At 36.8% G+C, this 72,089-nt stretch overlaps 1 pseudogene; it reads left to right on the top strand.

Annotated features, from left to right (window-relative positions):
- Positions 1 to 36,852: 36,852 nt before the first annotated feature.
- Positions 36,853 to 36,952, top strand: LOC132315369 (small nucleolar RNA R71; annotated as a pseudogene).
- The last annotated feature ends 35,137 nt before the right edge of the window (positions 36,953 to 72,089 follow it).

Here is a 72,089-nt window from a genome sequence, read left to right as displayed (position 1 = left end):
AAATAACCTCGAGTACAAAAAAGTTCGGGCATCCCGGCCCGAAAATCTGAAAAATATCAAAATATCCCCAAATACATTTATAAGAGTCATAAACTCAAAAAAATGTCCTAAACCACTCTCAGAACCTACGTGGTATGTTAACCGATGCGTGGCATGCAAAACAAGGCGCAAAAATAACTAAATTCAAAAATTAAAAAAAATACCAGAAAAATGGAAAATCGAGAAACATTAGAATTTCAGCTAGGTATTGGGTTTACTTGGGGTTCATGTTTTTTGGCTAGGTATTGAGTTTTACAATTGGGTTGCCAATGATGGGGTTTGATGGGCTATTCGAGTGATTCAGTAACTGTAATTTGTGAGTTGCATAATGCGGAATAGGTTGTTAAATATAGTTTGAAAAACACTTAAAGGGGAGTGAATAAGTAACATGCTTCTTTACCCAAATTTTTGCTTAAAATAAATTTAGCGAATTGAAAACTAAATTAACCAATCACAAAGCAAAAATAAATACAAGTAGAGATAGAGTGATACTGGGTTTTAGCGAGGAAACCTAGTTGGAGAAAATCACCCAACAACTGGAAAAAACCTCAGAGACTATCACACAGTCTCGAGTGAAATGATCCACTATAGATGAAATAAAGTACAACGAGCTTCGACTCAGGCTCACAACCCTTCACTCTACAAAATCAATTGTTGAACACCTTTAGCTTTATAACTTCCCCATCCAAATGCTCTCGACTTCAGGCTTACTCCCTTGATCCCTGTAAATGAATTACTAGTAGATTAAACAACATTTCGCAAATGTTTTGACCCCTTCAAAGTTTGATCGCTTCATCATTTACTTCAAATCTGAATTAATGAAGATAAATAAAAGCTCTCCTTTTCCAAATGATATCAATGGATCTTCAATGATTCAAACTCTGATCAAATAGAGAACGACATCCAAAATCACCCACGTATATAATATGTATGCTCTCAAGATGAAAAAAAAACACTGAAAAAAATCTAACGAATTGGCTATGACGACCCTAATTTTTCAAGTCAGTGTGTCATGTTATGACCCAAAGTTTAACCCGATAACAGATCCCAAATACGGAAACAAAAGACAAAACCTAAGTCTTTAGAGTTGTAACACATCTCTAAGACGTCAAAGTGACCTTCCATGAGGTCACGGAACTCAACGAGAATAAAAACAGAAGCTAGGGTTGAAAATAGACCAAGTATAGCCCCAAGGCCAAAATGATCTTTTCACATGGAAACAAAGTCTCAAGAGATGTACGTAATCCCTATGACACAAGCATGATTTTCCATGAAGCCTCGGAACCCAAAAGAAAACAAAGCGGAAATGATGTTTTAAAAATGGATAAGTTTAGCTCTAGGGGCAAAATGGTCATTTCTAAAAAAGATATAGGTGCTACCGAGTACACCATTAGATAGAAACAAAAAATTAACAAATTTTAACTCAAGAATCGCCTGATTTGGAGTCCGGATGAAGGAGTTATGACCAAAACAAAAATTGGCGTCAGGGCTGCAAGACGGGGCACCAGGGGTGTGACGACCCTGGATTTTTCAACCCAGTGTGTCCTGTACTGACCCGGAATGGATCCTAAATGTGGAAGCAAAAAAAAAATAGAACAATAGCCTCTAGAGATACAACACATCTCTAAGACACCAATGTGACCCTCAATGAGGTCACGGAACCCAAAGAAAATAAATGCGGAAGCGATGTTTCAAAAACAGATAAGAATGAACCTAGGGAAAAAATGGTCATTCCACACTAAAATGGTTTCCACCGTGTACACCACTGAAAAGACAACAAAAAATTAACAAAGATGGACTCAAGAATCACTTGATTTGGAGTCCGGATGGCAAAGATATCAAGTCTTGAAGTCAAAGGAAGAGAAACCCCATCCCAGTTCGAACCAAATCCTGACACTACTTCACTAAAACTTGAATATCTTGAGCCACAAATGGAATCTGAAACTGAAATTAGTACCATTGGAAAGCTTATTTTGACATGATCAATTTAGACTCAAGAACGGACAAATTCAGAGTTAAAATGAAGAAGATACGACGACCCGAAGTAGGAGGTGCAGTGCTGAACCAACACACACACACACACACACACACACACACACACGTGAATAGTACCATGAGCCCTCATCCAAGGGCTTGGAGCACTCATAAATAGCCCCAAGATTTCTGTCCAAAATTGGAGCGTTTGTACGCCCCTTGGAGCGCTCGTCCGCTGTAGGCTGCACTTTAAATGCTAACTTGAAATGCAATTTTAAGGACTTTCTGGGCCTTTTTGAAAAAAACATAAAGAAGAAACCCCCCTCAAAATCATGTTTTCTAGCCAACCATGCCAAAATAAAACTTTATTTTTCATGTGAAAACCCCAAATGCCCTAATGCATAGTTTTTGCAAAAGAAAATGCAAAATGAGCCCATAGGAGGCTCATTTCATCAAGGAAGGAGTTTTTCCTGCAAATGACCATGCACGCAGACATAACTTACCTATTTGGATACCTTACAATAGTCCATGGCTTAAAAATACTGCTGATACAAAATCCGACCCCCCGACAGCCAAAAAGGCGAAAATGGACTTGAAATGGAAAACATGATATCAAAAAATATAAAATGGAGTCAAATGACCAATTGGCCCTTGGCCACACTTCATACAAGATTAATGAGGCCCTATGAAAGAATAAAAATGGAATTCCCACATGATGAAATAATGACTTGCGATTTTTTTTCAAGGTTTTCATAATATTCCATGAAGTCAAAAATTACATAGGATGCAAAATGATGATCATTGGCCACCGGCCTCATTTCATACATGTCAAAACATTGTAATGAGTGTACTTATGTACACATTACATACATGGAATCAAATATACATATTTTTACAAAAAGGGCTACAAGTGGCATTTCAAGCCAACCTTTATAAGACTTAAGACCTTCAGTCTACAATCATCCAAGCAATGATGAACATCACGAACCAAGTCTTCGTAGCTGATCAAAACCCCCAGTAACTTTGGGGTGAGTAAACAAGTTTACTCGTAGGGAATGAGCATGCATAGACTCGATTTCTTTAGAGATTTTTACATTTACTTGAAACAATTCAAAAGGGTCATGCCACTCAATGTCTATATCAAGGTGAGACTCAGGGAGCATCCTAAGCTACTCATGCAATTGAAATGAAGTACGGAATACAAGTATACATGCTCAAGTATACTAAACAATGTCAAAACATATTATACGACATCCAAGCATACATTTTCAAGTATACTAACCATATTAAAACAAGTTATGCAACGTCTAAGCATATCTACTCAAGTATACATTTAATATGGAAAAAAACTTGTAAATCAAGTACACAAACACAAGTATACTAAGCCAAACAAGATACGCATAAGACAAGTATACATGGCAGAAGTATACTAAAACCAATCTAAACTCATGGAGCAAGTATACAAGTTCAAGTATACTGAATAGGATTCAAATACCCAAAGTAAGCATCAATTCTCAAGCTACAAGTAATCCATGATTAACAACTTGGAATTTAATGCGAAAACAAATAGTGGAAAGACTAGGACATGCGGTCGCTAGACCAAGCAAGTATTTTCAGATAATTACGACCCACAGAGTACTACCTAGTGCGCACTTATGACTTAGAAGACTCTTGTCTCCGTACTAGAGCCAAACCCTAGCCATCACATAATTTATGTCCTCACAAGCTTTCCAAAATCATTAAGTTCAAAACTTATACAAAATCAAATGCAAGTTAGTACATTCCATGCACAAGTAAGGTTGAATCCATACAATTCATGTCCTAGAATTCAAGTCTGAGTAGCATATGACAAGTCATGTCCTCAATATGCAATTTATATACAAAGCAAGAATTTTTTACAATAATTGAGCCACATTACCATCCTAAGCCACAAGTACTAAATATGCTTTAATTTAGTAACTAGCTTCCAAGATAAACAATTGTAATATTCTAACAAGTTATATACCTACACAAGATATATTTAAACAAGTTATTCAAGTCAATGATATTCTGTATCATGCTAAGTCCAATTACCATTTTAAGGAGCCACAAGTACTAATTATATGTTAAGTTAGTAGCATGCTCACAAGGTAATTAGAATACTACATTTGAAGAGATTTTCAACCTAATCATGGAAAGTCTCTAGATTTCAAATCTATTCCAAATATCCTCGAATTAATATATGTTAAGCAACATAGCATGCTCATTGCATATATCAAATCAAAAGAGCAAAATGAGCAATACATCATCATGTAGATTTTAATTAATTTAAATTAATTAAATCTCTAATTTTTCAAAGTTGTTCAATTGATCCCAAATAAATATATAATAAGAACTAAGTCATGGCCATGCCATATATCAAGTCAAAAATGGAAAACAAGCAAGGTACAATTAAATAGAATTTAAATCAAATTAAATTCATTTAAATCTCTAGATTTGAAATCTCATTCAAATGGCTCCAATTAATTATATAACAAGATCAAGTGAAAGCCATACCATATACCAAGTCAAAAGTGAGTCATATGCAAGTTACTACAATCATTAATTTCTCAAATTAACATTAGGCATGCATACAACTTATATATCATTACAAAAGCAAGTAATTCACTTAGAAATTAAACTATAACACCCCCTACCTCACTAGAAAAAAGTCTCTCTAAAATCCAAGGCAAATCAACACAAAATGGCAAACCCTTCAAGGGTTATGTAGAGGAGGATGAGGGGAACAAAAAGTATTCCCAAGTTCAAGCTTGGAAATCAATGGAAGACACTCAAAAATCTAGGTCAAAGCTCAAGGTTCTAAGCTTCATCCATGGAGGCTAGGGTTTTCATTTCAAGAGAGGGAGATGATTAAATCAAGTGTGATAGAATATGAGTGGAGGAAATATAAATCCTCCACTCATTATGTGGTCTTACACCATGGTCAACACACACAAGTTTGGTCAATTGCAAAAAAACCCTTCTTTAAAACCATAATCCCCAAAGTGGCCCAAAAATAATTACAAGACTAAATTGTGAGCCTACACTTGTCACAAATCTAAGGCTCCTTTTTATGCTTAATCCCAAGCCTACACTTGTTAACCATCTAAGCCAACAAGTGCACCAATCCTAGGCCAACAGGTGGGTGAATCCTCACTTTCCACATGTCATCATCCAAGGCATCAAAGTGTTTCCACACAAATGTCAACAAGTGGACCAGTGAGAGTGTGGCATGTGATACCCCTCGGATCTGAGACATAGGTTGATCAGGCCTAGGCCCGAACCCGAGGGAATATCAAACAATTAATATTTAAACCGAACATAGAATACAAAAAATGAATTTAATAAATAAAAGTTTAAAAGCTGAAAACAATACTAAAACATAATCCTTGAAATTAAGATAATTAAATCCCAATAATCCAAAACCTGTAATAGATTAAACAACTCAAGAATCCTTCTCTAGTGGACCCCTAATAAAAATCCAAACTGAAATAAAGCAACTAAAAGAACATCCTGATATAAGCTATGGAGAGAAATCCTACGTCGTCGGTAGAGTGAGTAGAAACCTCTGCTCAGCAAGAACACGTCTAAGTCTGGAACTGTCGTGTACCTGAAAAATAGAAGTGGGTCAGGCCCACGTGCAAGTTATATACTACTACAATCCAAATAGAGGCCCAATATGCATGTACATCTTAAACAATCCAACAATAGCTAATAGTTTAAAAATATATATATAGTCATACTAAAGGACTCTCACTGGACTACAGGCCGGTCTTAACCTGAATAAAGGTAACATGCTAAAACGCACACAAAGTGGGCATGTGTACCTAAGCCTAAACAGGGTACACCTCCAACCATCGTATCCAGCTATGCATCCCAATGCATATATGCTCCTTAACCGTCAATCCTGAAACTCAAGCTCATATGGAGGTACCATAACAATATATATAAAATCTATCTAGAATCCTTAGTAGTGCCGCTCAACTAGTCGTTACCATGACACTACAATTTAATAGGACTTAACTTTTAGTTAATCCATTCCTAAATCCAGAGTAGGTAGGTTTTGGTATTTTGAATCCAAACCGTCCCTAGTATGCCACCATCGCATACCGGTGCATACTCCAACCATCCAGCAGTTGATAATACAGATGACTAAAGTAATTATCAACTAAATACATACATCCAACAATTGAGACCAGCAGTAGTAATGTAAGCATCGATAAGTAAAGTAAAAGTATATACATAAACATGCTCAGTACATGCAGTTCCATAAAATCCGGTATAATATTAAGTTTAAATCTTAATAGCGTTCAACAACCAACAGTTGATATTACAGACATTAAAGTAAATATCAACTAAGTTCATACCTCCAACAATTGATACTAACTGTAATCATGAAAACATCAAAAACAGAATTACAGTATGCATATAGACATACTTAATCTATAGTGTTTCCCCCAAAATCCGATAATGCTAAGTTGGTTTAACTCTTAATATCATTCAACACCAACTCATTCAAAACAATTATAATTCAGATACATGATAATGATATATAGTTAAATATGTTACAATTATAGCATTTGTTTTAGAAGATTACTAATTCAGAAAGAGTTAAACATTACTAGCTTTCTAATTTTAAACACAGTGAAACTGTCTGATTAAGTCCTTACTGTCCAAACTATTCTAAGCACATAGACTTAATTAACACCACGTCTAGAGCCTTAATCTAACCATATACATCAATTAGACCTTTTCATATTTAATCCTGAACTCAACTGGAAACTCCAGAATCAACCACTACATGCAAAAACTGGCTGGAATCGAAGAAAAAAAAAATCAAAATTCACCAAGGAGACGTCTCCCAAAATGTGGAGCTGCCTCCTTTAGGCCTTGGAGCCGGCTCCCACACTTGGGAGCCGCCTCCACATCAAGGGGAGCCAGCTTTCTCCAAGGGAGTGTCGGCTCTCTCCCTCTCTGCCTCGTCTCTTCGTCTTCCCTCTTCTTTAGACGCCTTCTGCAACTTCTCTGCCCTATACTATGGTTCCCAGAAGTTGTAACTCAATCCAGTAACCAGTCCATGTTTAAGTCATTAATACATTCCATGCATAAGTTTAAACATAGAATTAAACAAGCAAATAACACGTTTTAGTAGGTTTTGCAAGCAAGCAAACATACTGTGATAATCCAAGTTTTAGCATAAAACAGATAACATTTTTATTGTTTAAATCAACCCTAGAATTTTTTAGGAATGCAAAGAACATGAAGCCTAAGAGAGAGAGTAAGGATAGAACTTGCCTTACACCGACGTTCGTCTAAATTTTTCGGCGAATCCTCTGTTTGCTCTTTGTTCTTTCCTAGCCGTCTCCAAAACTTTTCTCAGCCTTACTATGTCGTAGTATTCTTCTAAAACCCTAGGCAGACATCCTAGGTGAGTATTTATAGACCACTCCTAACCTAAGTCCAACTTAACCCTAAACTGAAACTTGGCCCATAGAGAAATCTAGGTTATATTCAATGTTGGCTGTGAAATATAACCCTAATGTATAACTATCTATGTGCAACCTTCCATACAGTTACATTAAGATAGAAACTAATTAAATTTAATTAACTAAATTCAATTAAACACGTTTGTAACCAAAACAATTAAACCAATAATTAATGCAATCAATTAAAAATGAATACAATTAAATCCATAATTAAAAAAACTAATAAATCAATTAATCAAATATTCAATTAAGCAAAACAAAAGTCAATTAAAATAACAAATAAATCAATTAAATTAACACATAAGCACTTTAGAAATTAAAAATGCAATTTAAACAATAAAGTAAATACCATTACTATCCTTTTGAAATTAGGGGTTTTACATTCTTCCCCCCTAACAAAAGGAATTCCGTCCTCGGAATTCGTTCTTACCTTCTTCCAAAATTTCAGGAAATTGTGAGCAAATTGCGTCCTCTCGTTCCCAAGTAGACTCAGCCTCATTGTGATCACTCCACTGGACATGAACTAGAGGAATAACTTTGTTACGAAGGATTTGATCCCGCCGGTCGACAATACGACACGGTGGCTCCAAATAAGTTGCATCCGGCTGTAACTCAATCTCCCCAACATTGATATGCTGATACCGATCCTCATCTCGCAGAAATTTCTGCAACATAGAAACGTGGAACACATTATGGACGCGATCCAAATTATTCGGAAGTGCCAACCGATAAGCGACAGCTCCAACTCGATCCGTAATCATGAATGGACTGACAAACCACGGTGACAACTTCCCTTTCTTCCCAAAGCGCACTACACCTTTCATAGGTGACACTTTGAGTAGAACCTGATCCCCAACCTGAAACTCCAAAGCACGTGTGCGACGATCCCCATAACTCTTCTACCTACTCTGGGCAGTGCGCATGCAATCTTTAATAAGAGCAATCTTCTCAGAAGTATCCTTGATGAACTCAGGACCCAAGAATCTGCTCTCGCCAACCTCCATCCAATAAACAGGCGATCAGCACGGTCAGCCGTATAATGCCTCAAATGGTGCCATTCTAATAGTCTTCTCAAAACTATTGTTGTAAGCAAACTCCATAAGTGGCAAATAATCCTCCCAGTGGCCCTTGAAATCAATAACACATGACTGGAGCATATCCTCCATGATCTGATTAACCTTCTCAGTCTGTCCATCAATCTGAGGATGATAAGCAGTACTAAGGTGTGATTCTGCACCCAAAGCCTGCTGAAAACTCTTCCAAAAGCCTGACAAAAAAGCTTAAATCCCTGTCCGATATAATAGACAATGGAATGCCATGCAACTTTACAATCTCTGAAATGTAAAGTCTCGCCAACTGCTCCGAAGTGAAGTCAGTGCGAATAGACAAGAAGTTAGCTGATTTCGTCAGTCTATCCATGATAATCCAAATGCAATTGTGATCCTTGAAGGAATTTGGCAACCCTTCCACAAAATCTATAAAAATGTTCTCCCACTTCCACTCCGGTATCGGCAGTGGCTGTAGAGCTCGTGGCAGCCTCTGATGATCAATCTTGACCATCAGACAAGTACTACACTGAGAAACAAAAATAGCAATGTCCCTCTTCATACCTGCCGACCAAAACTACCGCTTCATATCCTGATACATCTTGTCGCCTCCTGGATGAACATAGAACTCAGAGTGGTGAGTCTCAGTCATCGTATCCTTCTTCAAATCATCAGTAAAAGGTACCACTAACCGTCCCTTGTACCTCAAACCTCCATCAGCTCGAATATAATAGAATGGAACCTCTCCGGAGGCTATCTCTGCAACTTTATCAACGCACTGTTGATCCGTGAGTTGTGCCTTCAAAACCTTGTGAATGATAGAAGGTGTAACTACCATACAAGCCATGAAAACATCCGATAACTCATCCACTATCCTCAAAGCATTCCACTCAGCAGCGAATAGAGCAAAAAGACTACCAACAGGTTAGCGACTGAGTGCATCTGCCACCACATTCGCTTTTCCTGTATGATACTATATAGAAAAGTAATAGTCTTTTACAAACTCCAACCATCTGCACTATCTTATATTCAGCTCCTACTGAGTGAACAAGTACTGCAGACTTTTGTGATCGCTAAATAATCTGAAGGACTCACCTAACAGACAATGCCTCCAAATACGTAAGGCGAAGACCACAGCTACCAACTCCAAATCATGTGTTAGATAATTAAGCTCATGAGGCTTAAGCTTCCAAGATCCATACGAAATCGATCGCTCCTCCTACATCAAAACACATCCAAGACCCTGTAACGAAGCATCCGTGTAGACCAAATACTCTATCCCGCTCTGTAGGGTAGATAAAACTGGTACAGAAGTCAACTTAGTCTTCAGCTCATCAAAAGCTTTCTGACAATGCTCATCCCACACAAATCGTACACCCTTCTTAGTCAGATGAGTGAGTGGTCCTGCTATCTTTAAGAACCCCTGGATGAATCTCTTGTAATATCCTGCTAAACCGAGGAAACTCCAAATCTCAGTAGGTGAAGTAGGCTGTCCCCACTCAACCACCGCTATTCCCCTTTCTGACACCACGTAACCCAGAAATTTCACCTCCCACTGCCAAAATTCACATTTGTCGAACTTGGCATACAACTGGTGCTCACGAAGTGTCTGTAAGACTATCCAAAGATGTCTAGCATGATCGTCCTCTGACCTCGAGTAAATCAAAATGTCATCTATGAAGACAATGATAAATTGATCCAATTAAGCCCTAAAGACTCTGTCCATTAAATCCATGAAAATCGCTGGTGCATTAGTCAACCCGAACGGCATCACCCGAAACTCATAAGATCCATATCTAGTCAGAAACACTGTCCTCGGAACATCCTACTCCCGAACCTAAAGTTGATGATATCCAGACCACAGATCAATCTTAAAGAAATAGGTAGCTCCCTTCAATTGATCAAAAAGATCATCAATCCTGGGTAAATAGTACTTATTACGAATTGTAACCTTGTTCAACTCCCTATAATCTATACATAGGCAGAGCGAACCATCCTTCTTCTTCACAAAAAGCACTGGCACTCCCCAGGGTGAAGTACTTCGGCGAATAAATCCCTGGCTGAGTAACTACTGAATCTGATCCCTCAGCTCGCGCATCTCCACTGGTGCCATCCTATATGGTGCACTAGCAATAGGCGTAGTGCCTGGAGCTAAGTTTACCATAAAGTCGATCTCGTGACTAGGCGGCAACCCTATAATCTCCTGAAATACATCCAGGAAGTCCTGTACAATCGGTATATTATCCAATGATACAGTAGCCCCCTCTTCCGTTTCCTTCTCCACATGGAACAAATAGGTTCTAATGACCTCGCTAGACCGTGCCATAGCGACGACATACATGTCCTGACCAGGTATGGTAAACATAATAGACCAATCAAAATAATTAACCTGGGCATGGTAATGCGATAACCAATCCATACCAAGTATCACATCATAAGTGTGCATTTCTAGGACCAAAAGATTGGCTAAAAATCTGAGTCTACCAATATCTAGTGTCACAAGCCCATCACTCTCATGAAGAATAGCTGTATCACCTAATGGTGTAGAAATACCCTGTGGTCTACTACATACCCGAGTTTTCATCCCAGACAAAGCAACAAATGATCTAGCTACAAATAAGTATGTAGCACCCGTATCAAATAACACATGTCCAGGTAAACCATGAATAGGAAACTTACCCTCAACAGCCTGAGGTGCATGCATATCTTGTGGCATAGGGTTGTACACCCTGCCATAATGTAGCTACTGCGGTGCCTGTCCCTGAGGCTGCGGCAGTGCTGGTAAAGTTGGATATGTCTATCCCTGAATTCGTGGAACCTGTGGAGCTGGTAGAGGCACTGGTGCCCTCTGCCCCTGCTACACATGCTGTCCCTGTCCCTATCTGTGTCCCTATTTGGCTGTAGGACACTGTTTGGAAGTGTGACCATACTCTCCACAAGTATAACAACTTCCCTGGAAAGTCCCAAATGGCCTCCTCTGTCAGTTAGCTTGTGGCTGACCCTGTCCTGCCTGTGGTCCCCCATTCTGCTGTCGCTGAACAGGTGCCACATCCCTGGGAGCATTTGGTCCACCCTTGTGCTTCTTCAAAGGCTGCTGTCCCTGGAACTTGCCCTTGTCATTTTATCAGTGACCGTTCCCATTCCTTTTCTCAGCTTACTGATTAGCAGAGTCTCTATCACCCCGCTTCTCACCCTTGGCCTGTCTGATGTCCACGGTCAACTGGTACTGCTGTAAAGTGGCGTCTACCACTTGAGCATAGGTAGTATAGGCTGGACTACCTGTAATAGCTCTCTTGATAGACCACATCAGTCCCTTAATGAAACTGTTACGCTTTTTCTCCTCTGTATCCACCTCCTCCGGTGTAAAGAGAGACAAGCGTGTGAACTGCTGCTCATACTCTACTACTGTCATGTTTTCTTGCTGCAGATCGAGAAAATCAGCCTTCATGGTTGCCCTGACTGCATAAGGAAAGTATTTTTCTTCAAAGCGTGCACTGAACTCATCTTATGTCAATGACATCCTCTCCTCGGTGGTAGTAACTGATTCCCATCATTGTAGTGCATCCCCAACTAGCTTGAAGGTAGCAAACATCTACTTCTGAACCTCCATGCATTGAACCAAGCGAAGATGTCACTCGATGTCTTGTTTCCACTAGTGAGCTGCTCTCACATCGGTGGAGCCTGTAAACTCAGGTGGGCTCCCCTTTATAAAAGAACTCCTAGCCTTCTCCCAAGTATCAGTCTGAACAATCAGTGCTGGTAGCGGTGCCGATTGTACCTGAGGCTGATTCTGAAGTGCAGTTGTTACCCCAGCTTCTATAGCCCTAGCAATGAGGTCGTTGATGTGAGAAGGATACTCTGGATCTCTTCCCTGATCCCGAGTCTGTTGAACTGCCTCCTGAACCCGACCATCACCATCCTGAAACCCAAGCCTTTATTGCTCTTCCTCCATTTGCTGACACTGTAGGAGATATTGTAGCCTATGTGCCGCTCTCCTTTCCTTTCTAGTTCCTTGCATGTTCTGTCCGTTTCTAGCGTTAACCATCTGTTAATACAGAAAGATAGGCATCAGTACCATTTCTAAACGAACCGTAAGGAATACAATGAATCCTAAACTTAAGCTCTAATCAAGAGAAAACGCTACGCGGAAGACTTAATACCAGACATCCTAGAGACACTTGAACCTGGAGTACTCTGATACCAACTGTGATACCCCTCGGATCCGAGACACGGGTTGATCAGGCCCAGGCCTGAACCCGAGGGAATATCAAACAATTAATATTTAAACCGAACATACAATGCAAAAAATGAATTTAATAAATAAAAGTTTAAAAGCTGAAAAGAATACTAAAACATAATCCTTGAAATTAAAATACTTAAATCCCAATAATCCAAAACCTCTAATAGATTAAACAACTCGGGAATCTATCTCCAGTGGACCCCTAATAAAAATCCAAACTGAATTAAAACAACTGAAAGAATATCCTGATATAAGCTATGGAGAGAAATCATACGTCGTCGGTAGAGTGAGTAGAAACCTCTGCTCAGCATGAACACGTCTAAGTCTGGAACTGTCGTGTACCTAAAAAATAGAAGTGGGTCAGGCCCGTGCGCAAGTTCTATACTACTAAAATCCAAACAGAGGCCCGATACGCATGTACATCCAAAATAATTCAATAATAGCTAATAGTTTGTAAATATATATATAGTCACACTAAAGGACTCTCACCGGACTAAAGGCTGGTCTCAACCTAAATAGAGGTAACATGCTAAAACACACACAAAGTGGGCATGTGTACCTAAGCCTAAACAGGGTACACCTCCAACCATCGTATCCAGCTATGCATCCCAATGCATATATGCTCCTTAACCGTCGATCCTGAAACTCAAGCTCATATGGAGGTACCATAACAATATATATAAAATCTATCCAGAATCCCTAGTAGTGCCGCTCAACTAGTCGTTACCATGACACTACAATTTAATATGACTTAACTTTTAGTTAATCCATTCCTAAATCCAGAGTAGGTAGGTTTTGGTATTTTGAATCCAAACCGTCCCTAGTATGCCACCGTCCTATACCGGTGCATACTCCAACCATCTAGCAGTTGATAATACAGAAGACTAAAGTAATTATCAACTAAATCCATACATCCAACAATTGATACCAACAGTAGTAATGTAAGCATTGATAAGTAGAGTAAAAGTACGTACATAAACATGCTCAGTACATGCAGTTCCATAAAATCCGATATACTATTAACTTTAAATCTTAATAGCATTCAATAACCAACAGTTGATATTACAGACATTAAAGTAAATATCAACTAAGTTCATACCTCCAACAATTGATACTAACTGTAATCATGAAAACATCAAAAATAGAATTACAGTATGCATATAGACATACTTAATCTATAGTGTTTCCCCCAAAATTCGGTAATGCTAAGTTGGTTTAACTCTTAATATCATTCAACACCAACTCATTCAAAATAGTTATAATTCAGATACATGATCATGATATACAGTTAAACATGTTACAATTATATCATTCGTCTTAGAAGATTACTAATTCAGAGAGAGTTAAACATTACTAGCTTTCCAATTTTAAACACAGTGAAACTGTCTGATTAAGTCCTTACTGTCCAAACTATTCTAAGCACATAGAATTAATTAACACCACATCTGGAGCCTTAATCTAACCATATACATCAATTAGACCTTTCATATTTAATCCTGAACTCAATTGGAAACTCCAGAATCAACCACTGCATACAAAAATTGACTGGAATCGAAGAAAAAAAAAATCAAAATTCACCAAGGAGACGTCTCCCAAAATGTGGAGCCACCTCCTGTAGGCCTTGGAGCCAGCTCCCACACTTGGGAGCTGCCTCCACATCAAAGGGATCTGGCTCTCTCCCTCTCTGCCTCATCTCTTCGTCTTCCCTCTTCTTCAGATGCCTTCTACAACTTCTCTGCCCTATGCTATGGTTCCCAGAAGTTGTAACTCAATCCCAGTAGGTTCCCAATCCATGTTTAAGTCATTAATACATTCCATGCATAAGTTTAAACATAGAATTAAGCAAGCAAATAACACGTTTTAACAGGTTTTGCAAGCAAGCAAACATACTGTGATAATCCAAGTTTTAGCATAAAACAGATAAAGTTTTTATTGTTTAAATCAACCCTAGAATTATTTAGGAATGCAAAGAACACGAAGTCTAAGGGAGAGAGTAAGGATAGAACTTGCCTTACACCGCCGTTCGTCTAAATTTTCCGGCGAATCCTCTGTTTGCTCTATGTTCTTTCCCAGCCGTCTCCAAAACTTTTCTCAGCCTTACTATATCATAGTATTCTTCTAAAACCTTAGGCAGACATCCTGGGTGAGTATTTATAGACCACCCCTAACCTAAGTCCAACTAAATCCTAAACTGAAACTCGACCCATAAAAAAATCTAGGTTATATTCAATGTTGGCTGTGAAATATAACCCTAATGTATAACTATCTGTGTACAACCTTCCATACAGTTACGTTAAGATAGACACTAATTAAATTTAATTAACTAAATTCAATTAAATATGTTTGTAACCAAAATAATTAAACCAATAATTGAAGCAATCAATTAATAATGAATACAATTAAATCCATAATTAAAACAACTAATAAATCAATTAATCAAATATTCAATTAAGTAAAACAAAAGTCAATTAAAATAACAAATAAATCAATTAAATTAACACATAAGTACTTCAGCAATAAAAAATGCAATTTAAACAATAAAGTAAATACCATTACTATCCTTTTGAAATTAGGGGTTTTACATGACACTTGTCACACTTTCCAAAAATTACAAAAAGGTCCTTTTTAAAAATATCTTCCAAATTAAATTGCAAAATGGTCCCTAAAATAAAAAATAATTACTTTAAGTAATTACACAAGTAACCCCAAAACAAGAAAGTTTCCAAAGAAAGTGTGCATCCACACCCCTAAGGAAGAAAGTGAACAAATGGCATGCATTTCTAGGAAAGTAAAAATACACATGGCATGGAATTTAAATCATGGATGCATGCAAAACTGGAATCAAATCCGAACACGAAAAGTGAGGTTGTGCTAACAAATTGACAAATGGGAAAAAGACAAAAGGTGAATAGTGTCCAAAAAGTAAAAATGTGGAAATGACTCGGTCCTTAAAGGAAGTTGTCAATCCAAAGAAAAGAGTCTCGGAAACCATTTCTGAGCACTCGAGATGACACTAAGTGATGGGAAACTGAACTCAGAAAAGAAATTTCAACGAAAAAATTTCCCCCGTAAAATCTGAGGAAAAAGGAAAGGAAGGAAATGACCGGGTCATTACAACCTACCCTCCTTAAAGAGATTTCGTCCCCGAAATCAGGAACATTCCCAGAAGAACCGAACAAAAAGCGTACACATGGTCACACCAAGGAACAGATCATAAAGTACCCAAGGACAACTCCAAAGGTCTCAAGATCAACAAAGAGGTATGAAACCGAGAGCAGTAAGATACCTCTCCAATAAATAGACATACTAACCCAATGTCAACCACCCAAAGGAGATCAAGGCAACTACATAACTAAACAAGGAACATAACCAGAAGCAACATGGCAGCACGAATATTGACTAGAACTCACCCACAACGTACCCAAGGTGTGGTAGCATCAACAGCATCAAGCACCCGCCTACACTTACATTACTAGCTAGGTAATGCAAGGTAACATCGACGGCAACTAGCACTCGCCCACACACAACCTATACAGGAGCATGACAGTGTAAAGCCCTAATTCGTTACCTGGACCCAACAAGCTTACCTGTGAAACTTATCGATACAAATGACATCAATGTCAAAATGATCATTAACAAAAGCACCACGGAAACCAGGCATTCTATGAGAGTTGCGATGTGGTCCAAAATGTCCAGCCAGACCATTCTGGCCAATCCAAAACTCTAATAACAATGTCATAGGCATGGCTACGCTTAAGGCCTTATATCCTCAACACTGAAAAAACTGACAACCCAAAGTCTTAAAACACTGTTGTCAACCACCTTAGTCACGAATCCAAAGCCTGACGAGTCTATGCCCTCAAGCCAATGAATCGGACTTTACAAAATCAAACATCACCTCCACCCTAGTCACAACGACTCCTAACAAGACAATGCACCCAAAATCCTCCATGTCATCCTAAAGCTGACCTACTATAAGGCTACGCCTAGGAATCAAGACATCGGATCAAGCTCACACACACAATCCCGACAACCAAGGTCAAACAACCCCAAGCACAGTGCGAAATGATAAAAAGGAATAAACTAATAAAGCAATTAGTCATGGAACATATATATATATGCAAGTATACATTCACAAGTATACTAAGAAATATCAAAATGGAAACACAATATATACATGTACAAGTATACATCCACAAGTATACTAAGCAGTACTAAATCCATGGTAGACAAGTATACAGGCTCAGGTATACTAAACCAAAACGAACTGAAAAAAACAACGTGCATGCATACTAGGTATAAGTATACTAAATGTAAATAAAAGTCCTCGCACCATACAACCAAACACATTGTGTATAAGGGTAATCAAATATGCTACCTATCACATAAGTGTGAAGCTTCAGAGACACGTTACACATCACCTATGACGCTAGCATGACAAACAGATATAGTAAATGAAAAACACGTTATCTATATCATCACATACTACCAAATAGTCACATCTCCTAATATGTTTCTAAGACATGCTCAAAACAACAAGGCATATAAACATGTAGGAATGACAATGCAAATAACAATCCCACAAAAACAAAAGCAAGAAGGATGAAATGCCTCTCAAAAGGATGAACTTACAAAAAGGAATCTCAAAAATCCGGATGAGTCCAATCCCTCACCGCAAGGAAGTGAATCATCTCCTAGAATGAACATTAAGGTCTCTGAAACAAAGAGCCTATAAGTCTTTCCCAAGACTGACTTAAACCCAAGGTGGAACACCAACACCACTCAAAACAAACCAACGATTCCAAAACTAGCCATTACGAGACGCAAACAAGAGAACACAACTCAAGACGCCGATGAGTTCCATAAGAACTCTACAGGATCCTATCAAAACCCTAAATATAACCCCAAGTCTTCGATGATAAGGGAAAATAATTAATTGCACCCATGCAATTAATTACATGGAAACACCCATACCCTAACCTTAACTCGTAAGAGCTGTCCAAGGCAAGATAAAAAAGGATCCTAGGTCAACACACCTATCAAATCCCTAACCATCACTCTAAGAAGAGGAGAAACGAGACCTCACCGTTGAGGCTCACGAAGATAAACCTCCCAATCCCTAAGGAAGAACTCGAGCCAATTCGACTCATCGTCCCATGACGCCAGAAACAAGACCCCAATGACGTCACCACATCAAGGTCACCACGAAACCCCAAGAGATGATACCAACACCTCAGACACTCCTCAATTACATCGTGAAGCCACGAAGGAAGAAGGAAATGACATAGTGCCTCCCTGGCCCACACCTCATCCCACCAAACAAGGACTGCGATTCCACACTCACATGAGATTTATTCGCATCAACCATTAGACTAAGGTCTTGAAACACCCAATTCAACAAAATAAACAAAAAGGTCCTCATCGTGGGTCCCTTACAAAAATGAATCTCCCCTACCCGAGAAAGGAACTCCGTAAGACAAGAATGTATCGAAGGGATACAATGGACTCCAAGAGACAATGCCCTAACATTAATCTCAACCAACCAAGCTGGAACAACCTACAATGCCTAAATAAGACATAAAGGTAAGCAACTACCAAACACATAACAATGAACTATATACTCACACAAGTAGCAAAGAACCATATAAGGCATGTAAATATATGCATCATACAATCATGCTAAGGATAACAAGCACCTGCAATATGCTAAAACAAACAAGCATATCCAACATGCTAAGCAAATAAGCGTAAAATAACAGCTAAGACAACCAAGCATATACAATATACTAAAGCCGACAAGCATATGCGGTATGCTAAGGCAAATAAGCACATACAATACGCTAAGATAAATAGGCATATACAATGTACTCAAGCAAACAAGCACATACAATATGCTAAAGTAGTTAAATTAAACTTCTAAATATACATCAATATAAGCACGTAAACATGTTATCAAGAAGCAACTAAACACATAGAGGATGGCAACACAAGCATGATATACATCCAAAACCCATCGTCCTAAGGTTTTCGAACCTAGGAGCTCTGATACCACCTGTGACGACCCGGGATTTTTTAACCTAGTGTGTCCTGTAATGACCCGGAACGGATCCTAAATACAGAAGCAAAAAAAAAAATAGAACAATAGCCTCTAGAGATACAACACGTCTCTAAGACACCAATGTGACCCTCAATGAGGTCACGGAACCCAGTAAATAAATGCGGAAGCGATGTTTCAAAAACAGATAAGAATGAACCTAGGGGCAAAATGGTCATTCCACACTGAAATGGGTGCCACCGTGCACACCATTGAAAAGACAAACTAAGTTAGAAACTTAAACAAGTTATTGGAGAAATTAAATAAAAATAATTAAATTAAAATGATTAAATCTCTAGATTTTAAAACTACTCTAATTAACTTCATATTAAGGCAAGTTATAGATTAAGTCATGGCCTTCAAGAATATTATATCCTAGCTTAATTTCATATAAGATACAACAACCTATTCATTTAAAAATTAAGTTAAAGGCATGTAAACAATTTATAGTAGGCCACAAAACAATTAAAATGCCTAGATTCTAAACATAAATCACCTCCTACCTCACAAGAGGATTGTCCCTCTTGAAACCAAAGCAAACAAAGGAATTTTTCAATTTCCTTCAAGGGTTATATAGAGGAAGGTGAGGCAACTATTTTGTGTCCTAAGCTTTTGAGTCTAAGGTGAGTGGAAGGAGGTCAAAACCAAGGTTTTAAGCCTACGTTAATGGTTTCCTTCAATGGTGGCTAAGGTTTTATGTGAGGAAGATGATGACATAAAAATCATGTAAAATGAAATATTAACCCCCTTTGGTGTAATCCTCCACTCATTTGGTCAAAGCAAGTCAATTACACCTAGTCTTGCACCATGCCTACACACACACAAAAACTAGACTTTAATTTGGAGCCTACACTTGTCATTAATCTAGTGGTTCATTCTAGGCTTAATCTAAAGCCTACACTTGTCAACAATCCAAGCCAACAAGTGCTCCAATGCTAGGCCAACAAATGGGTGAATCTCCACCCTCCACATGTCATCATCCAAGGCTTCTAAGTGTTAACCAATGAGATGCTTACAAGTGGCCCAATGAGAGCGCGACACTTGTCACACTTTTTCCATAATTGCAAAAAGGTCCTTTTTGAAAATATCTACCAAAATAAATTGCAAAAAGGTCCCAAAAAAGAAAAATAATTATTTTTCATAATTACAAAAAAAACCCAAAAATAAATAATATTTCCGAAGAAACTATGCATCCATGCTCGTTACGTAAAAGTAAATATTTAAACATGTTTTTCTAAAAAAGTAAAAATACACAAAGCATAGAATTTAAATATCATGGATGCATGCAAAGCCGGGAAAGCATGTTTTAATTAATGAGGGAGGAATAGGGTTTTGACACCCTACGAAATGTCATGCTAATCTTTAATGTCTCTAGCAAGGGATTGGTGGGTCGTTGAGGAATCAAGTTTAGGGTTAGTAGGTCGAATGATCAAAAGATTTGTTGGTGGTTGAATTACAATAAGAAGCAATTTAGACTAAAGTAAACAATAATGCAATAAAGAGAATAAAAGAAAGAGAGAAATCTTGGGGTTTAGAGATCACCACTAAGCATACTTTTCTACACCTTTAATGAATGATTAATGAGGGGAAGAACATGTATTGCAACAAAGTGTGTGTGTGTGGTTGTTTCAATTAGCAAGGATGACCAATTAAGCATATATTGTCTAAGCAACATAGTGAAAAGCATAATATATCAAACTAAGCCATTGATCCTTTCATTAAGCTCACAATCTAAACACATCACAAGGTTAGAAACATATGCTACTTACATTCAAAAGCATGGAACATCAAACAACAAGCATGGATTTTCCTCCCATTTAACAACTACACTACAACTACGCTAATGACATGAAATTAAACTAATTAAACTAAGGGAGAGGCACAATCCATCAAGAAATGAGTATGAACCATCAAATAAACCAGAAGAGCATTCCATTAAGCACTATGTCTTGACAATCTTTAGATCTATATCATTAATACACATATACATGCATCAACAACGCAAGAAATAGAGACAAACACATGAACATCTATTCTAGCATACATAGACATATGGATAGAATGAAATGATCAATTGGAAGCATTAAACCATATAAATCATTGAATAAACAAGATTTATATATATAAAAGTGTCAAAACATGTATCACAATACAAATCCCCTCAAAAATACATAAATCAAGATGTATAAAGCATGCTTAAGGCTAACTCTAGCCCCAGGAGGATGTCTAGCCACTCATAGATGATGTCTTCCAACCCTCAAGGGCAAGCTCCATGGAAGAAATCTGCTCCTTGGTTGATAAAGAGCCTCCAATAGTGTCTCTAGCCTCCTCCTATCCTTTGCTTCCTTACTAAGAATTCTCTAAAAATCTCTCCCTATGGTTGTGTGTGAATCCCCCCTTAAAAGTTGCTCAAATCCCCCTTTTTGGTAGATTGGGTGACACCCAAAAATGATCTAGCACGTACTCCAATATTCTCCCAATGATTAGATAGAGGACAACTTTTTATGAGCTGGCAATTTAACTTTTTCGCATTGGAGGAAGTTCGATCGATCGAACCTTGACCTTGGATCGATAGAACATGGCTGAGATCTATCGAACTGAAGTTGGATCGATCCTCTATGGCAGCGCCTTTTTGAATAAAAATAAATCTGAGATATTTTGAAGATATTTTTGGGAAAAGGACAAAAGTGGTTGGTAGGGTGGTACAGCTGGATAAGATTTATCATTTGGATAAGGACAAGATAGTTCGATCGATCAGAGAATGAAGTTGGATCGATCGAACTCTAAGATCTTTGAATAGGGACAAACATGGCTCAGATCCATCTTGAAGTGCTGAGATAGATGAAAGTTGGATCGATCGAACTTTTCTTGAGGTCGATCGAAGTTGTTGAAATTCCACCATTTGCTTCCTTTTACTCTACTTTGCTCCTTTCTTTGATTTATCCAGAATTGCTTCATTCTGCTCTTATTTGGCTGAGTTAGCTTATTTTAGGGATAAGTACCTAAAAATAGAAATAACACGAAATCAATGTAAATCGGGAAAATAATATAGATAAAGGTTCTAGAATACCTAAGCTGCGCACTTTTCAGCGCTCATCAATACGTATATGTACAAGTATACACTCATAAGTGTACTAAGTAGTACCAAATCCATGGTAAACAAGTATCCGGGCTCAAGTATACTAAACCAAAACGAAATGAAATAAACAACGTGCAAGTATGCTAGGTACAAGTATACTAAATACAAATAAATGTCCACACACCATACAACTAAACACATAGTATATAAGGGCAATCAAATATGCTACCTATCACATAGGGGTCAAGCATCAGAGAAATGCTACACATCACCTATGACGCTAGCATGACAAGCAGATATAGTGAATGAAAAACATATCATCTATACCAGCACATAACCATCAAATAGTCACATCCCCTAACATGTTTCTAAGGCATGCTCAAAACAACAAGGCATATAAACATGTAAGAATGACTATGCAAATAATAGTCCCACAAAACACAAGCAAGAAGGGATGAAATGCCTCTCAAAAGAACAAACTTACCAAAATGAAATCTCAAAAACCCGGATGAGTCCAATCCCTCACCACGAGGAAATGAATCATCTCCCCAGAATGAACACTAAGGTTCCTAAAACAAAGAGTCTGCAAGTCTTTCCCAAGACTGGCCCGAACATAAGATGGAATCTTAACGCCACGCGAAACAAAATGATACAGTGGATAGTCCCAATACTAACCATTATAAGACACCAACAAGAGAACTCAACTCAAGATGCCTAAGAGTCCGATGAGAACTCCATAGGATCCTATCAGAACCCTAAACGCAACCCCAAGTCTTCTATAACTTGGGAGAGTAATTAATTGCACTAAGGTAATTAATTATACGGAAACACACACACCTCAACCCTAGCTCGTAAGAGCTATCCAAGGCAAGAGAAGAAGAATCCCAGGTCAATGCACCTATTAAATCCCTAACTATCACTCTAAGAAAAAAAAAAAACACAAGAACCCCGCTGTTGAGGCTCACGAAGATAAAACTCCCAATCCCCAAGGAAGGACCCGAGACAATCCGACTCATCATCCTATGATGCTAGAAACAGGACCCTAATGATGTCACCACATCAAGGTCACCACGAAACCCCAAGAGATGATGCCCTAGCATCAATCTCAACCAACCAAGCTGGAACAACCCACAATGCCTAAACAAGACATAAAAGTAAGCAGTTGACACATAACATAGCAATAGACTACATACTTACACAAGTAGTAAGGTCACATAAGGCATGCCAATGTATGCATCATACAATCAGGCTAAGGATGGCAAACACATGCAATACGTTAAGGTAAATAAGCATAACCCACATGCTAAGTAGACAAGCGTAAATTAAAATGCTAAAACAGACAAGCATAGACAAGGTACTGAAGTCGACAAGCATATACAGTATGCTAAGGTAGACAAGTACATGCAACATACTAAAACATTTAAGGTAGACTTTAAAACATACTACCTTATAAGCACGTAAACATATTATTAAATTAGAACATGTTATCAAGGAACACGTAAACATATCAAAACATGTCAAAAAAAGCATGATATGCACCCAAAACCCATTGTCCTTAGGTTTTCGAACCTAGGAGCTCTTATACCTTTAACGACCCTAGATTTTACAAACCCAGTGTGTCCTGTGATGACTTGAGATGGATCCAAAAAAAATGTAGAAGCTAAAAAGAACCATGGCCTTTAGAAATGTACATCATCCCTAAGACACAAAAATGGCTTCTCGAGGAGTCCCATGACTCAACGGAAGCAAGAAGGAAACAAGGGTTTCAAAACCCTACAGATCAAGGGTAAAATTATCATTTTACCTAAAAATGGGTGCCATCGTGCACACTATTGGATAGACAATGAAAAATTAATCAAGATGGACTCAAGAATCGCATGATTCGGAGTCCGAACGAAGGAGAAATAATAAGATGAAGAAAAATGAGCAAAACCCGTTAATCAAGGGCAAAATGGTCAATTTAAAACTAAGAAGGGAAATTTGACTCCAACCAAGTCCAATAAGGTCCATATAACCTAAACTAATTATTTCTCAACATTCCAAGAGGTTCTAAGAACTTTGGACAAGAATCCCACAAAATGCCCTTTCCAGGTTTAAGCGAAAACTGACATTACCTCACTAAAATATGAATAACTCCCACTATGTTTCGACTCTGAGAATGACATTGATACCATTGGAAAGCTGACTTAAAATCCATGAATTTAGGCTTAAGAATCACCCTATTTGGATTAGAAATGAAGGAGATATGGTCATTTGAAGTCAGAACAACGTTGTTGATACAAAACTGGAAGGCAGTTGAATGTAAGCTATTTAGGTCAACCAAAATAGCCATTTCGGTCAACTAAAATGACCAAAAAAACTCCAAAACTCCTGGAAGTGAAGAAAATTCACTTAGGTCGACCAAAATGATGAATCGGTCGACCGAAATGGACCTAAACAGGACAAAAGCTACTGAAAATTGACTTTTTACTGTGCAAATGAATTGAACAATGAACCGGTCGACCGAAACAGATCGAAAAACTGAAAATTTGGCCTGTAATGCATCAAGTGATGAAAGAATTCCTAAGTCTTATTGGAATCCCCCATGGCATGATCAATTTACATTATATACTAATGTGTGAACATGCACGCAAGTGTAATATGGTATTTTAGACATGCTACAATGGCCCATGACCTTATTATAATTCATTTAGAAGATTTGACATGCCAAACCTTCAAAGTTGATAAAAATACATTTTTCAAGCAAAATATGGCACCAATTGAATACAAGTGCAATTACAAACATGCTTGGCCCTTGGCCTCATGTCATAGATGTCAAATACATTACAAAAAATGTACTTATGTATCCATTACACATTTAGAACAAAATTACAAGTTTGTCATACATGACTGCAGAAAGGCACTTCATGCTAACATTTGCATGAAATGAAACTTAAAGCTGCAAGTCATCCAAGGAGCAATGAGTATCACGAACCAAGCCTTCATACCTAAAAAATTTCCCCACTACGTGGGTGAGTAACATAAAGCTAGTCGTAGGAGATGAGCATGCATCGACCTAGCATTTTACAATTATATCACCTTAAGGTGAAACATGTCAAAGGGACTTATGCCACCTAACGTCTATGTCAGAGTGAGACTCAGAGAGCATCCTAAGCTACTCATGCAATTTAAAGTGAACAACGGCATACAAGTATACATGCTCAAGTATACTAAACAATGTAAAACATGTTATACGACATACAAGCATACATTTCCAAGTATATTAAACCATATTAAGACAAGTCATGCAATGTCTAAGCATCTCTACACAACTATACATTTTATATGAAAATCTCGTAAATTAAGTATACGAACACAAGTATACTAAGCTAAAAGAGGTATGCCTAAAACAAGTATACACGGCACAAGCATACTAAATGAAATTTAAACTCACAGAGCAAGTATACAAGTTCAAGTATACTAAATAGAGTTTACATACACCAACAAGGATACAAGTTCAAGTATACTAAATAATATCCAAATACACAAGGCATACACCAATTCACAAGCTACAAGTAATCCATGATTAAGAACTTGGAGTGGAATGCGAAATCAAGGAGTGGAAAGACTAGGATATGCGGTCTCTAGACCAAGCAAGTGTTTTCGGGTAATTATGACCCACAAGGCACTACCTAGTACGCACATGTATAAGTTATTTCAGGTAATTACGACCCACAAGGTACTACCTAGTGCGCACTTATGACTTAGAAGACTCTTGTCTCCGTACTAGAGTCAAACCCTAGCCATCACGTAAATTATGTCCTCACAAGCTTTCCAAAATCATTAAGTTCAAAACTTATACCAAAATAAAAAAGTTAGGCCAAACTTATATTAAATCTAATAATGCATAAAGCCATCTTCTATGCACAAATAAGGTTGAATCCACACAAACCATGTCCTAGAATTCAAGTCTAGATAGCATATGACATGTTAAGTCTCCAATATGCAATTTATACACAAAACAAGAATATTTTACAACAATTGAGCCACATTACCATCATAAGCCACAAGTACTAAATAAGCTCCAATTTAGTAACTAGCTTCCAAGGTAAACAATTGTGATATACTAACAAGCTATATACCTACACAAAATATATTTACACAAGCCATTCAAGACAATGATATCACATATCATGCTAAGTCAAATCACCATCTTTAGAGCCCACAAGTACTAATTCTATAACAAGTTAGTAGCATGCTCACAAGGTAATTAAACATATTGCATTTCAAGAGGTTATCAACCTAACATGAAAAGTCTCTAGATTTCAAATCAATTCCAACTAGGCTCGAATTAATATATGTTAAAGGACATAGCACGGTCTTCACATATATTATACCCTAAATCAATTTAAGCGACTACAACACTTAAAATAAAATTAATTAAGCTAATTAATTAATTTTTCTCTAGATTTTCAAACATATCCAAATATCCTCAATTTAATATATGTTGAAGAACTCACCAATGCCTATTTTAATATCACATTACAAGTTGATTACATGCTTGTTTCAATTATGTGAAATAAACTTTCATAAAAGATAAATATTAAATAAATTTTGCAATTCTCATTCAAATGCTCCCAATTTAATATATGTCAACAAGTATATCAAGGCCTAAATTACTAGCATGCCACAATTTAATTCCAAGTTATACACAACCATATGAATTAAATCTTAAACATAGAAAATAATTAAATTAAACTATAAAACTTGAACAAAGGCATGCTTACAAGTTGTATATGTTCATATAACAATCAATACAACATTAATATAAACCTAAGACATCCCCTACCTCTTTTTGAGATGAAATCTCAAATCCCTACCGAAATGAAACCGCTCTGAATCCGACGAAACTCCTAGGTTTTGTCGGGGACAACACAATGAACATGAATCCCAAAGAAGCCCCATGAAAATCATAACTTGTCTTCAAACCCGAACTCATAAAATGATCAAAATTGGGTTCTAATAAGGGGGAAAGATACGCATCGTCAAGGCGAGCATTAAACGTTAAGGCCGAAGACTTTTCACCAAGGAAAAGTGGTTCAAAGGAGGAGAGAGAAGGTGGCAGCCCCATGGTCTTCCATTGCTACCGGCCAAGAGAGGAAGAAGAAGAGAAAAATCTGATTTTTCTTCTTAAGTCACCCTATTTATAGAAAAACCCTAAAAGTGACCCGAAAGGGCCCTGCCGGGTTCGGAAAAGTGGAATTTGAGCAGACGGGCTCAAATGGTGAAACTCTGTGAACGAAAAAGATTCAAAATGAGAAAATATGAACAACAGAAGAAACACCATAAAAAAACAAGTCCCGAGCAGAGAGATATGCCCCAAACAAGTTCGGTAGCAATCGGGTCTAAAAACCCTGAAACTGGAGAAAAATGACCAGAAGGAAATTCTATGAGTACACGACTCGACGAAATGTGAAAATGAATCCCGTACGAGGATCCAGGCTCAAAATAAGGTATTTTGCAATAACTTTCGTTAATTGCACAATAGCCCCTATAAAAAGGGTTAACTGCATAATTGCCCTAGAATAAAATATCTTCCAAAAGATATTTTTTTAGATACCCCTGAAATAAAATATGTTCAAAAGATATTTATGAAAAACACCCCAAGAAAAGAAAAAGATTCTGAAAAACTGTGCATCATGCCCCTATGGACACCGGGAGCAACCAAAGTACTTTACTGCAAAAGTAAAGATACGTATTTCGTAGAAACCACTTAGAATGAAGATATGTGAAGTCAAAAACCAACTCCAAACACAAAGAGTGAGGTTTTGCCAACAAAGTGACAAATAGGGAAAAGACAAAATAGGGAAAAGACGAAAAAGTGAATAGTGTCAAAAGACGAAAAATGTGGGAATGACTCGGTCCTCAAAGGAAGTTGTCAATCCAAAGGAAAGATTACCAGAAACCATTTCCGAGCACTCGAGATGACACTAAGCGATGAGAAATTGAACTCAGAAAAGAAATTTCAACGAAAAAATTCATCCGTAAAATTCTGAGGAAAAAAAGAAAAGAAGGAAATGACCTGGTCGTTACATCCTCCTTAAGGAAATTTCGTCCCCGAAATTAGGAACATCACTGGAAGAACTGAACAAGGACCAAACACAAGGTCACACTGATGAAAGGATCATAAAGCACTAAAAAACAACTCCAACTGAAGGAATGTGAAACCACAAACCGAAAGACAATATCTCACCAAACAAATTGATATACAACCCAATGTCAACCTCCCAAAGGAAACCAAGGCAACAACATGCCAAAACAAGGAACATGACCAGAAGCAACATAGCAGCACGAATAACAACTAGAACTCACCCACAATGTACTTAAGGTATGGTAGCATCGACAACGTCTAATGCCCGCCCACACTTACATTACTAGCTAGGTAATGCAAGGTAGCATCGACAGTGGCGAGTTGTAGCACACCGACCCAAAGTTTGTGCACACCAAAAGATATTGGTGTAGAACTATGATGAATGTGGCTAAGTTCTACATTTAGAAATTACCACTACTACCTTTCACTAAAAATAAAGTTAGGGCAAGTAGGGATCGTCCCAAGGGATTGGTGGGTCATACTAGGTTGAGGACTCAAGATTAGGGTTAGTAGGTCGAGTGATTAAAATAGTGGTTGGTTGGTTAAATTACACTAGATGCAAATTAAACTAAAGTAAACAATAATGCAATAAAGAGAGAGAAAGATCTTGGGGTTTAGAGATCACCATTAAGCATACCTTTCTACACCTTTAATGAATGATTAATGAGGGGAAGATATGTGTTGCAATATTTGTGTGTGTGTGCTTGGTTGTTTCAATTAGCAAGGATGACCAATTAAGTATATATTGTCTAAGCAACATGGTGAAAAGCACAATATATCAAACTAAGCCATTAAACCTTTCATTAAGCTCACAATCCAAACACATCACAAGGTTAGAGACATATGCTACTTGCATTCAACAGCATGGAACATCAAACAACAAGCATAGATCCTCCCATTTAACAACCACATTACAATTAAGCTAATGACATGAAATTAAACTAATTAAACTAAGGGAGAGATACAATCCATCAAGAAATAAGTATGAACCATCAAATAAATCACAAGAACATTCCATTAAGCACTATATCTTGACAATCTCTAGATCTATAGCATTAATACACATAGACATGCATCAACAACACAAGAAATAGAGACAAACGTATGAACATCTATTCTAGCATACATGAACATATGAATAGAATGAAATGATCAATTGGAAGCATTAAACCATAAAAATCATTGAATAAACAAAATCTATATATATAAAAGTGTCAAAACATGTATCACAATACAAATCCCCTCAAAAATACATAAATCAAGATGTATAAAGCATACTTAGGGCTAACTTTAGCCCCAAGAGGATGTCTAGCCACTCATGGATGATGTCTTCCAACCCTCAAGGGCACGTTTCATGGAAGAAATCTGCTCCTTGGTTGATAAAGAGCCTCCAATGGTGTCTCTAGCCTCTTCCTCTCCTTTGCTTCCTCACTAAGAATTCTCTAAAAATCTTTCTCTATGGTTGTGTGTGAATCCACCTCAAAAGTTGCTCAAATCCCCCTTTTTGGTAGGTTAGGTGACACCCAAAAATGATCTGGCACGTATTCCAATATTCTCCCAATGATTGGATAGAGGACAACTTTTTATGAGCTGGCAATTTAACTTTTTCGCACTGGAAGAAGTTCGATCGATCGAACCTTGACCTTTGATCGATCGAACACGGCTGAGATCTATCGAACTGAAGCTGGATCCATCCTCTATGGTGGCACCTTTTTAGATAAAAACAAATTTGACATATTTTACAGATATTTTTGGAAAAAGGACAAAAGCGGTTGGTAGGGTGGTACAACTGGATAAGATAAATCATTTAGATAAGGACAAGATAGTTCGATCGATTAGAGAATGAAGTTCGATCGATCGAACTTTGAGATCTTAGAATAGGGACAAATATGGCTCAGATCCATCTTGTAGTGCTGAGATCGATGAAAGTTGGATCGATCAAACTTTTCTTGAGATTGATCGAAGTTGCTGAAATTTCACCTTTTGCTTCATTTTGCTCTACTTTGCTCCTTTCTTTGATTCATCCCAGAATTGCTTCATTTCTGCTCTTATTTGGTTGAGTTAGCTTATTTAAGGGATAAGTACCTGAAAATGAAAATAACACGAAATCAATCTAAAGTGGGAAAATAAGATAGATAAAGGTCGATTCTTTTTTCACTCGATCTTTTTTTTTTTTTTTTTTTTTTTTTTTAGGATCAAAGATGGAAGCATGGTGTAATGTGTTGATCTATTAAGCTTTCTAGCGATTCATGAGGTTGAGCGTCAGGTCAATGACTCCCAAACTAGACGGCTTTAGGGTAATAGACGTTCAAACACCCCTAAGGACTTACAAGCTCAAATCAACTAGGCAACAAATCAAGACAACCTCCATCTAATCATTTCCCACTTCTCACATTTTGGGAGAAGTCCTCACTTTTTTTATTACTTTTGCAACTTCTATTTTTTGAATAAAGAAGTTCAATTATTAACCTAGAGTTTAGGCCCTCCACCTTTCGGTGCGAGAAGTTCAGTGCTTGATGAGGTTAGAATCCCAGCTACTTAGTGAAAAGGGGTTGTTATCCACCTTTATCAAGAATGAAAGCTTTCAATGCACTACTAGCTCAATTGGGATATAACCAATTCAATAATCAACAAAGCATGTACGCCACAAATGAATGCTAGTGTGTGCCTGTGCTAGTGTAGAATACTATAGTGAATCTCAAAACAATCACAAAATCAGGATGATGTGGACCACAAGTGCAAGCATGATATCAATCTTTCGAAAAATTTACTCCTAAATGGCATCCACAAGGCATACAAGGAGTATTGGCCTCTTAAGTCAAACAATTTTTAAATTTTAAGCAATATAGTCCTCAAAAGATCCAAATCATAGCTAACATCAATCTCAAATCTCAATTATGCATTGAAAGTCTCAAACTTATGTAGAATGCAACAAAGTCACCTTACCGCCAAACTTAAACTGCACATTATCCTTAATGTGCAATGAGAACAAAGAAAAAGATGGAAAGAGTATACCATGGTGGCAAAGACATGAAGCCCGGTAGTGACCTAATTCGAAAGATGTCTCCCCTAAACTCGAAATCAACAACCTACTTGAATAACCACACTAGTAAATTCACATTAAATCTCAAATTGGATAAGAATGATCAAATTATGCATTCTAAAGCAATACAACACAAGATGAAAGAGCTATGAGATCAAGCCCGATAGAAAAGTTGCATGACTACACATAAGTGCACAAGAGAGAATTTTTTTTTTTTTTTTGAATAAACAAAATGAAATTTAAGAGAGTATGAATAATGATTGCTAAGTTTAAAGTCTCTAGCTAGACGTAATGCTGCTTGGAATAAGTTTGAAATCCAAAAAGGGAAGAAAAAGGTCAAACCAAAGATGCTCAGATCGATCAAGTTCAGATCGATCTCAAATTTTTTTCGATCGATCAGACATACATGAACCTACAGATATGTTCGAACAATGAGACAAAGAGGTCTTTGGATGCAGGTTCGAAATTTTTCTAAGTGTTGGAACTGCACATCGATCTAACTTCATCTTGGATCGATCGAAGAACTAAAGATCGATCTAGGAACAAGTTCAAACGATGGGACAGAGAGCTGAAATATGTAGGTTTTCTTCGAACGATTGGATAGAGAGGTGATTGGATGTAGGTTGGATGCAGGTATGAAGTTCGATCGATTGAACTTCCATTGAGATTGATCGAACAGACAAAAACTCTTCCATTTTGCATTGCATCCCTAGATGTCTTCATACACAGGGTCAATTAGATGTGCAGCTTCCAAATGTCTTTGGAAGACTTGTCCCACAATGTAGGGTTTTAATCTCTGTCCATTAACCTTGAAAATGTTTCCCTTTTTCAAATTTTGAATTTCAACCGCCCTATGCAGTGCAACAGAGATAACTTCATAAGGACCCTCCTATTTGGTTCTCAACTTCCCCAGAAAAAGTTTCAATCTAGAGTTGAAGAGCTAAACTTTTTGACCGGGCTTGAAAGACTTCTTCACAATATGTTTATCATGAAAAGCTTTAGTTCTTTCTTTATAAAGTTTGGCATTATCATAAGCATTATGTCTCAACTCTTCCAACTCACTCAATTGTAATAACCGATTTTCTCCGGCTTTATCAAGGTCAAGATTGAGCTTTTTAACCGACCACAAGGCTTTATGTTCCAACTCAACCGGAAGATCGCAAGGCTTACCATATATAAGTCTATAAGGAGACATGCCAATGGGAGTCTTATATGCCTTCCAGTAAGCCCACAAAGCATCATTCAACTTCCGTAACCAATCTTTCCGAGTGGTGTTAACTGTTTTTTCAAGAATATGCTTAATTTCTCGGTTAAACACTTTGACTTACCCATTTGTTTGAGGATGGTAAGGAGTGGCCACTTTATGAGTAACGAAGTACTTAAGAAATAATTGCCTTAGGAATTGATTACAAAAACGCTTTCCTCTGTCACTTATCATAGCCCTAGGCATACCAAAACGAGCAAAGATATTGGACTTAATGAATTGAATAACCACGGAATGATCATTTGTTTTGGTAGCACAAACCTCCACCCACTTAGAGACATAATCAATGGCAAGAAGAATGTATTAAAAACCATAGGACATAGGAAATGGACCTATAAAATTAATGCCCCATATGTCAAAGATTTCTACAACAAGAATGTTGGTCAAAGGCATCATATCTCTTTTTGACATTGAACCCATCTTTTAACATCTCTCACATGACTTACAAAAATTGTAGGCATCTTTATGGATAGTAGGCCAAAAGAGCCCACTTTGAAGAACCTTCAAGGCGGTCTTCTTTGCACTAAAATGCCCACCACATGCAAGAGTGTGACAAAACACTAGAACACTTGGAATCTCGCTCTTCGGAATACATCTTTTTACAATTTGATCCGGACAATAACGGTACAAGATGGGATCTTCCCAATAGTAGTTCCAGATGTTGGCAAAGAAATGAGTCTTTTAGTTCTTTGACCAAGAAGTTGGAAGTTTGCCAATTACCAAATAATTCACAAAGTCAGCAAACCAAGGCATTTTATCCATTAGAAACTTGAAAAAGTTGTTCATCTGGAAAAGAATCATGAATTGGTGGACTAGGGAAAGGTTCTATCGATAACCTAGAGAGATGATCGGCAACCACATTTTCGGTGCCTTTCTTGTCCTTGATTTCAAAATCGAATTCCTGAAGAAGCAAAATCCATCTAATCAATCTAGGTTTTGTTTCTCTCTTTGTCAAAAGATGTCTCAAGGCAGCATGATCGGAGTAAACAACAACCTTAGAACCTAAAAGATAAGATCAAAATTTATCAAGAGCATACACTACGGCAAATAATTCTTTCTCGGTAGTGGAGTAATTCAATTGAGCTCCCGAGAAAGTTTTACTTGCATAGTATATGGCACAAGGAAGCTTTCATACTCTTTGGCCTAAACAGCTCCCATGGCATAATCAGAAGTATCACGCATAATTTCAAATGGCAATGACCAATTGGGAGGTTGCATGATAGGAGCAGATGACAATAAATCACGCAATTTATGAAAAGCATCTAGGTATGCTTGATCAAAGACAAAAGGAGTTTCCTCGGCAAGGAGATTGCACAAGGGTTGAGCAATTTTGCGAAAGTCTTTTATAAATCGGCGATAGAAGTTAGCATAACCTAGAAATGAGCAAACCTCTCTCACCATTGAAGGTGGCGGCAATTCAGCAATAAGCTCCACTTTCGCTTTATCTACCTCAATCCCCCTCTTTGAGATGACGTGACCCAAAATGATACCCTCTTGAACAATAAAATGGCTCTTTTCCCAACTAAGAACAAGGTTTGTTTCATGACATCTCTTAAGCACTAGATCCAAATTTTTGAGACATGCATCAAATGAAGACCCAAAGATAGAAAAATCATCCATGAACACTTTTAGATACTCTTCCACCATGTCCGAGAAAATTGAAATCATACACCTTTGGAATGTGGCGGGGGCATTGCACAAACCAAAAGGCATCAGTCTATAAATAAATGTGCCGAATAGACAAGTAAAGGTGGTTTTCTCTTGGTCCAATGAGTCAAGGGCTATTTGATTGTAACCCAAATAGCCATCAAGGAAGCAATAGTACTGTTGTCAGGCCAATCTTCTAGAATTTGATCAATGAATAGCAAAGGGAAGTGATATTTTCTAGTGGCAGCATTTAATTTACGGTAATCAATGCACACATGCCATGAATTAGCGGTACGCTTAAAGATTTCCTCACCCTTTGCATTCTCAACCACGATAATCCCCGATTTCTTGGGAACTACTTGAGTTGGACTCACCCATTTGCTATCGGAGATTGGGTAAATGATCCCGGCATCTAAGAGCTTGACTACTTCCTTTTTGACTACCTCCTTCATGTTGGGGTTAACTCTCCTTTGGGCATCCCTAAAGGGTTTTGCATCTTCTTCCATAAGTATGCAATGCATACAAATAGAAGGGTCAATTCCCTTAAGATCCACCACACTCCATCCTATGGCTTCCTTATTTTCTTTAAGCACATTTAAGAGAGCGTCTTCTTGGTCTTTTTCAAGACTTGAAGAAATTATAATCGGAAGAGTCTCTTTTGGTCCTAGGAATGCATACTTGAGATTGAAAGGTAGAGTTTTAAGCTCAAGAGTTGGTGGAAAAACTAAAGATTAGACCAGTAGAGTGCTAGAGAGTAAATGAAGAGGTTCTATTAGAGTTTTCCAAGATGAAAAATCCAAGCTTGCAATAGATTCCATGAGATTGTTTACTTCATTCATTGATTTTTCATCATCAAACCCACAATTTCCATACATTTCAAGAAGACAAGAAGCAAGAGGATCATTGGATAAAAGAGATGAAAGATTAACCTCAATCGGTTGTTTCATGACCATTGTAGGAATTGATTCTTCAACAACCTCATCCAACACATCTATAAGACAACACTCGTCTTCATCTATGGGATATTGACTTGCATTGAAAACATTAAGCTTGACCATCATGTTACCAAAAGAAAGGTCCATAACCCCGGATCTACAATTAATGGTTGCATTTACGGTGGCAAGGAATGGCCTTCCCAAGATGATTGGGATGTGGTTGGTGGGATTGGCAACCGGTTCGGTATCAAGAACTACAAAATCAACCAGGAAGTAAAACTTATCAACTTTGATAAGGATGTCCTCAACCATGCCCTTAGGTGTTTTGACAGATCTATCAGCCAATTGAAGCACCACCGAGGTTGGCTTCAACTCATTCAAACCTAGTTGGACATACACGGAGTAAGGAATCAAATTAACACTCGCACCTAAGTCAAGAAGGGCTCTACGAACTTCATGGTTTCCAATTACATAAGAAATAGTTAGAGCACCGGGATCTTTGAACTTAGGTGGAGTGTTTTGTTGAATACTGGAGCTCACTTGCTTCGCGAGGAACACTTTTTTAGGCCTTGGTCCCTTGCTCTTCCTCTTTTGTGTGTAAAGATCTTTCAAGAATTTTGCTTAAGATAGAATTTGCTTAATGGCATCCAAAAGAGGAAGAGTTATGTTGACTTGCTTAAAAACTTCCATCATGTCATGTATTTTCCCTTCTTGCCTCCCATAAGGCGAAGTTTCTTTTAAAGCATAAGGGAATGGAGCTTTTGGCTCATAAGACTTTGCAATTTGAGGAGATGATAGAGATGATTGAGAATTCCGGTTAGGAACATTTTCATTCAAGGAAGTAGGAATGGAATTTGGAATTGGATGGGTGACAACTTTTGGTTGCACCGATTCACTATCTTCCTTTAGTAGTTTAACCCTATTGTCCACTTGTTTACCACTTTTCAAAGTGGTGATGGCTTGCACTTGAGCTTGGGAAGAACACCCCGATGTAGGGTTGCTTCCACACAAAATTAGGCTTTTGGATTCCTCTCGGGTTGACTAGGTAATTTACCGATTTCTATTGCATTCAATGCATTAGCTATTGTCCCAATTTGGGATTCAAGCTTTGATATGGATTGAGAGTGGGAATGCAACAAGTTGGTATTCCTTTCTAAGCTACCCAAGGCCACCCAAACCTTATCTTCAAATGTAGAATTGCTAGAAAGTGCATGAGGATAATGAGAGCAAATTTGCGAATCATACATTTGAGGATGTGAAAAGTGATTGGTTCTTTGATGAGATGAAGAAGAAACAAATCCTTGGGAACCTCCTTCCCTTCTATGAGGTGGAATATATTTGCCTTGAAACTTTTTAGCTTGATAGAAATTCAAATTTTCATTCCACATTGGAACATATACACTTGAGTAAGGGTGAGCAAACGTAGCATTGACTTGTTCAAAGTGCTCATTGAATGCATGTCCATGGGGATAATTGAAAGTGGTATGTAAAACACTTGAACATATCATGCATAGCTCACTAAGATGAGAAGTATAATGAAAAGAAGGTGATTTTATAATCGATTTTTAACTCAACAAGAATTAATCAAGTTTTTGAGAGAGAGTCTTAACCTCGGTTACAATCTCTAATGGATTCTTTATTTGACATACTTGCAAATCTCTCTTTTTTTCCTCTGAACTATGGTCAAACTGAGAAGTATAATATTTTTGCAAAGAGTTTTTGCTCATTTTCTCAAAGAGGTGCCATATGTCATCCTCATGTTTTCCTAAATATGATCTTCCACATGATGTATCGACTATGTACTTATGAATGTCGGATAGGCTCTCATAAAAATATTAAACCACTTGCCATTTCAGAATGCCATGATGTGGACATTTGCTTAGCAAGTCATTCAATCTTTCCCAAGCCTCATATAACCACTCCCCTTCCCTTTGAGAAAATCCTCTAATTGAAGTATGCATTACATTAGTCAAACTTATGGGGTAAAATTTTTTCAAAAATTCATTTTGAATTTGTGCCTAAAATGTTATTGAATTTGCCCCCAAAGTATTGAACCAATGCTTTGCTTTATTTTTGAGTGTGAAAGGGAAGAGAAGTAGCCTAAGAACTTCTTCTGGGACATCTATATATCTTACGGTGGAACATATTTCAAAGAATTCATTAAGATGTTTGTAGGGTTCCTCATCATCTAAGCCATAAAAGAGTGGACACATTTGAATAGTCTCGGGCTTGATTTCATATTGATTTGCCTCAAAATTAGGCAACACAATACAAGTACGTGCATGATATGCATGAAGATTGTAATGATTACGAAGGACCATTGTAAGAATTGGAGCTTGAACTTCGGGGCCATGTTGATTAAGAGGGGGGTTTTACATGAAACGTGGGTCTAAGTAGCCAAGATTACCCTCTAGATTTTCCATGTGAATGCCTAGGACGAATGATATGACAAGGACTACCCAAGACTTCTAGCAACACACGAATCACAACAAAACAAGCAAGTATTTCTCCTACACAATAAGTCAATAATCAAACTTCCTCCACAAACAATGATCCCATACTCCCATACTTTCAAAAATATACAAAGAATAATAAAATGCCTCTATGCGAGCTCACGATTTATCTAAGAATTGAAATACAAGCCTCCACGTAGGCCGACGATTTAACTAAGGGTTGAGTAAGGAAAAGCTCACAAAGGTCCTTTAGCACTTCAACTCCAATTTTCAGCTGTTAGCTTAGCAATTTTTTTTTATGATTTTAGCTTTTTCTTTCTTTTGCTTAGCTCCTTTGCTTGAATGCTCCTTTGCTTGCTTCCAGCTCAATACTTCTTGTCAAACAAGAACAAACACAATAAGTAATCAAAATGAAAATGAAAACAAAGTAAAGACACGATCAAAAGAGTACTAATTCCTAATTGATTCCACAAATACGACGTTACCTTAAATCAATCCCCGGCAATGGCGCCAAAAACTTGGTGGGTTGTTGCACACCGACCCAAAGTTTGTGCACACCAAAAGATATTAGTGTAGAGCTATGATGAATATGGCCAAGTTTTACATGTAGAAATTGCCACTACTACCTTTCACTAAAAATATAGTTAGGGTAGGGATCGTCCCAAGGGATTGGTGGGTCATACTAGGTTGAGGAATCAAGATTAGGGTTAGTAGGTCGAGTGATCAAAATAGTGGTTGGTTGGTTGAATTACACTAGATGCAAATTAAACTAAAGTAAACAATAATGCAATAAAGAGAATAAAAGAGAAAGACCGATCTTGAGGTTTAGAGATCACCACTAAGCATACTTTTCTACACCTTTAATGAATGATTAATGAGGGGAAGATATGTGTTGCAATATTTGTGTGTGTGTGTGTTTGGTTGTTTCAATTAGCAAGGATGACCAATTAAGCATATATTGTCTAAGCAACATGGTGAAAAGCACAATATATCAAACTAAGCCATTAACCTTTCATTAATTTCACAATCCAAACACATCACAAGGTTAGAGACATATGCTACTTACATTCAAAAGCATGGAACATCAAACAACAAGCATGGATTGTCCTCCCATTTAACAACTACACTACAACTACACTACAATTAAGCTAATGACATTAAATTAAACTAATTAAACTAAGGGAGAGATACAATCCATCAAGAAATAAGTATAAACCATCAAATAAACCACAAGAACATTCCATTAAGCACTATCTTGATAATCTCTAGATCTATAGCATTAATACACATAGACATGCATCAACAACACAAGAAATAGAGACAAACGCATGAACATCTATTCTAGCATACATAGACATATGAATAGAATGAAATGATCAATTGGAAGCATTAAACCATAAAAATCATTGAATAAAAAAAATCTATATATATAAAAGTGTCAAAACATGTATCACAATACAAATCACCTCAAAAATACATAAATCAAGATGTAGAAAGCATGCTTAGGGCTAACTCTAGCCCCAAGAGGATGTCTAACCACTCATGGATGATGTCTTCCAACCCTCAAGGGTAAGCTCCATGGAAGAAATCTGCTCCTTGGTTAATGAAGAGCTTCCAATGGTGTCTCTAGCCTCCTTGTCTCCTATGCTTCCTCACTAAGAATTCTCTAAAAATCTCTCTCTATGGTTGTATGTGAATCCACCTCAAAAGTTGCTCAAATCCCCCTTTTTGGTAGGTTAGGTGACACCCAAAAATGATCTGGCATGTACTCCAATATTCTCCCAATGATTGGATAGAGGATAACTTTTTATGACTTGGCAATTTAACTTTTTTGCACTAGAGGAAGTTCGATCGATCGAACCTTGACCTTGGATCAATCGAACATGGCTGAGATCTATCGAACTGAAGCTGCATCCATCCTCTATGGCGGCGCCTTTTGGATAAAAACAAATCTGAGATATTTTGAAGATATTTTTGGGAAAAAGGACAAAAGCGGTTGGTAGGGTGGTACAGCTGGATAAGATCAATCATTTGGATAAGGACAAGATAGTTCGATCGATCAGAGAATGAAGTTCGATCGATCAAACTTTGAGATCTTTGAATAGGGACGAACATGGCTTAGATCCATCTTGAAGTGCTGAGATCAATGAAAGTTGGATCGATCAAACTTTTATTAAGATCGATCGAAGTTGCTGAAATTCTACCTTTTACTTCCTTTTGCTCCACTTTGCTCCTTTCTTTGATTCATCCCAGAATTGCTTCATTTCTGCTCTTATTTGGCTGAGTTAGCTTATTTTAGGGATAAGTACCTGAAATTGGAAATAACACGAAATCAATCTAAAGTGGGAAAATAAGATAGATAAAGGTCCTAGAACACCTAAGCTTAAGGGGTTTAAATGCGCACTTTTCAGCGCTCATCAGACGGCATTTAGCACTCGCTCACCATACACAACTTGTACAGTAGCATGACAGTATAAAGTCCTAATTCATCTCCTGCCCCAAATAAGCTTACCCGTGAAACCTACAGATACAAATGACATCAATGTCAAAATGATCATTACCAAAAGCACCACGGAAACTAGGCATTTTGTGAGAGTTGAGATATGGTCCAACATCTCCGGCCGTACCATTCTGGCCTATCCCAAAACTCTGACAATAATACCATAGGTACCGCTGCGCTTAAGGCCCCAAATCCTCAATACTAGAAAACTTGTAACTCCAAGCCTCAAAACACTATTGTCAACAACACCAGTCACGAATCTAAAGCCTGACAAGTCTGTGCCATCAAGCCAATGGATCAGACTTTACTAAATCAAAAAACATCACCATCACCCTAGTTACAATGACTCCCAACAAGGAAATCAACCCAAAATCCTCTACGTCATCCTAAAGCTGACCTACTACAAGGCCACGCCTAAGAATCAAGACACCAGATCAAGCTCACACATGCAACCTGACAACCAAGGTCATACAACCCTAGACACAGTACAGGAACGATAAAAACATGAACTAAATAAAATAATCAGTCATAAGACATACATATACAAGTTGACCATGTCAGGACTCATAAAATCAAATCATAAAAACCAGATTGCACCATACAACTAAACACATAGTGTACCAGGGCAATCAAATATGCTATCGATCACATAGGGGTCAAGCATAAGAGACACGTTACACATCGCCTACGGCGCTAGCATGCTAAACAGATATAGTAAATGGAAAATACATCATCTATATCATCACATAACTACCAGATAGTCACGTATCCTAAACATGATTCTATGGCATGCTAAGGTAAGCAAGAATGGATGAAAAGCGTCTCAAAAGGACGAACTCACTGAAAGTGAATCCCAAAAACCCGGATGGTTCCAATCTCTCACCGTGAGGAAATGAATCATCTCCCAGAGTGAACACTGAGGCTCCTGAAACAAAGAGTCTATAAGTCTTTCCTAAGACTAGCTCAAACCCAAGATAGAATCCCAACACCACACAGGACAAAACAACAACGCAATGGATAGTTCCAACACTAGCCATTATGAGACATCAATAGATAACTCAACTTAAGATGTCAACGAGTACGATGAGAACTGGACAGGATTCTAACGGAACCCTAAAACACCACCCCAAGTCTTAAATGATAAGGGAGAGTAATTAATTGCACTAATGCAATTAATTACACGAAACTACGCACACCCTAATAGTAGTTCGTAAGAGTTATCTAGGCAACACCAGAAGGATCCTAGGTCCACACACCTATACATATCCCAAAACCATCACCCTAAGAAGGCAAGACATGAGAACCTCATAGCTGAGGCTCATAAGGCAACTTCCCAAATCCCCCAAGGAAGGACTCGAGTCAATCCCGACTCATCACCCCATGACGATAGAAATAAGACCCTAATGACATCATCATATCCAGGTCACCACAAAACCCCAAGAGACAAAACCAACACCCTGGATACTCCCCGACCACGTCGTGAAGCCACGAAGAGAAAAGGAAATGAAACAGTGCCTCCCTGGCCCACGTCTCACTCCTCCAGACAAGGATTGCGATTCTACGCTCACATGAGCCTTACTCGCATCAACCGTCAGACCAAGGTCTCGAAACAACCAAATCGACAAGAAGAATAAGAAGGTTCCCGTCATGGGTTCCTTACAGAATGAATTTCTCCTACCTAAGGAAGAAACTCAGTAAGACAATAATGCATCCAAGGGATACGACAGACCCTAAGAGACAATGCCCTGGCATTAATCTTTACCAACCAAGCTGTAACAACATGTAATGTCAAAACAAGACATAAATGTAAACAATTAGCATACAGTATAGCAACAGGCTACCTACTCACACAACTAGTAAAAATCATATAAGGCATATCAGTGTATGTAGGAAAAAGACATGAAGCATGACGATATGCTGCATATAATCATGCTAAGATGAACAAACACATATGACACGCTAAAACAAACAAGCATATACAACATGCTAGGCAGACAAACGCAAATAATATGATAACACAGACAAGCATGGACAATATACTAAAGCCTACAAGCATATGCAGTATGCTAAGGCAAATAAGCACATACAACATGCTATAATAAGTAAGCATATATTATAAGCTAAGATAGACAAGCATAAATTATATGCTAAAGCAATTAAGGTAGGCTTCTAAACAAGTTGCCATATAAGCAAACAGACATGTTATCAAAAAGTAATTAAACACATAGAGCATGGTAACACAAGCATGATATGCACTCAAAACCCATCGTCCAAGGTATTTGAACCTCAAAGCTCTGATACCACCTGTGACGACCTTGGTTTTTCAAGCCAGTGCGTCATGTGATGAACTGAAGATTGACCCGATAGCGGATCCAGATGAGGAAGCAACAAACAAGACAATGGTCTCCCAAGGCACAAAACACCTCTAAGACACTTTGATGACCTTCTATGAGGTCGTGGAACACAATAAGAACTGACGCGGAAGCAAAAGATCGAAAAAATAACAATTAAGCCCCAGGGGCAAAATAGTCATTTGGCATGGAAATGACGTCCCTAGAATGTATATCATTCTTGAGACACATCTGTGACTTTATGGGAAGTCACGGAACTCAAAAGAAAGTAGCGAAAGTGAAAAGCAAGAAAAACAGGACAAAAATAGCCCCAAGGGCAAAATATTCATTTATGAAAATATAGATTCGGGTGCCACCGAGCACACTGCTAGAAAGACAACGACAAACTAATCAAGATAGACTCAGGAATCATATGATTTGGAGTCCGGACGAAGGAGAAACGGTATGACGAAGAAAAACGAGCACTTAAAGCTAAAAAGGGTAAACTTATAATTATCCAGGAATATCCGGGTGCAACCGAGCACACCGTTGGAAAGATAGCGAAAAATTAGTTAAGTTAAAAAAAAAACTTTCACTCGATTTGGAGTCTGAACGAAGGAGAATGAGCGAAAAAAAAATTGATGTAACGACGTCGAGACAGGGCACCACGAGCACCCCACGAGCATCCCACGAGTACCCTGACAAGCACCATGACATGCCAAGGGAAAAAAAAGATTTAGCCAGAACTGAGAGCCGAAACGAGGTCTGAAATGAATTTTTCTAGAAAAATACAAAGAAGAAACCCCACCTAAAATCGAGTTTTCTACTCGACTAGGTGTAAGAAAATGAAAACAACTCATTGTGAAGTACCCAAAATGCCCCTAGATCAGAAGAGGGTCAAGAGGGTAAAAAACTACTACAGTATCTGTCCACATCTGAGAGCAGAAATGAGCTATCAAACGAATTTTTCTGGAAAAACACAAAGAATAAACCCCTCATAAAATCAAATTTTCTACCTGCTTACATGAGAGAAAACAAAAAAATCACACTGTGAAATGGCCAAAATGCCCTTAGATCAGTTAAGACTTAAAAACTAAAAAAATGCAACTTTGCACCAAGTATGCATTTGACCCTAAATGCATTTCTAGGTTGAAAATAATGTGCACGCAAGTGTAATAAATGATTCTAAGCACGTGGGAATGGTCCGTGGCTCCCGGGAAGTCCCGATTCAAAATTCGACCCCCCCCCCCCCCCCGACAGCCAAAAATGAGAAAAATGGACTTAAAATAGAAAATTTGAAATCCAAAAATATAAAATAGAGTCAAATTACCGTTTGGCCCTTAGTCATACTTCATACATGATTAATGAGACCCTATGGAAGAATAAAATCAGAATTCTCACATCTGATGCAAAAGTAATGAAGCAATGACTTGTGAATTTTCAAGGTTTTTATAACCTTTCATGAAATAAAGAATTACATAAGATGCAATATCAATGTCATTGGTCTCCGGCCTCATCTCATACCAGTCAAATACACCGTAAAAGGTGTACTTACGTACACATTACATATATGGAATCAAAGATACAAGTTTTGACATATAAGGCTACAAAATGACATTTCATGCTAACATTTGCATAAAATGGAAACTTAGAAGTTACAAGCCATCCAAAGAATGATGAGCATCACGAACCAAGTCTTCGTACCTGAAAAATGTCCCCGGTAACTTCGGGGTGAGTAACATAAAGTTACTCATAGGAGATGAGCATGCATAGACCTAGCATTTTACAAACTAATTAAGTTGCTATAGTTGAACTCAAATGGTCATGTTACCTAGCGTCTATGTCAAAGGTGAGACTCAGTGAGCATCCTAAGCTACCTTAGAGCATTTCTAGCATAAACCACATCATTCATGCAATTTAAACAACATAGGAGCATGTGGTACAACGCAACAAGAATATCAATTTACAAGTAGACGTACACAAGTATACACTCAATATTGAAATGTATTTAAGACAAGTATACAACACACAAGTATACTAGGTTAACTCGAAAGTAAATCATCAATATACAAGTGTACACACCAAGTATGCTAAGCAATATTGAAATGGAAATGCAACATATATATTCAAGTATACATTTCTAAGTATAGTAAGCAATGTTGACATACATGGCATATAAGTATACAAATCCAAGTATACTAAGCATTTTTTATATATAAGGCATGCAAGTATACAAATCTAAGTATACTAAGCAAGAAATGAAGTATCATGCATTCAAGCACAAGTTAAAAGTAATCCACGATTACAACTAGAAATTGAATGCGAAATCAATAATTGGCGGAAAGACAAAGGATATAAGGTCTCAAGAAGCAAACAAGTGGCTTTGGGTTACTAGCCCACAAGGTACTACCTAGTGCGCAACTAAACCCGAAATAAAATAGTTATATTAGTGATTTTGGGTTACTAGCCCTTAGGGTACCACCCGGTGCGTACTATATGAAATAAAGGGAACTCTCATCCCCCATGCTAGAGCCATACCCTAGCCGTAACAATTTTCAATGTCCATACAAGCTTTCCAAAAATCATCAAGTTGTGCAACAAGTATATCACATATACACAATGCACCAAAATCAATTACCACGCACAACCAAGTCATGGAATATACACAAGCCATACCCTAGACATTCAAGCTACAATGACATATTAAATGTCATATAAATAAAATGTGAATACTTACAAGTTAAATCGTAACTTCGACTCATAGAATACTATCATGTAATCATAAAACAAGTTCCAAACTACAAATTAAGCAAGAATACAACATTAATGCCTAATTACTTCAATGGAAGCATAAAAAGGGAATTTAGTTATCTTAAGTAATTAAATTCGCAAGATTACAAAGCAACTCCAAATATTCTACAAATTATATATGTCAAAGGTCATATCAAGGCCCATTTTAATTTCATGATACAAGTTAATTCTACACTAGGCATCACTAGGTGAATTAAATTCTATGCAAGGAAAATAATTAAACAAAGCATTCAAGGCTCATTCAAATATTCTCAATTCAAGGTATGTTAATGAACATATTAAGGCCCACTTTAAAATCATATTACAAGCTAATTATACACTATTTACAACTAGGTAAATTAAACTTAATGCCAAGAAAATAAACAAATAAATTTTTCAAAACTTATTCAAATATTCTCTATTTAATACATATGATAGAACATACCAAGCTCATCAACAATATCAAGTTTAAAATCCATTCAAGTGAATAGAACGCCTAAAATAAAATTAATTAATCTAATTTTCTCTAGAATTTAAAACAACTCCAAATGTCCTCAAATTCACATATGTTAAAGAACATACCAAGGACTAATTTAATATCACATTACAAGTTGATTCTATACTAGCTACAACCATGTGATATTAATTTTTATACAAGTAAAAGATTAAAAAAATGTTACAATACTTATTCAAATCTTCCTAATTTAATATATGTTATCAAACATATTAAGGCCTAATTTAATAACATGCCACAATTTAATTCCAAGCTATATATAACTATGAGAATTAAATCTTATCTATAGAAAATAATTAAATTAAATTCTAGAATTAATACAAAGGCATGCTTGCAAGTTGTATATGCTTAGAAAGCAAACAATACAACATAAATATAAACCTAAAACATCCCCTATCTCATTTTGTGATGAAATCACAAATTCCCACCGAAACTAAAATGCTCCGAATCCGACGATACTCCTAGGTTATGTCGGGGACTACGAGGGAAACAACTTTAACCTTTGAGGCACCATGAAAATCCAAACCCAAACTCAAAACTGGAACTCAAAAATGGTCGGAATCGGCTTCTAATAAGGGGAAAAGGTGTGCCTCGCCAAGGCCTACAATAAACGCTAAAGCACTACGACATTTTACACGAGGGAAGAAGGTGGAAAAGAAGAAAAGAAGGTGGCAGCCCCTTGGGCTGCCATTGCTAGTCTGGAATGTGGGAAAAAGAAGAGGAAAAATCTGATTTATTTTTCTCAAGCCCCTATTTATAGAGAATCTCAAAAAGTGTCCTGAACGGGTCCCGCCTGGAAAAGTAGAATTTGCGCAGACGCGCTCAAACTTTAAAACACCGTGAACGAAAAAGAACAAAATGAGAAATTATGAACAACGGAAGATTCAGTATCAAAAAGTGAGTTCCGAGCAGAGAGATATGCCCCAAACAAGTTTGGCGCTAACCGGGGTCGAAAACACGAAAACTGTAGGATTCGACCGCAAGACAATTCTAAGAGTACACGACTCAACGAAATGTGAAAATGAATCCCGTACGAGGATCCAGGCTCAAAACGAGATATTTTGTAATAACTTTTGTTAGTTGCATAATGGCACCTATAAAAAGGGATAACTGCAAAACTGCCCAGAATTAAAATATCTTCCAAAAGATATTTTCTTAAAAACCTCTGAAATAAAATATCTCCAAAAGTTATTTACGAAAAATACCCTAATAAACAAAAACGTTTTTGAAGAATTTTGCATACATGCCCGTATGGATACCAAGAGCAACCAGAGTACTTTCCTACAAAAGTAAAGATACGTATTTCGTGGAAACCACTTAGGATGAAGGTACATGAAGTCAAAATTCAACTCCAAACACAAAAAGTGAGGTTATGCCAACAAAGTGACAAACGGGGAAATAGACGAAAAGTGCATAGTGTCGAAAAATGAAAAATATGGAAATAACGCGGTCCTTTAAGGAAGTTGTCAATCGAAACGAAAGAGTCTCGAAAATCATTTTCGAGTGCTCGAGATGACACTAAGTGACGAGTAACCGTACTCAGAAAAGAAAAATTCAACGAAAAAAATTTATCCATATAAATCTGAGAAAAAGGAAATGAAGAAAAATGGCTAAGTCATTACAATTCTAATAGAGGTAGGGGATGATTATAGGTTTATGTGCTATATGATTTATTGTTTTTGATGTTTATACCATGTTTAAGCATGAAATCTAGGATTTAATTTAATTATTCATTAGTTAAAATTTAATTCACGTGGTTGTCTATTGTGTGGAATTAATTAAAGACTTGGTATTGATTTAAGCCTTGACATGTTCCATAAATATATTAATTTGGGAATTTTTGGACAAGATTTGAAATCTAGAGATTTATGTATTTTTATGTAATTAAATTCTATTGAATTACTCCATTGATGTAATTAAGTTTTTAACTTGATATTAGTGATTATCATGATTTGATCTATTATATATATTAAATTGGAATGATTTGAAGTTGATTTGAAATCTAGAGAAATAAATTATTTTTATTTAATTAAATTCTATTTTACTATTCATTGGCTTTAATTAAGTTTTGATGTGATAAATGTAATGTGATACCCATTGACTCCGAGACATGAGTTGATCAGGCCCAAGTCCAAACCCGAGGGATATCAAACAATTAAGTAATAAACAAGTATTTGAATACAAAAGAAATACTAAGAACAAATACAATAGCAGAATGAAACTAAATCATAAATCATTGAATCCATAATAATTAATCATCTACAATAGTTATCCAAAACCTTCGATATCATTACAACTCGGGAATCCATCTAGTGGACCCCTAATAATATCCCAAAACAAAACATCTTAAATGAAAAAATCCAAAACTAAAACATGACAAAGAATCCTACGTAGTCGGAAAAATGAATAACTATCTCTGCTCAGCACGAACAGTCTCTATCCCTGAAGCTGACAAACACTTGAAAAATAATGGTCGGTCAGGCTCACAAATAAGTTCTACTATACCATAGTCCAAGTAGAGATTCGATACACATATACATCCTAGTTAATTCAACAATAACTAATAGTCCGTAAATATATGTATATAAGTACACACTAAAGGGTTACCAGACGAACTCAACCTGAATAGAAGGCAACATGCAAAACGCACATGTAGTGGGCATGAGTACCTCAACCTACCAGGGTTCTCAACACTCCTATAACCAGTGAGACTTCCCAAGGCAGTATACGCTCCCTAACCATAGATCCTGAGACTCAAGCTCATATCATGGCTCATATCCATATGTATATAAAAAAATCCATCATGTCTAAAGCATAAAATAAAATCTATTGTGACATCCAATTAATTTAATGGCCACACATGAAAATAAGGAGGACTTAACTTTCTAGTTAATCCGTTCCCTTATAAATCCACATAGGTAGAACTTAACTTTTATCAGTTAATCTGTCCCTAAGATGCCACCATCCCATATTGGTGCATCACATACACACAATCCAATAATTGATGAAATAATTAAAATAATACATCAATTAAATCCGAATAATATGCATAATAAAAATCAGATAATTAACTGAGCATATTATACTGCTGATACATGATTAAAATTTATAACCATACATAGAAAATTGCTAGAATAAAAGTAAGCAATTTAAAACACCCATATTTAATAACAGTATGCAAATTTATTTTAAAATTTCATATTGTTCAAATCCATAGCGTATTACGGTAGATTATGCATTCTGGGATTTTTCCATATCCATTTAAATTATTTAAAGCAATTAAAATGTAATAATACACATTATGGTCATAATAACCAAGAAACCCAAATCACAGCTAAAACCACCCTCAACATAGTTGACTGTACCATCAGCATAGTCGACTATACGTAGTCTTTTGTGCCTTCAAGATAGTCTACTATACATAGTCGACTACTACTTCAATAAGCCCTTTAATATAGTCGACTATGCGTAGTCTACTATGCCCTTCAATATAGTCGACTACTTCCTGGAACTCCTCTATTTTTTTTGTCCAACCTCCATTGATAGAATTTTAACCTTCGATCTAAGTCCCATACTCTCATAATAATTTATTTTAAATGTCCTACCATGTAAAGATCAAACTTAAACAACAAATCATGCATCATAAATCCAAAAATAAATAAAACAAGAACAGGTGAACAAAATTATGAAATTCTCTGTTCTAATTCAATTCAAACACGCATAATTGTTTAATTATATTATTTAAGTATCCTGAAATCTCCTAGGCATGTATAGAAACACAAATCAAATGGAGAGAGTAGGAGAAGAACTTGCCTTCAAGGTTTCGAAATGAAAACCTTAAATCTCCTTTTTCTCTGATTTTTCAGCGACTTACGCTATCGTCAAACCTCTTTGCTACTCCGTGCTCATGCACAGCCCCTCATTTCTTCTCCTTGGGTTCGGCCTCTTCTCTTGGCCGAATCTTCTTCTTCCTCTCTTTCACGTTTTCTCTCAACTCTTTGTTATCTCTCTGCCTCTTTCTCTCTCTAATAATATATATCACATAAATAATATTTAAGCCCCTCTTCTACAAACTTAAAGAATATATATAGGCCTTCACTTTAACCCTAATCCTATATTCACTCTACTTTTGCTAATAAGGTAAAAACTAAAAGAAAAGAAAAAAGAAAAAATATAAATATATACAACTATGTCAATACGTGATATCATATATATAAATATATAATATATTTTATAACTATATTTATTTAGAGTAATACAGACTATAATAATTAATATTACTAACTATTAACTTTAATGATAATAATTATTATATTCTCCTGATATATACATATATACCCATATATATATACATATATATATATATATATACATACCCATAGGTAACTATTTGTACCATTTTAATCTCCTATCCAAATAGTTCATGCGACCCATGGGTTTGGTTCATGACTACTCTCCATAACCATTAAAATAAAATAAAATAAAATAAAACAAACATTTAAATCATTTAATTTCTAACAATTAATTACCAATTAACTACACATCATCTAATTAAGTAATAATCATACAAATAATTATTTAATTAACACACCATTTAACATAAATAATTAATTCAAATAACCACATAATCAAATAGCCAATTAATCAATTAAATAAATAGTTAAGAAATCAAATAAATAATTAAAAAATAAAATTAAAATAATTAATAAAATACCGAGACTATCCTTTTAAAATTAGGGATATTACATTTTTCTCCCCTAACAAAAGGAATTCCGTCCTTGGAATTCGCCCTTAGGTTAGTCCATAATTTCTGGAAACTATGAGCGAATTACATTTGGTGCGGTCCTAGTCGTGTCAACCAACCAAAGTTACAATGAAAGTGTGGCCAAGTTTAAATTTATGAAGAACCACTGCTACCTCTAACTATTAATATAGCTAGGGTGAGTAGGGATCATCCCAAGGGATTGGGGGCTATGTTAATATGGAAACAAAGTTAGATTAGTAGGTCGAATGATCAAAAGATTGTTTGTTCGGTTAATTAAACTATAATGTAAATGAATGCAATACTAAGCAACTAAAGTAAATAAAAGGGTAGAGAACAAGAGAGAGAGGTCTTGGGATCTAGAGGTTACCACTAAACATCACCATTCTAGACATTCGATGTGTAATAAATAAGGGGAAACATGTGTTATAATATAAAGAGATGTGATTGATTGAATCAACACGCATAGATTGACTAATTAAGTATACATTGTCTAGACAACCTAGTGAGTAGCACAATATATCAAATTAAGCCATTATTCCTTCCGTTAAGCTCTCAATCAACACACTCACAAGTTAGAGAATTATACTACTTGCATTCATAAGTATGGAACATCAAACAACAAGTATGGATTGTCCTCACATCTAAGAAAGTAAAGCAACTACACTACTTAAGAAATGAGTATGAATCATCAAACAAACCACAAGAGTATTCTATTTAAGCACTATGCCTTCACAATCGCTAGATTCATAGTATCAATACACATAGACATGCATCAATATCACAAAACTAAGAGATAAACACATGAACATCTACTCTAACATACATAGACATATGGATAGAATGAAATGATCAATTGGAAGTATTAATCAACACAAATCATTGTAAGAACAAGATTTATATATAAATCAAGTGTCGAGACAACAATACAACACAAATCCCCTCAAAATACAAAGCATTAAGGTCTAGAAGGCATTCTTAGGGCTAACGTTAGCCCCAAGAAGATGTTTAGCCACTCATTGATGTAGTCATCCAACCCTTAAGGGCAATCTCTATAGTAAAAATGCTCTTTTTCTTGATGGAAACCCTAGAAGAATGGAAGAACTCCCAAAAATAGTGTATGTCTTTCTAAGCTCTAGCCTCCTCTCCAAGATAGATGATAAATGATATATCAAGATATATGTAAAAATGGCTCAAAATCCTTATATAGGAGGCTCAAGTATGACACCAAATGGTCTGGACTCGTGCACTAAGGCTCCTCCAATGATTGCACCATGAGCCATCTTTTAATGAGCTGGACTCTATTTTAATTCGGACTTGAGGAGGTTCGATCGATCGAACTTTAATGAGATCGATTGAACATCGGTGAGATCCATCGAATGCTGGAGAGATCAATCATCTTTAGCAGCGCCTTTTTGGAATACGATAAATCTCTGATATATTTTGGGATATTTTAGGAAAAAGACAAAAGTGGTAGTTGGGGATAAGATCAAATAATTTTGATTGATTTGAGAAAAGTTAGATCGATCGAAGGTGGTGGATTCTTTTAGATAAGGACAAAGACTTGGATCTATCTTAAAATGGCTAGATCGATCACTTCCAGATCGATCGAAGATGCTATTTTTCCACACTTTGCTTCCACTTTGCTCCCTTTCTTCCATTCAGCTTAAGCTTGCTTCTTTAATGCTCTTATTTGGCTGAATTAACTTATTTTGGGGATAAGGGCCTGAAAAGGGTAATAACATGAAATTAGTCTAAAACGGGAAATTAAGATAGATAAAGGTCCTAGAATACTCGAGCTTAAAGGGTTTAAATGCGCACTTTCCAGCGCTCATCACACCGCCAAAATTAAATATTGCTAGTCCCTAGCAGTGAACTATAAAGTAAAGGAATGAAATGAACATCTATATAAGTATGAACTACAAAGCAATAAATGGATAACACCACTTTCGTAGGGAACACGATTGCATTTATCATATGCAACAAGCCTTTTAAACCCCTAGGTTACCCCTAGTGGACGAGTGAAGTCTCGTGAGGGTTTCCAGAAATGATACTCACAAACATTAAGCTCATTCTCACAAAAGAGGCACCAATTTTGTAAACTCGCATTGGGGGAAAACTACCTTAAGTATTCAATTTTTCAACCCTTTCCAAGAAATCTTCCAAAATTTCAACATCAAGCAAACAAGTATGGTCCTTCACACATTAAGAAAATGATTATGCAAATCAAAACAACACAAGAATCCTTTTTGACTGGACCGGCATCAAGTATGTTACTATCTAAGCCAACTAAAGAAATGATCACATCCTTAACCTCAAACTAGCACACAAACCTAGTACCGATCATCAAAACAAAGAGTGGACCTTTTATTAAAGCTTTATTCGACTAGGTGCGTTTATTCTTTTCACTCGAATTTTTTTTTTCTTTTGTCGCTAAGGATCAAAGATGGAAGCATGGTGCAATGTGTTGGTCTATTAAGCTTTCTAGCGATCCATGAGGTCGAGCGTTAGGTCAATGACTCCCAAACCAGACGGCTTTAGGGCATTAGGTATTCAAACACCCCTAAGGACTTACAAGCTCAAATCAACTAGGTTACAAATCAAAACAACCTCTATCTAATCATTTCCCACTTCTCACCTTTTGGGAGAAGTTCTCACTTTTTAATTGCTTTTGCAACTTCTTCTTTTTTTTTTTTTTTTTTTTTAGCAAATTTAATTATTAACCTAGAGTTTGGGCCCCCCACCTTTCGGTGCGGGAAATTCAGTGCTTGATGAGGCTAGAATCCCGACTACTCAATAAAAAAGGGTTTGTTATCCACCTTTGTCAAAATGAAAGCTTTTAATACACTACTAGCTCAATTGGGATATAATTAATTCGATAATCAACAAACCATGTACCCCACAAATGAATGCTAGTGTGCGCCTGTGCTAGTGTAGAATACTAGAGTGAATCTCAAAGTAGTCACAAAATCATGATAATGTGGACCATAAATGCAAGCAAGATATCAACCTTTCGAAAAATTTACTCCTATGATACCCCCGGATTTCCGGATGCGGGTTGGCCAGGCCCACGCCCGACTACCCGAGGATATCAAAACCATTAGCAATAAACGAACACAGAATACAATTAAGGAAACAAGAATAAATAAAAATTTGTTGAAAAGAAATTAGAATGATAATCTAAATACTGAAACCTTAGAATAAAATTAAATTAATAAAGAATTATTCTGAAACATCCAAATTCTCCATTTCTAATACAACTCAGGAATCCATCTGGCGGACCCCTAAAAACTCCAACACTGAAATCATCAACTGAAGAACTCCATTGCTAAATCATGAAGGAGTTCCTACGTCGTCGGAAGAATGAGAAGCTGTCTCTGCTCAGCACGAACAAGATCTAAGACCTGGAACCGTCCGTTACCTGAAAAATAATAGTAGATCAGGCCCACAAACAAGTTCTATCCTAACTACAATCCAAACAGAGATCCGATACGCAGATACATTTTAGATGTCTCAACCATATCTATATAGTCCGTAATAGATAAATATATATCCACACTACAGGACTCTCACTAAACTATGCTGAGGGTCTCAACTTGAATCGAAGGCAACATGCAATACGCACCTGAGTGGGCATGACTACCTAAGCCTAACAGGGTATACCTCAACCAACATAGCTAGCTACGCATCCTACTGCATATATGCACCCTAACCAATGATCCTGAGATTCAAGCTCATATCGCGGTACTATAAAAATATATTTAAAATCCATTCATATCCATCCATAGGAAATCCAATAAATTGTTCAACTTATTCAACCGCACAGACTTATATAAGAGATCCAATAAGTCATTCAGCTTATTCAACCACACAAACTTATATATAAGGAGAATTATGTTTTTATAATTCGTACCCTTATTCCAAAATAGGTAGGACTGACTATTTTGAACCAGTCTGTCCCTAGTATGCCACCGTCCCATACCGGTACATATAATCTACAAAATTCATATAATTGATAAAACAGGTAAAGCTATTCACCAATTAAAATCCATAAGGTAGGAATTAGCGTTTTGAGCTAAACCATACCTAGTATGTCACCGTCCGACACCGGTGCATAGAATCCTCCATATCCATGTAAATTACAACATATAAATAATAAGCAAGTAATTTACAGTCTAAAACCTAATATCCATATCATTGCAGAAAAGTGATTAAAGTTTCAGCAATTTAAATCCAAGATCTAAACCATGTAATTGCAAGAAATGGTTTAATAGTTCAATAACCAGCATCTAGAGCATGCATAGATCAGTTTTAATAAATCAACAACTCTATCATGCACTTAAATAAGTTTTATAATCATGTAATAGTCCAAACAATTGCTAAATTAATTTAAGCAATTTATTTCTTTCCGTCCGGTAACAGCGTACTAAGTTCTATACTCGTATTCTGTTTTATCCTTTAACACGGAGCCATACACTACGCCCCAAGTCCAATTTGTTAATTAAAAGACTTCACCATGTATTTAAAACTTAATTTGGAATCATTATATAGCACCTTAAATTGTCAAATTAAAACTAGACAATAAATCTCCCTCCAGCCGTTAACCGTATGCAAAGTTGTTAAAATAGCACACTGTTAATTCTATTCACTTAAAGGTGAACCTTACTCAATATAAAGATTTAACAACATCCAAAACCAATCTTCTAATCCTTCTGTGAAACCCCATAATCAACAGAAGTAATCCCATGCTCCAAAGTACCAACAGTACGTAGAAAAATTTCAAAACAAGTGTACTATTGAAGAGAGCCTTCTCTAAGAAAAACTGGAGAAGGCTCTAAGCTACCTAGAGACGTCTCCAACTAAGGGAGAGCCTTCTCTAAGTTTTTAAGAGCCTTCTCTAAGTGGGTTGAGCCTTCTCTAAGTTTTCAAGAGCCTTCTCTAAGTTTTTTTAAGCTTCTGTAACACACGCTGTAACACATAAAACCACAGAGCCTGCTTCATTGTTTACTTTCCTACCATTGCATCCATTACGTCTGCAGATGTAATTTATGCCATATAAGGATTTAAAGCTTCATGAAAACCATATTTAGAAACCCTTATAAACTTCCAAACCCTTCTGAAAAATGAAACTTCTCCAAACAGTACACAAAGAATTTCAGAACGCACACACACAAGTGAGCATGCTCCAAAAAAAGCAAGAGCAGGCTCTTGTTAACCATTGAGTAGTCTCCAGCTAAGGAGAGCTGGCTCTCCCACAAAGGGAGCCAGCTCTCCTTGCTCTAGAGCCGCTCTCTCCTAAGGAGAGCCGGCTCTCCTCCTTTGAGAGCCTTCTGCAACCTACGACTTTCACAGCCTTTTGCTTCGTCTCCGGCTACTTCCACCTCCTCTGTTCCTTGAGTATACTGACCCTAAGACTCTAATATACATCTAGTGATATCCCAGTTATTAAATCACTCTAATTTGTATTAAAAAAAACCATAAAATGCCGATTAAACTACGTTTCAGTAATGGACTATAATTTTCAACTTGCAAAAACAATACCCATGAATGTAAAAGCATACAGACAATCAGTGTAGCACTCAATAAGCATGTAATATTCAGTTAAAATCCGATTAAGATCTTAGAGACCATCTAAGGATGCACAGAACATAGGACAAAGAGATAGAGATAGAATATAATTTGCCTCTACAGTTTTGGATCAAAACCATGTCACCGTCTTTTTAAGATTTTCCGGTGATCTCGACTATCGTCAAGGACTCTCCTGCTCCGGTTCTAACCCTGGAACAGCCCTCAACCATCATCCTTGGTCCAGCCCAAATCCCTTGTGCCAAAACCTTCATCCCCTTCTCTCAATGCCTCCCTTAAACTCTTTGTCTTTTCTCTCTATCTACTATACGTGTATAGTGTTCTAAACCCTTTTGAGAGTATAACAGTATATATATATATACACCAAGAAACCCTAAACCAAATCCTATTCCACGATAAAACCTAATTCTAGTCGGCGTGAGATATAAGACTAGAATCCTAGTTTAATGTTACAATTAAAACACTAATAATTTAAAACTAATTAACTTATTTAACTAAACTAACAAAGCACTTAAACAATTAAAAACTAATTGAATTCAATTAATGAAAATTAATTCAATTAACGGAAATAAAAATAAAATTAAACAATTACTTAATTCACCTAACCATAATTAAAGAAAACAATTCATTTAATTAAAACAAATAATTACAATAAACCACTACTCAAATTAAACAATTTGACACATAAGCACATAGCCACAAAATGAAATTAAAATTGCACATAGAACAAAATTTAAATTCTAATCTTATCCTTTTGAAAACTAGGGGTATTACATTCTTTCCCCCTAACAAAAGGAATTCCGTCCTCGGAATTCACAGGACTCTGAATTAGTTTTGTTAAAATTCATTTCCATTCCATTGTGGATGCTACCACCATGTAGGAGCTCCATTGACTTCCAAATCCTCCAAGAAACTGAAGAGTCCGTTATAAGGAAACATAACACGTAAGTTGGATTGAGCAACTTCCTATCCTTACCCACATTGTTTAAATAGGGTACAACTCCACATGCCTCCAAATTACATAGCATAAATGAGTAAAACTCCTATGCATCTCATCCTAACGTTGTAAATCACGAATCGATAGGCTACCGCCTAATGGAGAAACACCCTCCATGAAAGTCAATATGATATATAAAAACTGACTTTCCTCAGTAACGCCCCTTGCTTCCGATATAGAAGACATCCCCAAATCAACTGTTTCCCACTCCCATTTTGATCTAGGCAGTGGCAAAAATCTCTAATGAGCTCCGGTTATCCATCGTCCACCTTTTAAACAAGTGTTACTCGTAAAGACAATTATATACATGTTGCTGCCCAAACCTGATCCCTAGAATTGACAGTTGATGTCGTGATGTTCCTAATAACCATCCGAGTGCATTGAGAAGGAGTTTCGATTGTGAAAGCGCATTCATTCTGACAGCACTAACAAAACTACAAATCACCCGTCAGTACCTTAACCAGGATGAATAAAGAACTAAGAGTTGTGAATCTCAATCCTTGCATCATTTTTCCCATTTGTCTACAGGAAGTACTAACTGGTCTGGTACCACCAGCTTTTGTTTACACCCATTGCGTACATCAGAGCATCTTCAAAAGCTAACCCTACCATTGTAGCTATGCATCACCAGTTAGTGATAAGCATACTAATACTAAAATCAACCAGCAATTCCATTCAGTGAAAGTCAATTCACTATGACTTCCTACACACACCGTGCAATGCTTTCTTATATAGACATTCGGTCTCTCCTTTCCTATCCTTGACATATCCTACTTCTCTAATATAGGTAAGTGTCAATTGGACTCCTTGTCTCGTTTTAAACAAATACGAATCTTTTCCATCCTCCATGTAGTCATCAGCGTCGGAGCAACAGCTAATTGTTGCGAAAGATAACCCTAAATAAAAATTTCCACATTTTATACAGTGTAGAACCTTTGGTTCCTCCTCCAGGTGCAACACCAGCAACCCCTCCAAATGACACCCTCGTAAAATAATGTTTGAATTATGAATAGACTGATACAGCTTAAATCAGTCCACTATCCTCAGTTGGCGTCATTCCAATAAGTACCTACCAGCCCGAAATCCTCCGTCCGAACTATAGTGGCATTATAGTAATCTTTACCTACCACAACCTCACGAATCCCCCAAGACATTCACAACCACCATTCTTATAGCGTTGTAAAAACAAATCCCTACCTAGCGTAGAGCATATGTAATGACCCGGTCATTTTACGTCCTTTCTTTTTTCAGAAATTATCTTTTTTCGTCTTTTCCTTATTTCGTCCTCTTCTCGTTTTTCACTTTTACTTGCATAACCTCATTTTTTGTGCTCGGATTTGATTCCGGTTTTGCATACGTCCATGATATTTAAATTCCATGACATCTACATTTTTACTTTTGTAGAAATGCATATTAAATGCTTACCTTCTTTGTAAAAGCAATGAAAACAAAACTTTTTGTAATTATCCATAACTTGAGAGGTTTTGGGGTGATTAAGTAAAGTAATTATTTTTCGTCTTAGGGACCATTTTGCAAATTAATTTGGAAGATATTTTCGAAAAGGACCTTTTTGCAATTTTTGTAAAATGTGACAAGTGTCACATTTCTATGGTGCCACTTGTTGATTTTGTGGTGAAACCACTTGGAGGCTTAATCTCATGACACATGGAGGGTGGAGATTCACCCACTTGTTGTCCTAGGATTGGTGCACTTGTTGGCATGGATGGTTGACAAGTGTAAGGTTAATATTTAATCTTGGAAGCTTACTTGGATTCATGACAAGTGTAGGACTCACCTTTAGTCTTGCATTAGTGTGTGTGTGAGAGGTAGTGCAAGAACACCTAGTGAGTGGAGAAGCCCACCAAATTAGCTTAGGGTTTACACATTTTAATTCATTCATCACTTTCCTCTCAAGAACCCTAAGGAAGCCACCATTGGAGAAAAGCTTGACTAGTAGCTTTGACTTCATTTTTGGTGCCCTTTCACTCACCTTAAAACTTTAAACTTGGAATACTTTAGGTTCCTCCCACTCCCCTCTACAAGACCCTTGTTTGGTTTTTCATTTTTAAGCTCGGTTGCCTTGGATTCAAGAGGAACAATCCTCTTGTGAGGTAGGGGGTGTTATCATTTATCTTCCAAGTAATTTAATTGTTTTTATAGTGATATCCAAGTTATATGCATGTCTTGTATTGAAATACGAAATAAATGACTAATGGTAACTTGTATGAAATTCACTTTAGACTTGATAAATGGCATGACTATGACTTGATCCTTGTTGTATATTAATTTGCATGATTTAAATGAGCTTTTAAATCTAGAGGATTAATTGATTTATGTTGATTTAAATTCAAATTAATCATACCATGCATGTAATTCATTTGTGACTTGATATAAAGCATGGCTATGAATTTCTCCATGTTATATATTAAATTGGAATCATTTGAACAATTCTTGAAATCTAGAGAAATTGCCAAGTTGGTTTACTTAATTTCTACCATGTTAAACTAATGATTTAGTCATATAATCCATGGAACTCATTGTGTTTTATCACATGTTATGACTTGTTGCTTTACTTGTTGATTTTGGAAACTTGGGATATTATCAAGAAGATGACTAGGTTAGGACTTGGTTCTAGTACGGGGGAGTGTCCTTCTACAACTATAGTGCGCACTAGGGGAAGGTACCCATGGGTTAATAGCCCTAAAGTGATCTCAAGAGTACGGTTTTAATCCGAGCAATATCCAAGTATCCACTTTGGTTTGATTTCGCATTTAAATTCTAAGTTGTTAACTTTGTGAAATTACATCTCATTGTGTTATGTTGAAAGTTCTATTGTCACTTGATAGCATAAATTAAATGGTATTGGATTGTAACTTGGTACAAAGATAAACCCATGCATTCCCTACGAGTAAACTTGTTTACTCACCCCTAAGTTAATGGGTGTTTTGCAGGTAAAGAAGCCTTAGTGTGAGATGCACAACATTCTTAGACTTACTAGAGTTCTTGAAGTATTTTGATGACATAGAATATGCATATGTTAGCATATCTTGTCCTACTTTGCTTACTTTGATAAAACTTGTACTTATTGTCTAAGTTATATAATGTGCACTTAAGTGCACCTTTTGACACTCTTAGAATATGTATGTAATAAGGCTAATGGCCAAGGACACATATATGCCATGTGTGCTACTTTATCTTTATAGTTTGTATGTGGAACTTAAGGGATTTCATCCATTGAAGGGTCATATTTTGCATATGATGTCCCATGAGGCCGTAGGCCATTGTAGCACGTCTATTTCATCATAATACATCTGCATGCATGCTTACTTGGGCAAAATTCACACCATTTCATGAAATGAACTTCCTTTGGACACTTTTTGACATTTTAATTGCAAATCTGATGCAAGGGCATTTTGGGGATTTTACCTTGACAAATACATTTTGTTCTCAACTTTGTCACATAGAAAATGTGATTTTAGGGGGAGTTTCCTTTTGGTGTTTTTCCAAAAAATGTCGTTTTGACCTCGAAAACCACACTCCAAGTTCATTTGCTGCTAAAAGCACTGTTCCTGCAATTTTTGAGGTCCCAGGCCATGCCACTGTCCCATTTGGCGGGCCCCCGCAGCCATTTGGCAGGCGCCCATGGCTTACTGCCATGTTTGGCGGGCCCCCGCGGCTGGCTGGTGGGCGCCCGCGGATATTGTTCCTGCACTAGACATTCTTCTTCAACGAGCCATATCTCACTCGTTTTAACTCCGAATTGGTCCGTTCTTGAGTCTAAACTGACCACGTCGAAATGAGATTTCTAATGGTACCAATTAGAGCTTCAGATTCCATTCATAACTCAAGTTATTCATGTTTTAGTGAAGTAGTGTCATAAATTAATTTGAACCGGGATAGGGTTTCCATTCCTTCAACTTCGGGACTTGATATCTTTGCCATCCGGACTCCGAATTAGGTGATTCTTGAGTCTAAATTCATTAATTTTTCATTTTACTTCCAAAGGTATGCTTGGTAGCATCCATTTCTTTATGAAATGACCATTTTATCCCTAGGTTAGTTCTTGTCCGTTTTTGAAATGGCGTTTCCGCACTTGTTCCCTATGGGTTCCGTGACCTCATTGAGGGTCACCTTGGTGTCTTATCGACATGTAGTATCCCTAGAAACCATTGTTTTACCTTTTGCATCCACATTCTGATTCATTGTTGCATTTACGTCCGGATCACCGCTAATGCACCAGGTTGAATATAACTCGGGTCGTTACTGCATATCCAACGAATCATTGTAAATTATTGGACTCGTATTGGTAGTTTAACTATCCCTTCCTAAGTAGCATACCATATTGATACATATCCAGGTCCAATAGGTTGGCTAGAAGTTGTATCTCTACCCAATCCTATGACCATATATCCCCAAATCCTAGCGCATATAGCGCTATTACTCCATGTTATTATAATAATAGTTGGCTGACATACTTGTGCCCCAACTAAACCCTATTCCAAATCCTGAACTAATTAACAAAAATGAAACACGTAACAACAAAGTGCAACACAAAATAACAAAAAACAAATACATAGATACACACAATACAATAAAACAACCAAAATATAATTTCTACTTAAAACATCCTCCATTCCAGAGAAGAAAACCTCCTTTGAACTCAAGTTCCCAAATTATGTCACAAAAGTTCATTTCGTAGTTTCGTTGGTAATCATCCAACCTTAAAACCTATCTGTAACCATAGCTTAAAAGCAACATTCTTTTGCCTAAGCAAATACCAAAGGCTTACCCCTTATCCTCCTTATACGCGGAATGCAAACCGTCTATCGCGGCTTTGGAAAGCAACTTATAATGTCACAGCCTAATCCCCATACTCTCCTGAACGTGAGATAAAATCACATCCTTGTTCTGATAAGAACTCCATCCGATTCCCAAACTCCTAAAAAGTACTTCTCAATTAACTCTTTAAGACATGATACGAAAATTCATCCATCTATAGATTGGTTCACATCAATGCTACTAGTATCTTTCACTATACTGCGGGTGAATGAGAGCACCCTTGTGTGATCCTTCATCCTCAAGCTTCAATATCCCCTTTCTTGGAGACGCTGATATCTCCTCCCTTAGGATCCTCTTCAGAATCCTACTATTCATTTGTCTCCTTTTTTAGATCATCCGAAATTTTGTTGACCCCGACATGCAGTAACCTAACACCTGCACCCTGATCCGTTCTTGGTGTATACTTTCTAAGTAATGCCAACTTTGGAACTAAACCTTTGATCCCAAGTTCTGCTTCTGGCAAAGAACTCAATAACCTACTCCTTTACTCCTTTGGGTCCGTATCGCTTTCGCCTTGAACCCTATCGTCCTCCTAGTGTCAACCATTTATGGAATATAATTGACATCAACTCCTCCGAACGAACCGTAAAGAGAGTACAACGAATACTAATATGGCTCTAAGTTTTAAGAGACGCAACGCAGAAGTCCTATAACGAAAACACTCCTAAGGACACTAGAACCTGGAGTGCTCTGATACCAACTGTGATACCCCCAGATTTTCGGATGCGGGTTGGCCAGGCCCACGCCCGACTACCCGAGGATATCAAAACAATTAGCAATAAACGAACACAGAATACAATTAAGGAAACAGGAATAAATAAAAATTTGCTGAAAAGAAACTAGAATGATAATCCAAATACTGAAACCTCAGAATAAAATTAAATTAATAAAGAATTATTCTGATACATCCAAATTCTCCATTTCTAATACAACTCGGGAATTGGTGGACCCCTAAAAACTCCAACACTGAAATCATCAACTGAAGAACTCCACTGTTAAATCATGAAGAAGCTCCTACGTCGTCGGAAGAATGAGAAGTCGTCTCTGCTCAGCACGAACAAGATCTAAGACCTGGAACCGTCCGTTACCTGAAAAATAATAGTGGGTCAGGCCCACGAACAAGTTCTATCCTAACTGCAATCCAAACAGAGACCCGATACGCAGATACATCCTAAATGTCTTAACCATATCTATATAGTCCGTAATAGATAAATATATATCCACACTACAGGACTCTCACTAAACTATGCTGAGGGTCTCAACTTGCATAGTAGGCAACATGCAATACGCACCTGAGTGGGCATGACTGCCTAAGCCTAATAGGGTATACCTCAACCAAAATAGCTAGCTACGCATCCTACTACATATACCCACCCTAACTAACGATCCTGAGACTCTCAAGCTCATATCGCGGTACCATAAAAAAATATTTAAAATCCATTCATATCCATTCATAGGAAATCCAATAAATCGTTCAGTTTATTCAACCGGATAGACTTATATAAGAGATCCAATAAGTCGTTCAGCTTATTCAACCGCACAAACTTAAATATAAGGAGAATTATGTTTTTATAATTCGTACCCTTATTCTAAAATAGGTAGGACTGAGTATTTTGAATCAGTCTGTCCCTAGTATGCCACCGTCCTATATTGGTGCATCCAATCCACAAAATCCATATAATTGATAGAACAGGTAAAGCTGTTCACCAATTAAAATCCATAAGGTGGGAATTAGTGTTTTGAGCTAAACCATACCTAGTATGTCACCGTCCCATACCGGTGCATACAATCCTCCATATCCATGTAAATTACAACATATAAATAATAAGCAAGTAATTTACAGTCCAAAACCAAATATCCATATCATTACAGAAAAGTTATAAAAGTTTCAGCAATTTAAATCCAAGATCTAAACCATGTAATTGCAAGAAATGGTTTAATAGTTCAACAACCAGCATCCAGAGCATGCATAGATCAGTTTTAATAAATCAACAACTCTATCATGCATTTAAATAAGTTTTATAATCATGTTATAGTCTAAACAATTGCTAAATTAATTTAAGCAATTTAGTTCTTTCTGTGCGGTAACAGCGTACTAAATTCTATACTCGTATTCTGTATTATCCTTTAACATGGAGCCATACACTATGCCCCAAGTCCAATTTGTTAATTAAAAGACTACACTATGTATTTAAAACTTAATTTGGAATCATGATATAGCACCTTAAATTCTCAAATTAAAACTAGACAATAAATCTCCTTCAAGCCGTTAACCGTACGCACAGTTGTTAAAATAGCGTACTTTTAATTCCATTCACTTAGAGATCAACCTTACTTAATATAAAGATTTAACAACATCCAGAACCAATCTTCTAATCCTTCTGTTAAACCCCATAATCAACAGAAGTAATCCCATGCTCCAAAGTACCAACAGTTCGCAGAAAAATTTCAAAACAAGTGTACTATTGAAGAGAGCCTTCTCTAAAAAAAACTAGAGAAGGCTCTAAGCTACCTAGAGACATCTCCAACTAAGGGAGAGCCTTTTCTAAGTTTTCAAGAGCCTTCTCTAATTGGATTGAGCCTTCTCTAAGGTTTCAAGAGCCTTCTCTAAGCTTTTTTAAGCTTCTGTAACACACGCTGTAACAACCACAGAGCCTGCTCTATTGTTTACTTTCCTACCATTGCATCCATTACGTCTGCAAATGTAATTTATGCCATATGATGATTTAAAGCTTCATGAAAACCATATTTAGAATCCCTTATAAACTTCCAAACCCTTTTGGAAAATGAAACTTCTCCAAACAGTGCACAAAGAATTTCAGAACGCACACACACAAGTGAGCCTGCTCTAAAAAAAGCAAGAGCAGGCTCTTGTTAACCATTGAGCAGTCTCCAGCTAAGGGAGAGCCAGCTCTCCCACAAAGGGAGCTGGCTCTCCTTGCTCTAGAGCCGGCTCTCCTCCTTTGAGAGCCTTCTGCAACCTACAACTTTCACAGCCTTCTGCTTCGTCTCCGGCTACTTCCACCTCCTCTGTTCCTTGAGTATACTGACCCTAAGACTCTAATATACATCCAGTGATATCCCAGTTATTAAATCCCTCCAGTTTGCATCAAAGAAAACTGCACATTTAAACCCGTTAAGCTTAAGCATTCTAGTACCTTTATCTATCTTACTTTGCCGTTTTAGACTTATTACGTGTTATTTATATTTTCAGGCACTAATCCCAAAATTGAGCTAACTCAGCCAAATAAGAGCTTAATTGAAGCAATCCTGAGATAAACCAAAGGAGGGAGCAAAGTGGAGAAAGAAAGGAGCAAAAAGGAATCAAAGTTGTGCAGCTGAAAAGTTCGATCGATCCAACTTAGAGTTCGATCGATCGAACATCTATGATCAATCACAGTACTTCTCGATAGATCCAACCTTGGCCTTTGCTGAAATTCCAAGTTTGATCGATCCAACATCGCCTTCGATCGATCGAACCCTATTTTGTCCTATTCAAATGATTGATCTTATCCACAGCTGTACGCCTACCAACCACTTTTGTCCTTTTCCCTATAAATATCTTCGAAATATCTCAGCCTTGTCATTATCCGGAGGAGTCAGACCACTTCAATCGATCCAAGATGCAGTTCGATCGATCGAACCCATCTTCGATCGATCCAAGTTAAGGTTCGATCGATCGAACTTCCTCCAGTGAGAAAAAGATAAAATCCACCTCATTTATTTCGTCCTTCACCCAATCATTGGAGAATATGCCTTGCACGACCACAGCTCATCATAAGGTGTATTTGACCTACCTATATAAGGAATATGATACACTTTTTGGAGAGGAGTCTAGAGTCGCTTGTCACACATTGAAAATCATCTTGGAGGCTATTCTTGGAGAGGAAGAAGGGAGGAAGCTAGAGCACCATTGGAGGAGATCTTCACCAACAAGGAGCAGCCATGGAGTTAGCCCTTGAGGGTTGGATCATCACTACCATGAGTGTCTAGACATCTTCTTAGGGCTAGAGTTAGCCCCAAGCATGCTTTCTATACTCTAATCTTGTGTATTATTGAGGGATTAGTGTTGTATGATACATCTTGATATTCATGTATATATAAATCTTGATTATTTCATGGTTTGTATGGTTTAATGCTTCCAATTGACTATTCTATTCTACCCATATGTCTATGTATGCTAGAGTAGGATATTCATGTGCTAAACTCTAGATTTAGTGTTTTTGATGCATGTCTATGTGTATTGATGCTATAGATCTAGAGATTATCAAGATAATATGCTTAATGAATGCTATTTTGGTCCATTTGATGGTTTATGCCTAATCTTGATGGTTTGTGCCTCTCCCCTAGTCTAGATAGCTTTATTTTCATGCTAGTAGTGTAGATTTAGTGTAGTGGTAGTATAATGTTAGATGGGAGGACAATCTACTCTTGATGTTTGATGTTCCATGCTTGTGAGTCCAAATGGCATATTCCTCTAATATTGTGTTGTATGTGGATTGTGAGCTTAATGAAGGATTAATAACTTGTTTTGATCTATTGTGCTATCCCCATGTTGTCTAGACAATATATGCTCTATTATTTAGATATATTGTGCTCTTCACATGATGTTTAGACAATACTTGCTTGATTTGTCATCCTTGCCAATTGAATCAACCTAATGCACACACACCCTTATCATATTGCAACACATCCATGACCCTCAATTGATCACTTGTTAGTAGTATAGAAAAGTATTGCTTGGTGGTGATCTCTACACCCCAAGACCTCTCTCTCTCTTGTTTACCTCATATTATTTTATTTAGTTGAATTCAATTTAGCTTAATCAACCAACCAACCAATTGTGTGATCACTCGACCTACTAACCCTAATTACCATAGTTCACAATTCGATACACCATCAAATCCCTTGGGATGATCCTTACTCGCCCTATCTATATTTTATATAGAGAAAGGTAGTAGTGGCTTTCTATAAATGTAAAACTTGGCCACCTCCTAAATTCACACAACTCTTCAAGCTTTGTTGGTTATGGCGACTCCATCAAGGAAACCAACAAGATTTTGGCACCGTTGCCGGGGATTAACAGTTTTGTTGGAATTAAACTAGACAATAGTGTTCTTAGATTGCTTCTATTTTTATTTTATTTTCCATTGTATATTCTTTTCTCTTGATTCTCATTATTATTTGTTCAATTAGGTACTTGACTACAAGGAAGGCGAACTTTGGAACTTAAAGCAATCATTGGAGCTTAAAAGCTAAATTTGGAGTTGAAGTGCTAAAGGACCATTGTGAGCAATTCTTGGCACTCTTGTATTTTACACTTCTTTGCATGCTTGTGATAGCCCTTGTTGAGGCTCATTTTATTACTAAATTTTTGTCCAAGCATAGGCTCTTGTTGAGGCCAATTTTTTCTTGCATTTGGGTTTTAATTGTGAATGGAGGAATTGTTTGATCCAAGTTTGGGGGGGAATTACATCCCTTCACCTTATGCTCCTCCATCACATTTTAATCCTTATGAGATTGAGTCCAATTCATTTCATGCATCATCTTATTATGGACTTGATCACTCATTTAATCCTTCTTATGACTATTGCCCTTCCCCACCATTTTATGATGAATCAATTCCACCACCTTCTAAGTACTCACCCGGATTTGAAGAAAAAATGTTAGCTTTACTTGATGTGCATATTTCACACACTTCACTTATTAATTCTCATTCTCAAACTTTAGCCAACTTAGAAGCTCAAGTTGAGCAAATTGCAAGTACTCTTTCTCATCAAGAGGAGGAGGAAGAGGCAAATGAAAAAATGGCAAGAACTTCAATGTATATAGATGAGGATGATGAGAGTGAGGAGAATGAAATAAGTGAGCTAATGCCTAGCACTCTATCTTGTATAGAGGAGGAAGTGGCAAGTGAGTTAGTGGCTAATCCAATAGAACATAACATGATTAATGAGGACTTTCCTTGTTTTGATTATGATTTAATCTCGGAGATGGCTACTCTAGAGAGTGAGGAGATGTTGACCACACTTGAGGTAGGAGAGAAGGAGGAGGAACTTGTTGAAGAGGGCCTTCCTTCTATTATCTCTAATGACCCTCTTGAGGAGTGTCTTTTGGAAATGTATAAAAATTGTGGTTTTGACTTTAAAAGCTCTAAAAATGAAATAATCTCTCTAATGGACTCCTTAGCTTACTTAGAAGGTGAGGAAATGGTAATTTATGAGGAGGAGAAGAGGGATGAAGAGAGGGTGTTTCTTATTAATCCAAATGAGTCTTTGAAAGACAATGCCTCACCAATTATCAATATAGATGATCATTTGAATGTGTTTCAAGAACACAACAAAGAAGCAAGCCTAACCATGATTGATTTTGTTTTTAAGACCATGGATGAAAGGAACAATATCATCTCTTTTATTTCTTTTCAAGCCATTCTTTTGGAGGATGATTTTATTGTCATAAGTGGGACATTAAATGAGAAAAGTGAAAAGAGGGTCAATAAGGATGTTTCATATCCAGTTTTTGATTCGTTTGATTAGTGAGTTGACCTAATGTCTTGCTAGAGACGTTAAACACTAGTACTCGTACAGTTTCACAACTCTATTCCTCCCTCATTTCTTTTTATTTTTCATTCTTGTGTACATTCTTCCATCTATTTTTCAAATTTTCATTCTTATTACCATCATTGGGGCTTAGCACAGGATTTTCTGCACTTTCAGTTCAAAATTAGGCATTTGGTGCCAGTTTGATTGATCACAAGAGCACCTTCGATCGATCGAACATTGGTTCGATCGATCCAACTATGGACTCGATCGATCCAGCTCTCATTTTGCACCCAACAATTAGAAAAATTTTGGACCTGCATCCAAATTCCAAAATGCATGCTCTCGGGATCTCCAAATTTTCAAAAGTTCGATCGATCGTAAACCATTTCGATCGATCGAACTACCTTTCGATCGATCTAACATGTGGTTCGATCAATCATAAGTCCCAACACTTAGAAAAATTTTCAGGCCTCATCCATTTTTCAAAAATGCATGCTCTCGGGATCTCCAAAATTTTACATGTTCGATCGATCGAATTTCATCTCGGATCGATCACAGCTATGTTCGATCGATCGAACTTCATCTTCGATCGATCACAACTTTACCCCTTTGACCCTTTGACTTTTTGACTTTTTCCTATTTCTATTTTTATTTTATTTTATTTTATTTTTTATTTTCTTTTATTTTATTTAGTTACTTCTATCTTGGTATTAAAAATAAAAAATATATATATATATATATATATAAATATATATAAAAAAATAATAATAATAATATTTCTTTTCTTTTATTTTATTTCCTTTTATCTTATTTCCAAAAATCTAAAAATATTTTGTTTAACTTTAATTTTTAATTTCGAAAAAAAAAAAAAAAAAAAATTTTGCATTCTTTATTTCCTTACATTTTTACTTCTTGCATTTTTATTTTTAATTTTATTCACTTGTCTTTTTATTTTTGTTTGTGTACATATTTGTTTTGTCTAAAAAAATAATAATAAAAAAAGACGGTTTTTCAAATAAGCATTCCGTCTTGGTAGAGACGTTAAACTTAGCACCCATTTTGCATATTTCTTACATTTTTCATTTTTCTTTGCATGTTTTCACATATATATAAAATAAATAAATAAATAAAATGAAAAACAAAAAGTAAGAAAATTTTGTATATACTTGCATTGTACATATTCTTTCCATTTGTTTTACATTGTACATATTCCTTTTTCATTTCTTGCATTGTATATATTCTTTCATTGCATTTTGCCTTATTTAATTTTCTTTTTATATTTTATTCATGCATTTTATTCTTTGTTTTTCTTGCATTTTGTATATACTTGCTTTCATTAAATGAAAAATATAAAAAGATTCATCATTGTGCCCTTATGTGTAGTCATGCATACTTTATGCTTTAGTTAGGGCTTGATCTTGTATCTCTTTTGCATCATGTGTTACATTGCCTTAGAATGCTTGATTTGATTATTCTTATCCCATTTGATATTTGATGTGAGTTTGCTAGCGTGGTTATTCAAGTAGGTTGTTGATTCCAAGTTTGGGGGAGACGCCTTTCGAATTGGATCATGACCGGGCTTCATGTCTACACCTCCACGGTATACTCTTTCCACTTTTTTTTTTCCATTGTTCTCATTGCACATTAAGGATAATGTGCGGTTTAAGTTTGGGGGTAAGGTGTCTTGTTGCATTCTACTTAAGATTTAAGCTTTAAATGCATGATTGAGATTTGAGATTGATGTTAGCTATGATTTTGATATTTTGAGGACTATACTGCTTAAAATTTAAAAATTGCTTGACTTGAGAGTCCAATACTCCTTGTATGCCTTGAGGATGCCATTTAGGAGTAAATTTTTCAAAAGATTGATATCTTGCTTGCATTTATGGTCCACATCATCCTGAATTTGTGATTGTTTTGAGATTCATTCTAGGATTCTACACTAGCACCGGCGCACGCTAGCATTCAATTGTGGGGTACATGCTTTGTTGATTATTGAATTGGTTATATCCCAATTGGGCTAGTAGTGCATTGAAAGCTTTCATTCTTGATAAAGGTGGATAACTATCCTTTTTCATTGAGTAGCCGGGATTCTTGCCTCATTAAGCAGTGAACTTCTCGTGCCGAAAGATGGAGGGCCTAAACTCTAGGTTAATAATTGAAAAAAAAAAAAAGAAAAAAAAAAGAAGAAGAAGTTGCAAAAGCAATAAAAGTGAGGACTTCTCCCAAAAGGCGAGAAGTGGGAAATGATTAGATGGTTATTGTCTTGATTTGTAGCCTAGTTGATTTGAGTTTGTAAGTCCGTTGGGGTGTCTTAACACCTAATGCCCTAAAGCCATCTGGTTTGGGAGTCATTGACCTAACGCTCGCTACATGAATCTTCTAGAAAGCTTAAGAGATCAACACATTGCACAATATTTCCATCTTTGATCCTCAATAAAAATATAAAAAAAAAATAAAAAAAAATAGAGTGAAAAGAATAAGCGCACCTAGAAGAATAAAGCTTTAATAAAAGGTCCACTCTCTTATCTTGATGATCGGTACTAGATTTGTGTGCTAGTTTGAGGGTAAGGATGTGATTAATTCCTTAGTTGGCTAAGATAGCAACACACTTGATCCCAGACCACTCAAAAAAGGATTCTAGACTAGTTTCGATTTTCATGATCATTTTCTTGATGTGTGGAGGACCATACTTGCTTGTTTGATGTTGAGATTTTGGGAGATTGCTTAGAAATGGTTTAAAAATTGCATACTTGAGGTAATTTTCTCCCAATGCTTGTTTGTAATATTGGTGCCTCTTTTGAAAGAATGAGCTTAATGTTTGTGGGTACCATTTCTGGAAACCCTCACGAGACTTTACTCGTCTACTAGGGGTAACCTAGTGGTTTAAAAGGCTTGTTGCATATGCTAAATGCAATCGTGTTCCCTATGAAAATGGTGTTATCATTTTACTTGCTTTCCAGTTTATACTTGTTTAGTTGTTCATTTCATTCCTTTACTTCTTAGTTCATTGCTAGGGACTAGCAATATTTAAGTTTGGGGGTGTGATGAGCACCGAAAAGTGCGCATTTAAACCCGTTAAGCTTAAGCATTCTAGTACCTTTATCTATCTTACTTTGCCGTTTAGACTTATTACGTGTTATTTATATTTTCAGGCACTAATCCCAAAATTGAGCTAACTCAGCCAAATAAGAGCTTAATTGAAGCAATCCTGAGATAAACCAAAGGAGGGAGCAAAGTGGAGAAAGAAAGGAGCAAAAAGGAATCAAAGTTGTGCAGCTGAAAAGTTCGATCGATCCAACTTAGAGTTCGATCGATCGAACATCTATGATCGATCATAGTACTTCTCGGTAGATCCAACCTTGGCCTTTGCTGAAATTCCAAGTTCGATCGATCCAACATCACCTTCGATCGATCGAACCCTATTTTGTCCTATTCAAATGATTGATCTTATCCACAGCTGTACGCTTACCAACCACTTTTGTCCTTTTCCCCATAAATATCTTCGAAATATCTTAGCCTTGTCCTTATCCGGAGGAGTCAGACCACTTCGATCGATCCAAGATGCAGTTCGATCGATCGAACCCATCTTCGATCGATCCAAGTTAAGGTTCGATCAATCGAACTTCCTCCAGTGAGAAAAAGTTAAAGTCCAGCTCATTTATTCCGTCCTTCACCCAATCATTGGAGAATATGCCTTGCACGACCACAGCTCATCATAGGGTGTATTTGACCTACCTATATAAAGAATATGATACACTTTTTGGAGAGGAGTCTAGAG

This window comes from Cornus florida, unplaced genomic scaffold (genome assembly GCF_030987335.1).
Source record: "Cornus florida cultivar Cherokee Brave unplaced genomic scaffold, ASM3098733v1 CherokeeBrave_3.0.0_Hap2_Chr06, whole genome shotgun sequence".
NCBI classification, from domain to species: domain Eukaryota; kingdom Viridiplantae; phylum Streptophyta; class Magnoliopsida; order Cornales; family Cornaceae; genus Cornus; species Cornus florida.
Note: the sequence above shows the minus strand (reverse complement) of the source record. Positions and strands in the feature narration are given on the sequence as shown.